The 65,588-nt window shown below is 49.4% G+C and overlaps 1 protein-coding gene across 4 annotated transcripts; it reads left to right on the top strand.

Moving 5' to 3' along the window:
* The first annotated feature begins 7,922 nt into the window (after positions 1–7,922).
* Positions 7,923–60,045, top strand: MAP2K3 (mitogen-activated protein kinase kinase 3). Of its 4 annotated transcripts, none has more exons than XM_054041439.1 (13): positions 7,923–8,091; positions 38,255–38,287; positions 39,177–39,246; positions 41,032–41,080; positions 47,713–47,826; positions 48,547–48,666; positions 49,252–49,368; positions 49,687–49,738; positions 50,814–50,941; positions 51,888–51,965; positions 55,460–55,599; positions 56,481–56,526; positions 56,996–60,045. In XM_054041439.1, the coding sequence occupies exons 1-13, from the start codon at positions 8,076–8,078 to the stop codon at positions 57,077–57,079; spliced, it is 1,047 nt and encodes a 348-aa protein (XP_053897414.1). In that variant the 5' UTR covers positions 7,923–8,075; the 3' UTR covers positions 57,080–60,045. The 4 variants fall into 4 exon arrangements, with proteins under 4 accessions (XP_053897414.1, XP_053897415.1, XP_053897417.1 ...); XM_054041440.1 differs by lacking the exon at positions 7,923–8,091 and adding an exon at positions 30,569–30,900; XM_054041442.1 differs by lacking the exon at positions 7,923–8,091 and adding an exon at positions 37,444–37,552.
* Positions 60,046–65,588: the final 5,543 nt, after the last annotated feature.

Raw genomic sequence — 65,588 nt, 5'->3', positions numbered from 1 at the left:
ACTTCAGGCTCGGTAGACCTGGGTTCAGTTACTTTCTCTGCCTCTGTCACCTTAGGTATGATACTTAGTCCCTGTGTATCTTGTCTCTCTCAGAGGCGTTGCAAGGATATATACAGTAAAGATTATGAGGCGTTCAGACACTAGTAATGGATGCTACACATGTACCTTAATAGAGGGAGCTAAGCTTAATAGTCCTGACTAGTAGCCCACTGCTATAACTAATAGACAATGCTGTCATCTGGGTAGCTCCAGATAGTCCTGGGAAAGATTTACCAAGAATCATGTGAATTAAATGAAAGGGAGAATTTGATTTAATGTGGACAAAAGCAAGTTCCACACACCTGGATTCTTTCAGCAGCCCCCTGAAAATATGTTGTACTATTAGATGCTATGGATTTATCTTCATGTTGCATGAGGATTATACCCTTGCTAGGACTTCAAAACAGGTACTCAAATGCCGAAGCAGCATCTCTCCCAGTTGAACTAAGGAGAATTCCCAAGTGCTTTTGGTAACTGACATTTCCATCAGATTTCTAGCCACTGAGAGGCAAGACTGTTGCATGTCATTGTCTGAGATCCTGGAGTGTTTAGCTGGATGATCCACCACCTACTCACACACTGATCTCTTCATTCCAGAGCCTACAAATCCACACACTGACCCTCAGCATGTAATAATACTTTAGAAATGTGTGGTGGCCTTTTAGGAATGTTAAAAATCCATCCCCATATGGAAAATTATAAGAACATTTGAGCTCTGTTGGGAATTTCATCTGTATCTCTGCCTGGTTGCCTCTGCCTCAGGCCAGCAATTAGAGCTACCTCTGACCTTTCAGATACACTTATTCTGCAAAGCAATAGCTGCAGCCTGGGACAATCAGCTCAGATGGACAGAAGGAGTCGCAGGCTGCAGAGAAGGTAAAGGTGCTCAGAATAGGACCTCATCCTGGGAAGACAATGGGAGTTCTGCCATTGACGTCAAAGATCACCAGCTTCAATCCCACAACTGCCTGTTATTCTGTGTCATCAGGATTCAGACCATGAAATTCCTGCTGGATATTTTTCTTTATTACACTCAAGGATGTTTTGTATATTCTTATACTCTACCTAGTAATGACGTCATGTTACCATATCGAATTTTGATGATAAAATATTGTAGCGATACTTCCGCAGCACCTTTCTCATCTGAGGATCTCAAAGCACTTTAGAAACATTAGTTTAACTAAGCTACACAGCAATGTGGGACTGAGATGAGAAATACGGAGGGATTGTTTCATTTAGCCCTTTCAGGGCAACCACCGCTGGTGCGGATACCAGCACCTGTTGAACAATGCAGAGTAATGCTGCACAGTGGTTTGGGAGAGGAAATGAAGAACAACACTTAATTTGATTTAAACTAAAAGGGAAATTCAGGGAGGCTACATATAATTACTGGTGATGGAATTTGCCAAGATATGAAGGTTAACACCTCTGCATTTGCAAAAAGTCCTAGAGGTTCCTGGAGACCACAAATGGTCAAGACCTCACAGAATTTACTTTTAACTGGAAAAGCAGCACCTGCAGTAGCAGAATTACTGGTTCAATATTGACGCAGAGGGAAAAGTGCCACCTACTATGTCACCAGCACCACTTCCTGCAGTGGTACCTAAGAGGGTTTTTTCCACTCAAATGCTGATCAAGCCCAGTCCTGTTCAGATCTGGGATCACAGGAGAAGGTGTGTGGCTGCCAGTCTAGAGTTCAGACTCTATTACTGATTCATAGACTCATATGTTTTAAAGCAGAAGGAATTATTAAGATTAGCTAGTTGATCTCTTGCATACACAGGCCAGAGAACTACATCTAGTAGTTTATGTGTTAAGCCTGACGACTTGTAGTTGAACAAGAGCAGCTATCTAGTCCTGATTTAAAGATTTTAAAGATGCAGAATCCACCATCTTCCTTGGGAAGTTGTTCCAAGGGTTAATCTCCCTCACTATTAATAATATGTGTCTTATTCCCAATCTGAATATTTTTAGCTTCAGCTTCCAACCACTGGATCTTGTTTTGTCTTCTCTGCTAGATTAAAGAGCCCTCTAGTACCAGATATTGTCTCCCTCTGTAGGTACTTGTAGACCACCATCAAATTGCCTTTTAACCTTCTTTTTGATAAGCTGAATAGATCCAGCTCCTTAAATGTCTCACTATACATCAAGTTTTCCAGTCCTTTCAACATGCTTGTCGTTGCACTCTGAACCATCTCCCATTTTTCAAAACCCTTTTACAAGTGTGGACACCAGAACTGGACATAGTATTCCAGAGATGATCTCTCTAATGCCAAATACAGAGGTCATATCATCTCCCTACTCCTACTCAGAGTGCCCCTGTTTATACGTCCAAAGATCGCATGGGCCCTTTTGGCCACAACATCATGTTGAGAACTCAGAAATTCGGTAACAGAGGGCTTTTCAATCTAGCAGACAAAGGTGTAACAAGATATAATGGCTGGAAGTTGAAGCTGGATAAATTCAGACTAGAAATAAGGTGCAATTTTTTAACAGTGAGAGTAATTCATCACTGGAACAAATTACCAAGGGCAGTGATGCATCCTCCATCACTGGAAATTTTAAAATCAAGATTGGATGTTTTCCTAAAAAATACGCTTTAGTTCAAACAGAAATTCAGGAAAAACCCATGACTTGTGTTACACAGGCAGGCAGACTAGATGTTTTCAATGGTCCCCCCGTCTTTATAATCTATTCATCTACGTTCAGATGGTTTCCAGCCTGCCTCCTTTTCCAGAGTCACTATTTTCCAGGATGCAGACCCCCATCCCGTAACTATGACCACGATTCTTTGTTCCAACAGTTAGGCCCCTGAATTTAGCTGTATTAAAACTGTACCATTATGAGCTGGGTGTAGGGTGACCACCCATGCCAAATTGGGCAGGACAGTCCCAAAATGCAGAGTTCAAGTCCCAGTCCTGGGCTGACTGACTCTGGGATAGCATTTGTCCTGAATTCCCTGCAGCACTGCTCTGCACCTGCCTGAGGTTCAGGGGTGGAGCCAGCTTCTTCCTGCTGGTGGTGGGGGGGAGGGGCTGAGGTGTGCCTTAGCCCCCCTCACCATGAGGCCCCACCCCCTGCTTCTCCTCTCCCCTGAGGCCCCACTCCCTGGCCAGGCCAGAACCAGAGCGGGGCAGTCGTAACAGCTGCCCTGTATGGTGCGTCTCGGGGGGTAGGCACACAGGCCTAGGGCTGCTCTTGGGCATCCCGGCCCCCTGTCCAGGGCAGGTGGAGGGTCTGAGGCTCCCCACAGTGGCCCGAGCTCCCTGGGTGGCTCTTACCATGGCCTGGCTATGGCTTCTGGCCTGGCTAGGGAGTGGGACCTTGAAGGGAAGAAGAGGAGCAGGGTGTGGGGCCTCAGGGGGAAGAGGCGGAGCAGGAGGCGGGGTCATGGAGGGGGTGTCCCTCCATGTGTCCCTCTTTTGCCTTTTGAAAAGGTGGTCACACTAGCTGGTGAAACCTCATTATGGGTTCCTCACTGAGACTGACTGAGAAGCTTGAATACACTCTTCTGTTAACATAATTGTAAGGACAAGCCCATCTAGGATAAAGGGAATATGTGACCACACCCAGGAATGTTCGTTGAGTATTGTTTTGTGTACAGCTCTGTGTGTGTGAAGATGGAATACAGTGGACCAGAAAGCAACACAGCCAGCCAGAAGGAGTAGCTGAAAATGCAGTGTCTCACCCTGAAAGAAACCTGGGGGGTGGTGGGATGGGGTGGGGGGGTGGAAGTTTCTGGCTCAAGGTGCAGGCTGAAAATAGTTTTCTTGCTGTTGTGAGCAAAATAATCTGATTTCTGCTATTTGCTTCCTTGTGTGTACATTCATTGTCAATTAACAAAACTGCATTAAAGAAATACCTGACTACCACAATTTCTGCTCCCAACTGGAACATCCCCAGGGGCCCAAACTAGCCACTCAGGCCAAAAAGGGACCACAGCATAAAAAGTAACTGATTTAATTTCAGACAGCAAATTACACTCCTACCTACTTTAGGCCAGCCCTGTGCTCCACTGGACTTACTTAGCTATTGTAAAAAGCATAGTGCATCCTGGGGTGTCAGAGCAGAGTGAGGGGACAGGGGATCAGGACGGGGTTGGCCCTAAAAACCAAACAGTCTATTTTAGAATGTCAGCTGACAACAGTAAGCTCATTGTAAATGTAAAGTGCTTGGTAAGTTGTTCCAATGGTTCATTACCCTCACTGTTAAAAAATGGTGCCTTATTTCTAGTCTGAACTTGGCTACCTTCAGTTTCCAGCCATTAGATCCCCTATAAGTGCTAAGCATTATGATGCTGATTATTAATGTGTTGAATACCCTTCTCATAAGCCTGGCTATTGAAGACATTCAGCACTATATGGCTGCCAATTCCAATTCGGATGCGGAAGTCTCCTCTGAACATAAGGTTTAGTGAAGCCATTGTGACACCCTAGACCTCTCTTCCCATTGGCTTTCCCTTGGTAGAGATGCAATCAGGAGGACTGTCCCCTCCCACCCTGTGTGCATTCTTCACAGAGACCGGGACAATAAAAGAATTTGTGGAATGAAGGTGGGTGGAGAATATAAAATCCTTATGTGGGTGATCTGTCTGTGCGTGTGTTATTCAGGCAGCTTACTCAGCTTGTCCTTTAAGGCAGAGTTTCCTTGCCTATGTTGCCATTAAAATATGTGGAGGGACGGTACAGTTGATTAAAGCTCAGGGCAGAGGAGAAGGTTGGTTGGCTGGTTGGCTAAATCACTAACTTTTCTCCACTGGATTTCTAATGAATTTGAATCCTCTGTGGGTCACATTAAAAATGTACTTGGTGGCTGAAGCCTACAGATCCCTTTTCAAAAGTGGCCACTAATCATGAGTACTTCCATTCTTGGGTGCCCTAAGTGAGGTACTTAGGGGCTGATTGCAAGAACTGCTGTGCATCCGAAACTCCCACCCTCTTGATTTGGAGCTATGGGTACTCAGCAGCTCTGAAAAGCAGACATGAGATGCCTTAAGTCGGGCTCCTTAAACATGAACGTTTTGACCTTAGCACTTGCTTGATGTTTGTCCATAACACAAAACCCAGCACACAGGGCTGAGCCAGGGAGCAAAGCATGGGAGAGATGGGACAGGAGAGGCACTCATTTAATGCTGCAGACCAGGACAGAGATAGGAAACAGCAGCATGCCAGAGGGTGATGGGAAAGCAGAGGAGCTCCTGAGGGTTTGTGTGAGCCCAGGACAATGGCAGGGATGATGAGGGAGCAAGAAGGAGCACCGGGAAGTGTCTGTTTTCCCTTGGAAGAAATGCTGGCACTCAGCTCCCTGTTGGAGCAGAGCTGCTGCAAGCCCTCCCTCACTATGGTCGATAAACCCTGGCTATTAAAATGCAAAGCCAACATTTGTGCTAAAGAAACCTGGAAGGGCCAGCTGTAGAGCTGAAAGAGAGGTTCTCCAGAGTGTCATTAGTTTCTGGCCTCTCTGCTGATGCCCACAACGGGGCCAACTGATGCAGTGATTTTTACCAGGTAGACACTTACCTACTGGCAACTGGCCAGAGGCCACCAGTCTGTTATCAGACAGTGACAATGCTTGGTTACTCTTATGCTGGATTTGAACCAGTGACCTAGAGGTGGGAGACGTAGTATTTCATTGTCAATCTCTGAGCCATTCAGAGACCCTTAAGATATGTCATTTAGCATGGGCTACCTATCAAATCAGATCCATTTCTTGGCCTAACAACTGTGATCGCCTTAATATTCCTCCCACTAGGTGGCACAATCAGCACAACTGAAATGTCAGTATTCCCGAAACAAGTCTTACAAACAGCCTTCCTATCAATTCGATTCTGCAGAGGTCCTAGGGGCAAACCAGGGGGTTCTTCCTGGTACCTGGGGTGACAGTGTGGTGAGGCAGAGGATGGGGCGTTATGGATGACCTGCTTCTCCTCTCAATGTGCATACCTTAAAACAGGGATGGGCAAACTTTTTGGCCCGAGGGCCACATCGGGGTTCCAAAACTGTATGGAGGGCTGGATAGGGAAGGCTGTGCCTCCCCAAACAGCCTAGCCCCCACCCTCTATCCGCCCCCTCCCACTTCCCATCCCCTGACTGCTCCCCTCAGAACCCCCGACCCCTCTAATCCCCCCTGCTCCTTGTCCCCTGACCGCCCCCTCCTGGGACCCCTGCCCCAACCGCCCCCCTGGGACCCCATCCCCTATCCAAACCCCCCTGCTCCCTGTCCTCTGACTGCCCCAACCCCTATCCACACCGCTGCCCCCTGACAGGCCCCCCGGGACTCCCATGCTGATCCAACTGCCCCCTGCTCCCTGTCCCCTGACTGCCCCCCAGGACCCCCTGCCCCTTATCCAACCCCCCCAGCTCCTCACCACTTTATTATGCCGCTCAGAGCACCAGGACTGGCAGCCGCGCCACCCGGCTGGAGCCAGCCACACCGCCACGCAGTCTAGAGCACCGGGGCAGGCTGGCGGTTCTCGCAGCCACGTTACCTGGTAGGAGCTTGCAGCCCCACCGCCCAGAGCACTGGCGGCACAGTGAGCTGAGGCTGCGGGGGAAGGGAGCTAGCCTCCCCAGCCAGGAGCTTAAGGACCAGGCAGGTTGGTCCCGCAGGCTGGATGTGGTCCACGGGCCGCAGTTTGCCCACCTCTGCCTTAAAATCATGGAGCGTAAACACGACATAGCTATGTATGGGGGACGATCATTGAATCCGTACATGATGCCAGAATCTTGAGAAGGAGACAGTAGGAGCAGGATGAGAGAAGGCAGCAGTGTGTGGAGGGACTACAAACCGTTAGGGAATTGCAGGCTCTGGAGAAGGGTGGCAGAGTCAAATACAAGAGGAAGGAGAGGCACATGATATCCTAGAGACTCTTTCAGGCTGGGGAAAGGAAGGAGATGGTGGGATTGACGGGGGAGGGAAGGCAGCAGCATAAGGAGTGATGGAGGGGCTTTAGAGCAGAGAGGGAGGCCGTGGGATTGGGATTCATCAGGGAGAGAAAGCAGCAACGGGAGTGAGAAAATACCAGACTTCCTGTGGCTGGTAACTTGTCTTCTTCCAGCAACACTCCTTGAGGTAAAAGTATCGGCCTGAAAGCCTAAACTGGCATCTGCCCTGAAATCTGGTGTCCTGCATATTTCAGAGGCGGTTTGTGGAGTGTCACTGTGTTGTGATGATTTGTGGTGTAGCAATGACAGTTCCATGGAATTTGATGACATCTCACTGCCACGTGATTCAGCTTGATGCAACGGAGCAACATTTGGAAAGCAATACGATGACACTCTGATGATGAAATGCAGGGATGCTTTGTTGCAATGTGATGTTTTGCTGCACGGTGTCTGCGTTTTCACAAGATTCAGCCATGTTTTGCCTCATCGCGGCTACGTTTTGATGCTCGGTGGCAGCGTTTTGCCAAGATGTCGCTGCGTTTGGGACGTGATGGGCCCAGCACTTTTTGAACCTGGTGCAGTCACATTTTGCTGCAACATGGCACCGTGTGTAATAATCGGACAGGCCGGCGATGTTTTGACTTGTCCTGGGCCACATTTTGAATGGAACGTGGCCACTCTTGCCACAGGGCGGCTATGGGTTAATGTGACGCGGCCACATTTTGTGGCCATCGCGGATTTCGCCCCAGCGGACCAGCCTCCCTAAGGGGAACGAGTGACTATCCTGGGTCAGGAAGTGGGTCATTGTCCGGGGGGAGGGGTGGAATTTCCCCCTCTCCCCCAAATCTCAGCATCTAGGCTGGAGGTCAGCGCCTTGTGGGACAGGAGGGCGTGGCTACTCTGGTATGGCCACGCCCCTTCCTCCGAGACCCAATGGCGATAGAGTTCCGGCGGTGGGGGCGTGGCTGGCTGCGCTCGGCCCAGCTGCGCGGCTCGCCAGCCCGGGGCTCAGTATCTCGCCTTACGCCAGCCGGGCTCGTGCCGCCCGGGGACATGCTCCGATCCCGCGCAGCGCCCCCGGCCTCCGCCAGCGCCTAGCTCCGCTCAGCCCAGCGCCCGGCCCGCGCCGCCGCCCCAGCGCCGAGACCAGCCATGTCCCTCCCAAGAGGTAGGAAAGATCGGGGGGTTTCACCCCAGCTGCAGCCTCCTCGCTGGGCTACGGGCTGGGGGGGGTCCCCCCTCCGGGCAACGGGGTCCCCCCCCTGCGCGGTGCTCCGCTTCTGGGCTACGGAGCGGGGGGTCCCCCCAATGCGCTCCCCGGGGACCCCGCCGCGCTGGGGGTGCCTCCTCCAAGTTACGGGGTCCCTTTGCCCTCCATGCGGGGTGCTCCCCCTTCGGGTTACGGGCTGGGGGTCCCCCTAGTGCGCCTGGAGGTGCCCCTGCCATGCTGGGTTACAGGCGGGGGTCCTCCTTGCTGGTTCTATAGCTCTAGCCAACATCCCGAGCTGGGTATATTCTGTCTCTCCCACTGCCCCATCTGCATCCACTGCAGAGTTGTCCTGCCAGCATGCTCTCTGGTTCTCCTCCTCGGTTACAGGGTGCGCCTGGTTCGCCTAAAATCTTCTGCCCACCTCCTCATTCTTCTCCCCTGTAACTACCTAGAGTTTAGATTGACTCTACTCCCGAGCTCCTTGACTGACTACAATTCTCCAGCCAGTGGGGCAGATTTTGCTGTGTGCTCTGTCAGCACGGTGGCTGGCCAGGCAACCACTTGCACCTGGTGGCAGGTGCATGTTTTGACGTTTCACCTCACTAGTTATTTTCCCCTCCCATCCTCCAGTATAGCTGGGGAAGAGTATCTGCTACCTACAGGTGGAATGCTGCTGCGGGAGACTCTCTATCCAGGGCTGAGATTGGCTGAGACTGGGAAGGGGCTGCCTGTCTGTTGCTGGGTATGTGAAGGATGGCATTAACGCAACAGGAGCAGCCACAAATCAAAGAAAGAGGGTGGGTGGGACAGGGTTGGTTCATGGACAAGATCAGATTTGCATGTGTCTTGATATTGCTAATCTGATTTACAGGAACCCACCGTAATAAGAGACCTTTAATGCAAGGTGGATTCACAGTAGTGTTGGTGTTGTTTGCTCATGGATGGGGATGCCACTTGGGGAAACATTTGTGGTATTAACAACCAGAGTTGTAGCCTGGTCACAGTGAGTGAAATCTCTGCAATTCCAGTTCTTCTTCTTCAACGCTTAGCCAGTCGGCCGTAGCGATCGTTCGCCATTTGGTCAGTTCCTGCGCCACTGCAAAGGCTTGACGGCCTGAGAGTCCAACATCGGAACAAACTCTACGAACCCATATAATTCCAGTTGGATCAGACTAAATGTTTCCCCACTACTATTCCAACTTGGACGCTGTTTGAAAGCCAGGGGTCTGGAAGTGGTGGTTGGAGAAGGAGCTATGGCATTACTGAAGCTCTGGGCTTCAAAAGTGTTGAATATGGTGTCAGAGCATTCAGATGGAGGGCTTTGCATTGGTCTCTTTCTGGGTGTAGCGAGAGAGACAAAAAACCTTTACAAGCATATTCCTCAGTCCTGACTCAAGCATTGAAATATGGACTGTATATTACTTGAGTAGAGTTACATAAACTGGGAAGATACCTGACTGTTGCCTAATCTTTCATGTGTAAATTACCTGTTATCTGCATACTTGCTCTACCGCCAGAAATTAATAGGTAGCAATAGTTGTGTCTCTTTTACTTTACCTCAGTTATGTAGACTAGAATCTTCTCCTGTATTCAAGTTGTTTGTAAAGAGCCTAGCAGGATTTTGGTTCTATATAAACAAATATGAAAGACTGGTTCCCTGTTCCAAGGAATTTACAATCTAAGGCCTTGATCTTGCTGTGAGGTACATAGATGCTTAACTTGAAGCAGGTGAGTAGTTCCATAGTAGTCAATGGGACTATGTGCACACACACAAGTGTTTGCAGGATTGTGGCCTAAGATGTTAGAAAGCTGCATATGATTAAAGTTGCTCATAGAGAGAAATACGCTGATTACAAGCCTCAGTGCTTTGGTTTTACTGCACTACGTTACTACTTTGGCTCAATTACTGCAGTAAGTTTGTGGCTGAATAAACAGACGAGTGATTTCCATAGGTGGATCAACGGGGCAGTGTACTGTGTGTGTCCTTTGTTGAGGTGTTGCGTTTGTTACAGTCTAAAACTGAGCAAGACTGACTGGCTTTCATTGGAAACGTTAGACTAAAATACAGTAACTAAACCTGCTGGTTAAACAGTCAGTCTGCTCAGCTGAATAAATGTCTCCTAGAGACAGTATGAGAAATAAAAACAACAAAATATTAGTTTTAAGTGCCCGCTGGTATGTCAAAAGTTAGGGTTTGTATTGCAGTGCACACACACCAGTTGTTATCACTTTCTTTCATTCTGATGTCAGTTTGTAGCCAAGCTGGGTCAGCATTTTCATCTGCAATCTGAGTAATGACCTGCGTCATTGTCATGATGCAAAATCATTATTTCTGTGTATTTTGTACTTTTTAGAAAAATAAAACGGGGGGTCAGGCCAGTTTACCATTCAATCCCAAAGATTTTAGTTGCAAATTCTGGAGGAAATGTCCACTCGAAGAACAGCATAGGCAAAAGTGCAATAAAATTGTGTTTCTTGGGACTTCATGACTGTATTACTTAAATAGAGCTATGGGAAAGATCAGGGGTCGGCAACGTTTGGCACGCGGCTCGCCAGGGTAAGCACCCTGGCGGGCCGGGCCGGTTTATTTACCTGCTGACATGGCAGGTTCGGCCAATCGCGGCCCCCACTGGCCGCAGTTTGCCATCCCGGGCCAATGGGGGCGGCGTGAAGTGGCGCGGGCGAGCCAGGGTGCTTACCCTGGCGAGCCGCGTGCCAAACGTTGCCGACCCCTGGGAAAGATGATAGCAACTGTTTTTTTTTTTTGTTTTTGTTTTTAAAAGAAAATCACTGTTGCAGCTTAGTAAACTTTGCAGTGTCCTGCGAATGTAAATTTCTGTGTCTGAGAGTGGTGCAGGTACAGAGCAGTAGCCTGTGATGTAACTTCAATAGTGTGAGATAAAATTCCTGTGTATTTCCTTTACATGCAACATCTGTCCCTCTAGTGCTCCTGGCTTTTGAGCAGAGCTGTGTTTGATCTTTCGCTGTATCTGACATTGATTCTGAGTTATGACACAGCCTGACTTGACGAGTGCATGTCTGTCAGGTCTTGCCAGATTTTCCCATGTGTCCTTGTTATGTGCAGCTAACAAACGTGAGCATGTGTCATGGACGTTATTATTTGTATAGGTCCAGTGGTATGCCTTGTGCCTTACCAATGAGTAAGAAGACAAGCTCTCTGCCCTGAGGTATTTACAATCCTAAACTAGGCAGCTGACATAAGAAGAAATTACATTGGGGTGGGTTGAGGAGGAAAGGAAAGGGGTGAGGTGGAGAGGAAAAATGATTCCTGATAATTCTGATTAAGAGGGGGCAGATCACTCCAGATCTGTGATTAGTGATGGCCAGCAGGATGAAGGCAGGAAAGGAATGCATGAGATTTAATTACTGCTTCTCGTTTGTCACTGGAATAAACTGGATTTAGATTTTTGGGGGACTTTTCTTGTCCCAGGATGATACACAGGAAACTTGAAATCAGGGCTCATGTGAGTGGATGAACAACACGTAAATATGACTTTGTTTGAAATGATTGTGTCTGAAACAGGGGGAATGTGAACTTGAGTTTCCTGTTTGCTGTGTAACTGTGGTATGAATCAGCAGCGATATAATGGTTCTGAATGGAGCTGCTGACTCATATGCAAGGGAACATATGCTAGAACTAGTTTCCTGGATGGAAGGAGGTCAGCTATGCTGCTTAAAGAGGCAATAGTGAGTGGGCCCGATGGAAAGGAGAGGTGAGCCTCTCTCTTTCCTTAGCAGCTTTTCTGTCTGACGATGGTGCTGAGAGTCGGTGCTCTGCTGAGAAGCTGGATGAGACCAGGGCATGAGCCCAATACAGGAGAAGGATTTGCAAGGAATCATGCACTTAGTTGCAAGGTTCTTTGCCTGTAGGCAGATAGTGAGTGCAGGGAATATGCTTCCTTCAGAACATGCCCATACTTGCTTGGGGGAAAACGGGTATTTTAAAATTATCTGCATTTCAAAGCTGCTGGCTGAACGGATTGACCTTTCTAGTCTTTTGAGAAGAGCTAGGGCCTGCCTGAAATACAACTGCTGCTAATGTCCTTCTGGGAGCCCTTCTGCGTCATCTAACACATGCATGACCTGTTGCTTTCTAGTGTGTATAGTTACATTTTTGAGTCCATTCAAGTATACTGATTACCTGGTTCTCATATTGGCCTGAGATTGATAACTCCATCTCTGTCCATATCATTTACCACCCTTTGTCTGACCTGAGCATTTTCCTGGTCTGCTTCCTTTGTCTCCTCTTATGCTGCGATCTATGTTCGGATCAGCCGCCCAGTTATTTGACCAAGCAACTGCTTCCTCTAGAAACCTCAACTCCTGGGGTTCTCAAACTTCATTGTACGGCGACCCCCTTCTGACAACAAAAATTACTACATGGCCCCAGGAGGGGGAATCAAAGCCTGAACCCCACTGCCCCGGATGGGGGGGGCAGACCCTCGGGCTTCAGCATCGGCCCTGGGCGATGGGGATCAGGCTTCAGCTTTGGCCCTGGGCCCCAGCAAGTTTTTAAGACAACCCTTCTGACCCCCATTAAAACAGGGTTGCGACCCACAGTTTGAGAACCACTGCTGTACTCCCATCCCATGAGTGATCAGCTACCGTGACTGCACACCACCATTCTGTTCTCCTCTGACTTGCTTTGTACCTTGGAAACATAAGCCCTTCAGGACAGGAACTTATTGGTGGGTGAGCACTGCTCGCCTGTTGTTTGCTCTGCAAGAAAGGCTTAGTTTGATTAGACTGCATAGACTGCCTTTCGTTGACCATCGCGGCATTAGATCACTGTGGCCGTCCTCTTGTGTAGGTTGAATTTCCAGCGTTCGCTTCTGTTTGGGGAAACTTGTTGCGTGGAGTCTGGCAGAGTCAGCTTCCTCTTATCTATTGCTTCTGTTTCTTGGTCTTAATCTGATCAGGATATGAAACAGGGACCGTTTCTCTGTAACTCTCAAATGGAAGAGCTACAAATATCCCATTGCAGCTTTCAAAATTAGACAGTCATTTCTGTTTACTCCTAGCATTGTCTTCGACCTCTGCAGTTTCTTTAGATGCTGTGTAATTTCGAACTGCTGCATGTAACACTTGTGAATGGAATGATGATGGGTGGGAGGCTCTGTCTGTCCAGCATAAACACCTTGCATGGACTATATATAAAGTGTAACTATGCCTTCAGCTTTGCAATTGTGTATAATTCACCCTTCCATAGATTTAAGTGGGATGCTGTCACAGATAAGAGACTCAGAATGTGGCTTGCTTTTTACTGTGCTTTGTTTTTGAAGTCCATGCTGTTCTTTGTTCTGAAAAACAGATGCTTTAATTAAAAGAATTAAGGGGACATTTGGGTTCTAAAACGGGGGGTGGGAGGGGGAGGCAGGTGGAGAGGGATGCAAAAAAGGTGTTTTTATGTGTCCTGAGAAACAAAGGTCCTGGTAGCTTTCCCCCAATAAGGTAGGTAGAAAGTTACAGCATTGAAATGAGGAGAAATGCAACTAGGACATCTGGAAGAGAATCCGTATGAGAACTGCGCTTGGGGGAGTTTCTGTAGCACCAGTAACAAGGTAGCAAAAGCACATTCTTCTCTTGTGGTCTGAGATTCTCCTCTGAGACAGGAAGGAATGAATGACTGAGAAATGTCAGATGTCATGCTTGAGAGCCTCTGCTTTTCAAACCCATCTGCTTTTACTTCCCTTTTCATGTACACTTATGTGAACTGCTGGATCTGTCTTTCCTGGAGCAATGGCCCTCTGTGTGGACTGCGGTTATTGTGGCTGCAAAATTAGATTTTTAAAAGAGAGGGTTAATAAAAAAAAAAAAGGTGTGTCAAATTTTTCTTTGCAGTGGGGCTTGAATTGAAACTAGACTTTTATTAAAGGGCAGCTGCATTTCAGGAGATACAGAAAAATCATCTGTGAATGAACTGCTGCTTTCCTGGCAATATGCTCTGCTCAGGTGTGGGTAACTAAATAGTGTGAATTAGCATTGACTAGTCCAGCCTGCGTTTTTAGGCACTGCACCCTTTGGGTGGATTATTCACTGTCTTCCATGTGGAATGCAGCTTGGTTAAATGGTTATGCAATTCAGTGGACTTAGATTCCTGAGCTGTCATGTGCAGTCCATACTGTTCCTACAGTTATTGCACCTGATAACACCCAGTTGCGTTCAAATAAAGGTCAGGCAAAAAATAAGGCATTCATATTGGAGGCTCGGTCCAGGTTTTGCAGTGGGTCGCCTTGTATATAGTGAATGCTTTAGTATGGAGGCACAACGGGGAATTTTAGTTCTGAACCTGCAAAAAGCAGGAGCATTCCCAATGTTCAGTGTGATTGTATTTTAATGTAGTGTATATGTTATTCATTTAACAATTCTAAGGCATAGAGAAGCTCTCTCTGCACTCCTCCTGAAGAAACTCTGTTGCTCTGTGTCAACTGCCATTTCACAGACAGGAAGAACTCCTTTGTAGCCAGTAAAATATTTTGCTTAGACATCCCTGTATTTCTAATCGCGTGTTGATGTTCTGTTTTGCTGGCTGGATTCTGCTTAATATTCCTAAGGGCCAAACGTAGCCCGGGATTTTGACTGTGATACAAGTGAAGGTAAGAAGACTGTCTTAAGCATCTGTTTGGCTCTGAATCCTTCCAGTGCCTTTAGACGTTGTTTAGGGCATGAACAGGGCTGTGCTGTCCCTGTCCATCATGCTGTTTACTGGAATGGCTGCCTTGTGTCTCTAGAGTGGAACCTTTTTTTTTTTTTTTTTTTAAGGAGGCCAGGTTGTTGGCCTGTCGTTCAACCCCACTCTGGAGGACCAGTGGCCTGCTTCTTGTCTGGCTTGGGTGGTCCTTCCAGGAGTTAAAAACTCCTGCCAGCAGAGCTCTCAGGGTGATTGGAATGCACGAGCCTTCCAATTGCATCAAGGTGCCATCCCTGGGGAAGGAATCTGTTATGCTGACCATTAGATACTCCTATTCTCTTCCCACCATGTCAGGTCAGAAAACAGCTCCCCTTCCTCCCCATCACTGTCTTCCTTTGCATCCGGAGCATGCTAGACATGAAGGCCTGGTCTTCACTGCTAAAAACGTATTTTTTACCTCAGAGTAACTAGCGTGCATGAGCAAAGACAGGAAAGACCAGGCATGTTACTTTTTCCTCAAGGTAAACTCACCCAGGTCAACCCCAGGCAGGGGTATAGTGCTGACCTTGTACTGTGTCTTCACTGTGGTTTTTTACCTCAGGATAGCACCCATGGTAAAAACCGCAGAAGTGAAGACGTGCCCTAAAACAGTGCAGTCATACTACATGTCAAAACACATCCCTTTGAAGCCCTTGAGAAAGGCAAACATTCAGTACAATCTCGCCGCTTTGCATGCGGCTGCCTTCACAACGCTTTCTAAATGAGAAATATGAAAACATTTTTGATTCATAGGTTTTAAGGCACAAGATCACCTGGTCTCCCCTCCTGCATTGCCCAGGCTGGAATTCCTGCATCAAGCCCAGTGGCTTGTGGTTGAACTAGGGCATATCACATAGACACCTGATCTTGATTTTAAAGATTCCAGGTAATAATAGCTAGGTCTCTCTTATATAGCACTTCATCAGTAGGTCTCAATATTTATCCTTACAACACCCCATGAGGTATGGAAGTGCTATTTTCCCTATTTTTACAGGTGGGAAACTGAGGCTAAGTGACTTGCCCAAGGTCACACAGGAAGTCTGTGGCGGAGCAGAAACATGAACCTGAGTCTCCCATGTCCTATGTTAGTGACCTAACCACTGGAACCGTCTTACCTGTCTAATAGAATTCAGTGATGGAGTTTAGACTCTTTTTGAAATTATCTTAATCCAAAACATTCCTTCCACCTCCAAAATTAAACACTGCAGACTCAAGGAGTTGTCTGGTTTGTGCTGTCTCTACTCTGGGGTATGGCAGCAGCAGACTGGGGAGAAAATGACACCACTTGTCCCGCTCTCCCTCCCACCCCCCCTTATGGGATGGCGTCATGGCTCCACCTCCAAGGAAATAAGGAGAAGAAAAACTGTCGATGATGTACAGCATAAAGATGATTGCCCAGTTGGTGCCTGCTCTGTAGAAACTTCCAGAGTGAAACAAGATGATGTGGGGTGCATAAAATAACTGAATTAATTAGACGCACTATAACCTCCCTCCTTCCCTCCAAGGGTTCATGTACACTAGGCCTTTTAATTAATCGTGTGCCTTGATAACACCTTTTGTAGAGGTTAGTGTGTAGACGCTCCCTAAATATTTGTTCCGGGCCACATATCTTAAAGCTTTAACAAGTTTGCCAGTTAATTGGATGTATTTTACAATCATGTTCACTCCAGATTTAAAAAAGTCTAGTGTAGACCAACGGAAGGCAGGATGGGGAGGAAACAAAACTTACCACAAAGCTACCTCATCCCCCCCAAAAAAATTCTAATGCTGGAAAGTAGTAAACCTCCACAGTGCACAATACAAGTAATTTCCCAGAAGAGGTGGCTAACCATAGGCTGTGGTTTGGCACCAGTCTCTGCCAGAACTGAGACCAGCTGCTGGTTCCAGGAGTGCGATGTCACAGTTGTATGTTTCCAGCAATGCCATGGCTCTCCTTGCCCAAGGAGCTGCCAGGAGTAGAGAGAGGTTAAGGCAACTGGTGATGCATGTCCTTTTTGTATACAAGGCTAATGTACTCTTGTTCGTCACGTTGACTTTGAGGTTTTTGGCACCTTCCAGGGATATAAAAACAGTAACGCAACTTTTGATTTTTCAGGAGCTCTTTTTGGTACCAGCAGATCATGAGGATGAATATCTGATCGGGGTGGGGGGACAGGTGGATATTGAGTCCAGGACACTAGATTTGGGTAAAGCATCAGGTAAACGCTACTGCTCCTTTATTTTTGGGGGAGGTGGACACTGCGTGAGTGGCAGGCAGGTGAAGGTCTCTTAAGACTGGGAATTGAGCTACAAATATTGTATTTCCCCATTGGGATCCAACAGCATCGTGGTATCTTAGTCTTGGGGTAGAGGAGTGAATTTGTAAGGTCAGGGCCTTGTGTGAATTTGTAAGATTTTGCCTATAGCTTCCTTTCCATGGGCGCTAAGATGGGAGCGGATAAAATGCTGTGTGTGATTATACTGAGCCCTGGTCTACACACTCTGTTCATACTGATTTGAACATATTTTGGGTAAGGAGGTGATCTTTTTTTTAATGGTGATAAAGCTAAGGCAGTTCAATCCCCTAGTGTGGGCATAGCTATCCCGAGGGAAAGGTGCTTGTAGTCCAGTCAATTCATGAATAAGCTATGCCAGTATAAGCACTTATTTACTGGTATAATTGCAATCCCCACTCATTGATTGTACTGCTTTAACTAGCTCTACTTCTGCACCAAAAAACCTGTGTAGACCAGCCCAGAGTAGCACATCTGGGGGCTCTTCTGGTCCAGATGGAAGTCTCTGAAGTTTATTATAAAGGTGGTCAGGGCCTTGTGTGATTAGTAAATATAATGCAGAATGGCAATTCAACGTACGAACCAAAGGCCGGGGAGCTGATGTGATAAGGGGGAAATGTTCTGCTGCAAGAGCTGGCAGGTGGTCGTAATACGTTTGACAAACCATAAATGTGCTGGGTCAGGTAATTGCGTGAGTCAGCTTGGGGTTGTCTGGGAAATATCTGCGGGTCTGGACTAGCTGGCCTGATAAATATCCCTTCCTGATGCATGTGTATAAACACAGTCTTCCTACGGACTTAATGGGGACGGCTGAAAAAGCAGTTTTCCTGCATGGGTCAAGAAAATGCATTTCGGCAGATTCTGCAACAGGTGCAACTGCCTGTCAGGGATGCGCTCTGGGCTCCCTTGCTGTGTCTGCTGATCGTAATTGTTCAAGAACAGAACACCCGTATGTCCCCTAAGCAGGCATTCGGCTGTCTGCATACCTTAGTGCAGTCAAGTAGGTATCTGCTCTTACCGTCCACATCTTGCCATGCAGGGTTTCTCTGCGGTCTTAAAGCTAGTGTGATTCTTCTGTCATTGAAGAGGAACTCTTCCCTTTGGTTAAGTGGCTCCTTTGTCTTTTGGAGCTAGGTTTCTTCCCTGCAGCCATAGTGGTTTTCCGATCTTGCGAGCGGAGCAGGCTCAGACTCGGGCAGTACTCGGATGGGAGACCTGCGGGGATCCAAGCAGGAGATGGTGTTGATCAAGGGCATTTCTTCTGAGCCGTTACGATACCACTGCCCTAGTATCCTGTGCTTCTGCAGGGAGCTGTGATGAAAGGCAACGAAAGTGTTTCTTACTACTTACTACTAAAGATGACGTGATTCTTTCCGCAAGAGACCAATATGCTAACCCCACAGTCTCTTGAAAAAGCACAGTCTGGCTAATTAAATTCCCCCTCCAGGCTGTGGTGGCGGTCAGTTCCTGTCCTGTAGTGCTGTTGCAAATTGCATTGCAGCAGTGGGTGAAGTGGTCATTATAAAATCCCTTGTCTACCTAGTGCTCAACTAATATTTGAAACCCTTTGAGATCCTTTGTAAGGTGTCCTAGAAATGCATAGCTGTGAGTGCTGCCTCCTCCACCCTGCCTCAGATGGCACAAATACAGCCGTTTGACTGCATCCAGAAAATCATTTCCAGTAGCAAAAGTTGCATCTTAATGACACTGTTTTTTAACATGTCCAAGTGTATTGGCTAGCATACTAGGTCTCCCTGGCCTTGCTAGAAGTAAAGTTGGCCCACCATTTCTACCCAGCATTGCCTGTTTAAATCAGACCCTGTCAGCAGGCTGTCCTTCCTGCACTTCCTGTTGACTCCCTTCCCTATTGGTTGACAAGCTCAGTGTTCACAGAAACCAAATAAAGCAACAGTATAAAAGAGGATGCAAGCTGTGGGGATGAGTTGTGTGTGTGGGTGGCGGTGCTGTGAATGGGATCTGTGCAGGCCTGACTGTAACAGCCTCTGTTGGAGTTTAGCTTGATCTCTCTGGCAGGGTTTGGATTTCTTAAAGCTTGGGGCCATGCTGCTATTCTGGTTGATGACCTCTCCCTGTGTTTTAATTACTTAGGTTTTAATTACTCGAGTATACTGTGCTCCATTAAGGGAGATTACCGGTCTCTGGCCTGCACGTTCCCTTCATTAACTCTTTATTACCTTTTCTCACTGGTTGATGGTCTCCAGCATTATTGAGGTGTAGAATGCTACAGCCGGCTTTGAGCAAGTTTGCCGCTTACCTCTCAACATGCTGCGTGGTGGAGAGGGGCAACTTGAGATCTGAGAGAACTGGAACTGCCAAGTCAATGCCTAGGGTGTTCCACTGAGGGCCAGGCATAGCACTGGTCTCTTTGCCCTCATGTTGCAGTAAAATCAGGCCCTTTCCCAATTGGTGCTTCTATCACATATTTAGGGCCCTACCAAATTCACGGCCATGAAAAATGCATCACGGAATGTGAAATCTGGTCTTTTGTATGCTTTTACCCAGTCCTATACAAATTTCACGGGCGAGACCAGCATTTCTGAAATTGGAGGGCCTAACCCAAAAGGAGGTTGCAGGGGGGTCACAAGGTTATTTTAGGGGGGTTACGGTATTGCCACCCTTACTTCTGTGCTGCATTCAGAGCTGGGTGGCTGGAGAGTGGTGGCTGTTAGCCGGGCACCCAGCTCTGAAGGCAGCGTCCTGCCAGCAGCAGCGTAGAAGTAAGGGTGGCAATCCCATACCATGCCACCTTTATTACTGTGCTGCGGCCTTCAGAGCTGGGCGGCCCCGGAGAGCAGTGGCTCCTGACTGAGGGCCCAGGTCTGCAGGCAGCAGTGCAGAAGTAAGGGTGGCAATACCATCCCACGCCATCCTTATTTCTGCGCTGCTGCTGGCGGTGGCTCTGCCTTCAGAGCTGGGCTCCCGGCCAGCAGCTGCCGCTCTCCAGCTGCCCAGCTCTGAAGGCAGCGCTGCTGCCGGTAGCAGCACAGAAGTAAGGGCAGCAATACCACAACCCCCCTTACAATAACCTTGTGACCGCCCCAAACTCCTTTTTGGGTCAGGACCCCTACAATCACAGCACCATGAAATGTCAGGTTTAAATCATGACACTTACAATTTTAAAAATCCTCTGACCGTGAATTTGGTAGGGCCCTACACATACTAAATAGATCTCAGCCACTGCCTTCTGTGAGCATCTGAAGTCTTGGGTCAGTAGTTGTAAACGTGGGCAGATGATTTGAGAATAAAGATGTTATGGCAGAAGGTATCTTAATATACGTACAGTAGAACCGCAGTGTTACGAACACCAGAATTACAAACTGACCAGTCAACCACACACCTCATTTGGAACGAGAAGTACACAATCAGGCAGCAGCAGAGATCAAAAAAAAGGCAAATCCAGTGCAGTACTGTTAAATGTAAACTACTGAAAAATAAAGGAAAAGCAGCATTCTTCTTCTGCATAGTAAAGTTTCAAAGTTGTATTGAGTCAATGTTCAGTTGTAAACTTTTGCAAGAACAACCATAACGTTTTGTTCAGAGTTAGGAACAATCTCCATTCCCGAGGGGTTCGTAACTGAGGTTCTACTGTAGGAGAAAGTTGTAAGTGAATTTTGTATGAATCCAAACTTTATTGGCCTCAACACATTCCTCATTTAGACACCCACCACATTCCTTCTCGCACTGGTTGTCCCACTGCAACCAGGCAGTTGTCATGTGCATCTGACTCCTTTTTTGTATATGGAGCCCAAGTCGCTAGGAAAGTTTGCACTTGAGTTTTGGCTTCACAAGGAGTTTCTTGTGCAGTAATTGCGGGTTTTCCCACTTGGGATTTTACACGTGGCTTCCCCTCAGTGAGCTCTGCCTGTAACAATTGCATGGAAGAAAGCCAACATGTTTTTCCCTTTTAATCTTTAAAACTTTGACTTCTGTACATTCCATTCTACTCCACTTTCACATTCCTCCCTGCAGAATGGCCCCCCGTGGCACTGCTAATTCTGGGCTTCCTTCATAAGGGAGGCTTTTTTAAAGAATGCCTCATGTAGGGACTGCCTAGGGCTTCCCAGTGGTTGTAGGCTGCAGCCGAGAAAGCTGTGTTGACTCACAGCCTGCTAGACCTTGACCCAGGATATGAGCTGACATGTTGGGACTAGTCTGTCTGCCTGGCAAAAGGTATTTCCACAGAGCAGAGTGATAGCTGTTTCGATGGGATTTTACACAAAAACACCTGCAAAGCTTATAGCTTATTTTCACTTCACTTTCTGGGAAACTCTCTGTGCAATTAAAATAAATTGATTTGAGAGACGGAAGCGATAGGTGCAGAAAATCATGACACTGACACAGTGAATTGCGTTGCTGTCTGTCCTCTTCCCCTATTTAGGATAACCTAGCGTGACCTGGCTCTGCAGCGCAGGCTGTGATGTTGGCATTTGGAAATGTGCTGTTTGAGGGCTGACGTATCTTTTCACTGACATGCACTTAGACCCTGATTCACCAAGGAACTGAAGCATGTGTCCACCTTCAAGCACGTGAGCAGCGCCATTGACTTTGATGAGACTACTGCTGTCCTTAAAGTCAAGCCCGTGTCTAAGTACCTTGCTGAATTGAGGACATGTCCGGGAAAATCGGGAGGCTCGGCCGGGGCCTCTTTGTCCGGGGCCGGGGGCATGGTGCCGGGCCGGGCTGGGCGCGGGGCTGGGGTCCGGGCCGGGAGCCGGGCCCGCGGGGCCGGGTCGGGGAGCCGGGCCGGGGTCGGGGGGTGCGCCGGGCCGGGAGCCCGGGTCGGGGAGCCGGGGAGCGCGCCGGGGTCGGGGAGCCGGAGCCGGGGAGCGCGCCGGGGTCGGGGAGCCGGAGCCGGGGAGCGCGTCGGGGAGCCGGGGAGTGAGCCGGGGGGTGCGCCGGGCCTGCGGGGCTGGGAACCGGGAGGTGGTCGGTCGGGGCCGGCACCCCAGGGCCCGAGCCGACCCAGGCTGGAGCCACGGGGGGACCAGCCTGGGCCGCGCCTCCTCCCCCCGCCCCCCTTACCTGCTTCAGGCTTCCCGCGAATTAAATGTTCGTGGGAAGCAGGGGAGGGGGCGGAGACTTTCGGAGGGGGCGGAGTTGGGGGCGGGGCTGGGGGGCGGGGCCCCGGGGAGTGTCCTCCATTTGGAGGCACAAAATATGGTAACCCTACGTAACCTGGCAGTTGTTGAATGCAGAGCTGTGCATGTGAGAATCAAGATGCCGATATCCTAAGGTGAAGGTCAGTGGCTGCTTATGGAGACCTGGACCAAAACAACAGATTATTTTGGTGCTGTTTCCAGGTCCCCAAAGCTTTTTTTTTTTCCTGCATCCCCACTATCTCCTCAATGATATGGGAATCCTCCAAACTCCGACTGCACCCAGCTGATAGGGGATAGAGAAATCCTTCTTGAAAGGTTTGTGGGGAACTTGGAGGCTAAGCAGGAATTAAAACTAACTCTTTTTTTCTCCATTATGCATAGAGCCAAATAGAGCTTAGTGTACGAGACTTGACAGAGCCTATTAAAGTATCTGTGCTTAAAGCTAATTGGAATATAATGGGGACAGGAAATTTAGTCACGGTTGGTTTGCTGTGGGAATGGAGGAGCTAGAACTACTAGTCTAAATGAGGAGGGAGTTATACAAGTTATTGTCCGTTATAAATTAAAGAGAAATGTAATGCTGCATTGGTCTGTCGTCTTCAGTGGACTGTCAGTTTAGCATCCCAGTTTGATTTCTTTTACTCTATAATATATAATCAAAGCCTCCCCCTGGACTGAAATGATGATGCAGCCAGGTGCAAATGAATATAGTTTCTCCTCTGAAGATGTACTTAACTTGGGGTTATGTCCAAATAAAAGTAGCAGCGATTCGTTTGGTAGATCGTCACTGGAAGCCGGAAAAAATCTCTGTACCACTGTTAACTAAAAGACTTTCACTTGTGGTGAGCTCTGTCCAGCTTGTGTTTCTTCTCAGCCTCTCCTGGTTGGAGAAAGTTGCCTTAGTGAGAACAGAATCAGACAACTGATCGTATAAGTGACACCTCCTTGAAGCTTTGGAGTTTCATGCACAAATATACTTGTTGCTTCTGACAAGCTTTCTTTTACTGCGGGACCCATATGCCTGTGAGAGTGAGCTGGACTCACGGATCCCAAGGGGCGTTTGCAAAGCCAGCGGTTAGATAAACAAACCAAGACGTGTAAACTGTATGTTTGAGCTGGAGTGCTGAGAAGCAATAACCACAGAGCCCAGTGACGCCACAGTTATGACCCCAGAGGGGGAAACTTCCCTCTAAATGCTCCACGCAGCTGCCTGCCTTATTCTTAGACTAGAAATTGCTTTTTCTGAAGAAGGGCCTGACTGTGGTCTCTGGGCCAGACAGAACACCTGTGTTTGTTTTCACGATGCCTCTGACCTGTGTTCAGGGAACACAGCTGCAGATGGGAAAAGTTTGCTTATTTTTCACCCAGCTCCATTTGCTACAGCAGGTGTCCAGTCAGCTTTAAACTTGCAGCAAAGATGAAAATCCCTCTCTGGAAGGATTCAAGATATAAATGAGCTAATGGCTTTTCGGGCTTTCCATGGCAAGCACCTCTGTGCTTATGTACTTTTCTGGTCTTGGAGCGAGGTGCGAGGCAGGGAGAGAGAGGATGCATAGAACTTGCTTTTCTCTTAGTCTCGCTTGCCTTCGCTTAACAATTAAGACGCATTTGGGCTGGGATTGCTTTCCAGATCTTTGTCTTGTGGCTGCATGCCAGCCCCCTTTCTGCCTCCCTCCCCCCCAAGTGTGCACGCAGCTGGGTCAGTGGAGCCTGTCTTTCGGTCCCAAGTCTCATAATTCTGAGAATCTTTTACTCTTTAGGGTTAGCTGTTTGGAGCAAGTGTGCAGACTAGAGGTTGCCTGAGGATAACGAGTCTACCAGCTGGGGCTCTGTATTGCCTGACTAGACCTTGCACTACGGCGCTGAGGGGTGGGTTCTGGAGTCAGCCGCTTCAGCAAGGGGGCACGCTTACCCATGGATGGGTCTGCATAGGAAGTTGCTTAACTAGGTCTATGTGCAAGCTTCAAGCAGGGAGACTGTGCCCCGCTGGATGGGGAGCCGTATGAATAGGAGAGGTAGGCAGGTGGTTTAGTGCTGTGTGCCGCTGTAGAGCGGTCACCGACGTCCGCTTGAGTCTGAGTCAGAGCACTTCTGTTTGTGGGAGGAAGCGTGGCCAACGCTGCTGCTCTGAGCAGGCTCTTTGGGAAAGGGATCTCCTGCGAGTGCCTTCCTCTCAAGGACAGAGAACTAACTTGAAAATCCGGCCACGGAAAAAGGGCGTTGATGGAAGGAGTCATCGAAAGAGCTGAGGATGCGGATGTGCGTGGCTGTCCTGTGTGTTGCGGGGCCGGTCGCGCCGCGAGCTGTGCTTGGCCCTCTGCCTTGAGCCTTGGTGCACCTGAGACATTATCTGGTCATCTTATTGAGCGTTCATCTGAGCCGTTGTTGCACATTCTTAGCACGTATATAGCAATGTTGCATATTTAAGGCATTGTACAAACACCAGCTAGCGGTTCCTCATTTCACCTCCTCCTAGAGGGGTGATCCGTCTTCATTATAAATGAGAAGCTTCCTCACCGCTCTGGAGGTCTGATCCTAGTGGTATGATCACAGCCATGTGTAGGCCGTAGCCCTGCAGCTGCAGAACCAGCCCTGTGCTTGAGAATCTCGTCTTGCATTTAAAAAACAAACAAAACCGCAACCTCTTTTTCCCAGCGCTTGTGGTTGTGCAGGTAACCTGAACACCGTGAGACTGTAGCCAGTGCAGTGGTGTCTACCTGGAAGTGCAGATGGACCAAACCAGTAGCTCAGACAGGTGTTATCTGCTCCATGAATCTTGATGGGGGGGATTAACTCTGAGACCTGAAGCGGGCAATTTAAATGTCAATATTGTGAACTACTTTGCTGCTGGTCACATTCAGCGGGAGCAGCAGCTGATGTGCTTCTCCCACAAATCCGGTGCTGCTTCCAGGTCCCCAAAGCTCCAGCTACATCTGCCAAAGTCCCCAGGTTTCCCCTGACTTCCAGCCCCTGCGTTGCAGTCAGGTATCGTCAGTACAGTGATCTGTTGTATTGAAAACCGGCAATGTGGGCACGGCATAGCATTGATTTTAATATCCAAATAACTAACCCAGAGGTGACTGTATTTTCATATTGGATTCATTTGAAAGCCTGCATATAAATAGAGCTGCTGCAGAACTTCTAGTCCGCCACACCAGCGTGCAGCCGAATCCATGGGCCTTGCGGTGGGATTGAGGTGCAGGTGCAGCTTGCCAGAGCACATGAGACTTCGACTGTGACACATGGATTGTTGGATGTCCTTTGCATAGGGCACGCTCAGACCCTAGGGGGCATCAGTGTTGCATATGTACAGAGGAAACGGTAGCTGCCTTCCAGTCTGTGCGCAAAGTGCATATTACTGTAGACTGGTAGAAGCCCAGCACAGTACAGCATCTTGTAACACTGGGGATTGTCTGTTGCTGGGAATAGACTGTTCTCTCTGGTTATTTGGCTGTAGGGAGGCACAGATATGTCTGCTAAGAGGAATGTTACTGCATCAAGCTATAACACTGCATTTTTATTGTAAGATAGAGAAACGTTAAGAGGTTCTATTAAAACCACACCCCTTTCCATAACTAGAGCAATTTTGGGGGGCTGGATTATGGTCCTTTCTATGAAACCTTTCTATGCAGTTATGAGTTCTTGAATGCAGCCACCTTGGTGTAGATATAGACATAGAAGCTGAATTTTCTGCTATGCAGTCTCTAAGTGACCATGACATTTCCCAAGTGGAACTTTCATAGTATTTTAATTGCAAGGTCTGTTTCCCCTCAAGAGTTTAAGGAGTCTGTATGGTGTTAGTTTCTTCTCTTGCTCAACTCCGCTTGGCTGTTTAACCCTTCCCCCGCCCTCCTATATAATCAATTCCTACTTCTATTGTGATAGCACCTAGCAGCTCCAGTCTTAGACTCCACTGTGCTAGCCCCTGGAGACACACAGAACAAAAACAGTGTCCCTGTCAGTTTAGTCTAAAAATTCCTGTGTTTGGAGATGGAACTGGATGAAATTTTTGGTTAAAAAAAAAAATGCAGATTTGGGTCGACCAAAAGATTTCATGAATCTCTCTGTCAAATTTGCCAAATTATTCCACTTGAAAACGGGACATTTTGACATAGTTTTGACATTTCTGAAACAAAGCTTTTTACTTTTTTAAATAAAACAATTAATATTCCAAACAAAAAGTTATTTAAAATAATAATAATAAAAAGACAAAACAGTCCCCCACCCCCACATTAGTTGGGGGGGGAGAATGTTTTGGGTTGAAATAAATGTTTAGTTCAACTCCAAGCTAATTATTTTTAACTTTTTGCTTAGTGAACTGAAATAATGGTTATTTGCACAGCTCCTGTTGGCAGATCTGTGTAGCATTGCCTTATGTTTCTTATTTTAAGGGACTCTTAATCCTTTTCCCTCCCAAACATTTAAGAGGTAGGAAAGGGACCGTTCTTACCCTGCTAAAGTTGTTGGTGTTAAGGGGCCAGCTATTACTAGTCTTTCTGATTTCTTTCAAAAGCCCCTGCATCTTCCATACATTTCTTCAGTTATCCTTGCTTAGGTATTAACCCTGACTCAGTATTTCCAAAAGCATATTTGTTTGCAACCGTTTAGAGGGGAAGGGTGGTGGAACAGGCCTTTGTTGGGAGGGCTCTGTTTTAGATCACTGCTGTGTTTAGGGTGTGCTCTTCCACTTACTGAGGATTGCCGATGTACAGGAGATAGCATGGACTCTGAAAGCTGAGAAGACTGCAGTGTTGCCTACTGGTTAGAGCAGATTGAGTCGGGACCCCTGCTTTGTATTCCCAGCTCTGCCATGGACGCAGTTGGGCAAGTCCTTTTAACCCACCCGTGCCACAGTTTACCCATCTGAGAAATGGCGAATAACTTACCCACTACATGGGGATGTCGTGTGGCTAAATTAATGTTAGTAAAACACTTACAATGCCTTTTGTTCAAGGGTCTAACTGCCCAGTACTAAATGTTGGATGATGCATGTCAAGTTACTTTGCATCCTTTGTGGTGCAGGAGTCTGTGGAACATTCAAACCTTTGGACTGGGAGTTTGTGTCAATAATATCAGTCTCACTAACTTAAACATTGACTGAGACTCTTCTCAAGTTCCTCACATCCACTAAGGTTGACATTTTCACAGCTTCGGGACTGAGACACGAGAAGGTAGATTTGGAGTTTGTTCATTGTCTCATAACACAAAATCAAGGGGACATTCAATGAAATTGAAAGTGTTAAATTCAAAACTGATGAAAGGAAACGCTTTTTCACGCCAAGTGTAAATAGACGGTGGAACTCCTTGCCACAGGAAGTTGTTGAGGCCAAGAATTTAATAAGATTAAAAGATGAATGGGATGTTTATATGTATAACAAGAACAGCCAGAGCTATAATAGTTATTGCTAAAAAATGGAGAAGGGATACTAAACCCCATGCTTCAGGGGCTTACGTCAATCTCCATGTTAAAGATCAGGATGAGACCAAGTATGAGCAGCAGATTATAAGAACATAACGACCGTACCGGGTCAGACCAAAGGTCCATCTAGCCCAGTATCCTGTCTACCGACAGTGGCCAATGTTAGGTGCCCCAGAGGGAGTGGACCTAAGAGGCAATGATCAAGTGATCTCTCTCCTGCCATCCATCTCCATCCTCTGACAAACAGAGGCTAGGGACACCATTCCTTACCCATCCTGGCTAATAGCCATTAATGGACTTAACCACCATGGATTTATCCAGTTCTGTCTTAAACGCTGTTATAGTCCTAGCCTTTACAACCTCCTCAGGTAAGGAGTTCCACAAGTTGACTGTGCGCTGTGTGAAGAAGAACTTCCTTTTATTTGTTTTAAACCTGCTGCCTATTAATTTCATTTGGTGACTCCTAGTTCTTGTATTATGGGAATAAGTAAATAACTTTTCCTTATCCACTTTCTCCACATCACTCATGATTTTATATACCTCTATCATATCCCCCCTTAGTCTCCTCTTTTCCAAGCTGAAGAGTCCTAGCCTCTTTAATCTCTCCTCATATGGGACCCGTTCCAAACCCTTAATCATTTTAGTTGTCCTTTTCTGAACCTTTTCTAGTGCCAGTATATCTTTTTTGAGATGAGGAGACCACATCTGTACACAGTATTCAAGATGTGGGCGTACCATTGATTTATATAAGGGCAATAAGATATTCTCAGTCTTATTCTCTATCCCCTTTTTAATGATTTCTAACATCCTGTTTGCTTTTTTGACCGCCTCTGCACACTGCGTGGACATCTTCAGAGAACTATCCACGATGACGCCAAGATTTTTTTCCTGACTTGTTGTAGCTAACATAGCCCCCATCATATTGTATGTATAGTTGGGGTTATTTTTTCCAATGTGCATTACTTTACATTTATTCACATTAAATTTCATTTGCCATTTTGTTGCCCAATCACTTAGTTTTATGAGATCTTTTTGAAGTTCGTTACAGTCTGCTTTGGTCTTAATTATCATGAGCAGTTTAGTATCATATTATCCCACATCTTCCTCTTGAATCATCCAGTGCTGAATGAGGTCAAAGATGAGACTGGATTAGATGGATCTCTGGTCTCATCCTGTTTGGCAGTTCCTGTTTTAAGAAACTTTGAAAATCTCAGCCGAATCTATAGCCTGGGGGTGTAAATGCCCCCCCCCCCCCCCCCAAGAAAACATCCTCGACTGTCCTTCTGGGCCATGTTATTAACACTACTTAAAATTAGAGCAGCCTTGTTAAGTATGTACAGTTATCTCCATCTCTGACCTTTCTTCCTTCCAGTGCACATGGTCCAGCCTGGCCTACACAATGAGCGAATATTTCATGAGTGAATCAGGCACGTGTTTCTATTATTAGTTTAAGGTAAAGAAGGAATTTGATGCAATATCTTTCCCAGGGTGACTCGTGATGGAAACAAATAAAAGCATGTGCCTATTAAAGCTTGAAGCTGAAGCGTAAGTACAAAGCTGGCTTTGGTTGGCCTGATTTGAGGGATGGGAGAGGATAAACATGCTTTGGACCCTATTTTTTTAACCTACACTTGTGCAAAAATATTGAGATTTCCCCTGCAGCCTGCAACTCTTTATTTACAAGTACGGACCATACAGTGATTTTTATTTCTGAGATGCCACCACGGCTGCTGTCCTGGAATGGCTGTCAGCCTGGTATTGTAATGGAACAATGTTTGCACTATTTGTTGTGGTAATAGTTGTCAGAAGCACAGCAATTGGATGTCACCTGCTCTATAAATAAATACAAGCATCTTTCTTCTCCTTGCACTCAGGGCACAGACACCCGGACCATAAGCCATGGTCTTGATCTTTGCTTTCTACTGCATGACTTGGTGCGCCTTCATCTTATTTGCTTTAAACAAGCCTTTTGTTTTTCCCCCCACCGCAGAGTTATTGTCATGGCAGTCAGTTGCAGTTCTTCCCTACAGCAGCTGGCACTTGCCTGCGCCAAGGAGCTTCTGTTGTATTGCTGACACAGGTTGCAATGTGGGCCGGACTGCAAGCTGTTATGCAAAGCTCCGATAGGTGAGGTGAATCACTAGGAGGGCAAGGCATTTTCCATGAACAGAAATTTCATAGTTGCACAACGGTGTGTATGTTAAAACACACAACCCTGCATGCTACATTTTTTTGGTTTAAAAACAAAACCCAAAAAAGTTTGATGCATTGTCAGGTTCTATTGCAGTAAGTCTTTAATTCAGTGAAGCCCCTTTAAGAAGACAGAAGTGGAGACATAAGCCAACACGCAGCTTTATGTTTATAAACCTTGTCCTTGGCTTGCATTTTCTTTCTTTCTTTTGATTAGGTCTCACTGTTTGCATCTTGCTTTATTGAGAGTGCAAGCTCACTGGGCTAGGGACCAGGCCTCCTTTCAAGTGAAGCACACACCCTTTCAGTAATGGGCCGTGCTGTGTGGTTTCGGAGCCCTGCAGCTTTGTGGAAAGCAGGATAGAATTCTAATCCTCTGTTTTCGCGTTGTGTCCCCTGGTTGTGCGCGGTGACATAAAAAACTAACAGGGAGACCTGGTATTAGTCTGTCTGCACAGCTGTCATGTTTAACTGTTTCATTATTGCCTTTGATCTAAAATTGTCTACACTTGGTTGGAAGGGGTGTGTCTGTAAAAGCTGCCTTTTTAAAACCCAGCTTGGGTTTAACCACCCACTTTGTCCAGAAATGTGCCCTGATGGGATGCATTTTAAAAACCCTGTACTTCAATGGCCTCCATCCTTGGCCCCGGTCCAGTTTCCTGTTTGACGTCATGTGCTCTTTCACGGCTGCCGCTTTTACAACTGTTGAGCTTTCAAAAGTGTAATCTGAGCTGAAACTGGCCAACTTCGGCAGCTGCCTGTGAAGGAACACTGCACTCTGCCATCTCTCTCTCTTTTCCTCTTTCCTCCAGCCCAGAAAACGTAGAATGATCTAATGGCTTCTAGCTTGTGCGCGGGGCCTGGAGGGGAGGAACGAGAGATCATCGGAAAGGGCTGTTGAGTACTTTGGACCATGCATGCTTTTTTAAAATAAGCGGTGCCATTTGCAGCAAGCTCTGTGCACTGGATCCTGCAGACATCGCCCCCTTCTTCACCCCCCCCGCCACTCCCCATCTGCTTCAAGGCGTGCCGTTTCTGTTCTTCATTTCTGGGAAACCATGGACAAGAAACAAGGTATATGTTGCAATTTCCAAAACACGTGGCGGGAAGATCTGAAGAGCCGTTGAGATGGTAAAAAAGGGCTGTGGAATTTTGTCAGTTCGTTCTGTGCGGTTTTGCTTTGTAACCTTGCTCGGAGGGGGTCTGTATTTGCGGCCAGTTAGCTATTTTTAAAGCTACTGGAAACGTGCAGGCGTTGGGTTGAAATGCCAGCTGTAGGTGTACAGGCCGGCATGAGTATGGAAAAATCTGCAGGGTTTGCAGCTAAACTTGTCTTTTTTTTTTTTTTTTTTTTAAGCATTTGCCACACACAACAGGCTGTTTGTTTGTTTTTGCACAAAAGTCCTGTTGCACTAGACTTGAGTGCCCAACAGGGAACCAGCTGCAGTTCAGAGCTGTGATTCAGCAGAGGTTAACAGGTGACTTTTTTGTTCGTCTGCAGGCAGCTCTGACTAGAAGGGGCTTTTTATGAACTGCTTTTTCCCTCCTCCCGGTTCACTTGTTGCGCTTTGTTTTCAACTTCTGCAAAAAGTCTACAGACGGCTTCTCCTAAAAAGTGCCCAGTGGGGTGACTGACTGCGCTTAGCATTCTCTCCTCTCCCCCCCCCCCCCGCTTTGATTGTTCTTTCCAGGCTGCAGAGTGGTGCAAATATTCCCATAGCTCTCTGCTGGGAGCCAGCTCCCCTCCTTGCTTCAGCTGGTGGTGCCCTTAGCAAAGGATATTGACACCTGCTCTGTTATCTTGCCCTGAAAGCTGACTGTTATCTGACTGTTCTTCTGTGGCTGGGGTATGAAACACGGGGTATCCCATCTAGCCGCCTCCTTCATTTGCGTTTCTTCATCCCCAAATCCGTGATCGGACTGTCCTGTCCAAGGGTGAACAGAACTTGTTGGATACAAAATCAAACCCTCTAGAGAGGTGTTGCTAACTTCCTTTTCCCCCACCCTCAAGCCAACAGTCTTGTTCTCGCCCCAGTTCCCTCTGTGTGGTAGATTCTGTAGCGCCGCTGTCTTTCCTCTGCACCGGGCCTTTCCTGGGGCTGGCACATGGGAGTAGATAGGCCATGAGGCAGCAGAGGTTGCATTTCAAAGGTCAGCTCAGTCAAATAGCTTTATTTACAGTTCTTAAGATTTGTCCTGCTAGTTTCCACCCACGTCAGCCAGTAGGGAGAAGTACCACACACACACACATACACAGAGGTGGAATTAAACAGCTCCAGGAAATGCAATTGGCTGTTTTTAACTTTATCAAGGTTGTGGCATGAGAAATTCATTCGGTGGCTTTCTCTTGAGGGAAATAGTTCCTCTCTCAGCATAAAGGACGCAGAGATGCGCCTGTGGTGGCATGCTGGGGACTGGAACCCTGCCTGCCAACTTTTCCCCTACGCTGGTGCAACCAATGGTGGCTCCACTCAGCAGTGTTCGAGGACTCGGTAGTCAGTGTGCCCATTCCTTGTCTACACTGACAATTTCCTCTGTTGGTAGCATCACATTAGGAGAGCTGCACCAGTGCAGAGAATACCTTGCTATTGTTCCCAGTGTAAATGTACCCTAAGGCAATTGAGTACTTGCTGTTGGACTGGGAATGGGTGACAGGGGATGGATCACTTGATGATTACCTGTTCTGTTCATTCCCTCTGGGACACCTGGCATTGGCCACTGTCGGAAGACAGGATACTGGGCTAGATGGACCTTTGTTGTGACCCAGTATGGCCGCGCTCATGTTCTCATGGACATGTGTTGTTTCTGTGGCTCTGAGGAGTTGACTGAGTTAGATGAAGTATCAGAGGGGTAGCCGTGTTAGTCTGGATCTATAAAAAGCGACAAAGAGTTCTGTGGCATCTTCTAGACTAACAGATGTATTGGAGCATAAGCTTTCGTGGGTGAATACCCACTTCGTCAGGTATTCACCCACGAAAGCTTATGCTCCAATACGTCTGTTAGTCTTTAAGGTGCCGCAGGACTCTTTGTTGCTTTTTGAGTTAGGTGAGGCTCACAAGCCTTTTGAGCTCTGCATCCCTGAAATCATGTCATTCCGATTACCATCTCTTTGCCTCATTTGAATTCTGACATGATCCTTGCAGCATACGTGCCTGACCCTTGGCTGGCGTAAATCGATGGAGCTATGCTGAAGACTGTGGGGCTACCCGGGTTTACACCAGCTGAGGATCTGCCCCCATATTTCTTAAGCTTCTCGTGTTAGAGGTCAATGCATTGGGGAGCTGGGATGAGTCCAGGGTTCACAGGCAGCAGGAAGCATTTGTTTCTATCGCTAGCGGAAACCTTGTTGGAATTCAAGTGTGTGGGAGAGATGGTAATCAAGATGACACATGTGGTTAAGAGCTCGTATGTAGCCACTTGCTGGGGCTGGAAATGGGTGCTTTACCAGGAGCTGGTCAGGATGGAAGGTCTTGAGTTGCAGGATTTTGTAATTCTCCTCCCACTCTCTTTAAAAAGTCCTCTTTCCCCCACCCCTTCCTTTGCTCTGAAATGGGGTGTCTGTCTGCTTGTCAGGAGGCAATCACAGTTCACCTCCCTACCTACCAGGAGCAGTGCTTGGCACTGACCTAGTCAATTCTTGTGCTTATGAAGAATGACACAGCTCTGCTGTGGCAAGTACCCCTGGGGTCACGAGAGCCTGCCTTAGTGGTAGAATTGGTCTGCGCTTGGAGATGTGCTGGCTGATCTTGGTGCAGTGTTGGGCTTATTAAGTATGCGTCTGCCTCTGGAGCAAGAGACTGCTGCCAGAGTACAGAGAGCCCTTTAGAGGATTACTGTTTTCCTCTTCCTGGGGAGAGCCCTAATGATCCAGCTAGAATGCAGAGATCAGCTGCAGGTCACCGGCTCCCACGCGAGCGGTGTGTGCGTTGTAGCAGCTGCGCACGTGGTCCTCAATGTGACACTGGGTGAGCGCTGAGGGTACTTTGGATCGATGTTAAAGGCACTGCCAGAGCAAGGGAGTTGGGTGCGGAGCCTGATAGTTTCTCCTCCGTGCCTTGGTTTAGTCATGGTTTATAGATCTGAGTCAGGAAGTGTCTTCAGGGTGTGCCTAGATGAGGGGGCGAGTCACACCGTTGTAGAGAGATTGAGCTGCAGCAGCTACCTTGGTAGCTTACTGGAGTAGGTCACTCCTGTGCAGGCCTCCTTTGACACGGAGGTAGCGCAGCTACTCTGCTGGGCTGCACCAGAGAGCTACGTTTGGGGGAAGGGGCGGGGGCATGTGTAAAAGAAACAACAAAGCCCCCACGTTCGCCAGCAGAGACAGGTCCTGTGCTTGTCTTCTAGCAGAGTGAGGGGCAAGGATGCTTCCATTTTCACCAGGAGCTCTGAAACCATTCCTGAGAGCTGCCTTTTCAGTCTATACCCCCGCCTCCCCGCCATGGACCATATAGCAGGGTGCATCAGTCTTCAGTGTGTTTTGTCCTTGCAAAACCACGGTGCTGTAATCTCTGCTTTACAGATGGGAAACTGAGGCACAGAGGATATGTCTGCACTGCAATTACACACCCGCATTGCCTGTGGCTCATGGAGCTGTTTAACTGAAGAATAGAGATTCTGTCTCGGGCTGCAGCCTGAACTCTGGGACCCTCCCACCTCGCAGAGTCCTAGAGCCCGGGCTCCAGCCTTGGCCCAAATCTCTACTCGGCAATTAAATAACCCCTTAGCCTGAGCCTCTTAGCCCAAGTCGGCTGGCACGGGCCAGCTGCGGGTGTCTGTCTGCCATGTAGACGTACCCAGGGAGACTAAGTGTCTTACCTAAGGTCACATGGGAAGGCGGTGGCAGAGCAGGGTATCTGTCTCAGGTCTGAGTCACAGGCGAACGCCCTAAGCTCTGCACCATCCTCCCTCTCTGCCATTGCAAGGGGACTGTTCTCTGCGGACATGCAATCTATTAAGTAACGTAGTGCAGAGATGTTTGACTTGGCCCCAGCTACCTCTGGACTGACCCTTCTGTTCAGGGCCAAGATGGGAGTCTACAGCGAGTCAGAACGGTACCTGGAGCCTGCCTAGGCACCGGCTGAATGCGTCACTTATCACGGTGCTGCAAGCCTCAATGAAGCCTGCAGCATAGAAGCGGCATTGTATATGCTGCTGGTAGTTACTATGGTAACTTCAGAGCAATAGTGGGTAAATGGGCAGCAGAAGGATTAAGCAAAATAGCTTCCTTTAAACCAGATCCTGCTCATTTCAGTTTCCAGCAGAGACAGAGGCTTTGTAACAGCCCCCTTCAGCTCTGGCTCCCAATGGAGGCCTTAAACCAGCCTCCCTTTCTGTGCCCACAAACGAGGACAGATGCAGTTTTATGGGCATAATGATTTGCAGGTGCACACAAAGGCATGTGGGCATCTCATTGGGAGGGGCATGCAGGCAGATGTTGACTCGTTCTCATTTGCAGGCACAAAAAAAGGGAAGCTGGTGTTTTATAAAGCCATGGGACTCGTGCTGGATACAAATGCCCCAGGACCCTCTTAGAATGACCCGTCCCCCACCCACAGAACCGCTTCTCTGAGTGGGTAGTTGGAGCTGGACCGTGTACACTGCATGGCCGGGTGGCAATTTGAGACCTGGAGCCTCACTCCATCTGAATTCGCCCTAAGAGGCTTGCACGGCCTTTATCAGTGCACCGGACTGGGTGAATGCACACAGCAGGAAGTGCGGGAGCAAAGGGCTCTACTTTTGGACAAGGTTACATCCCTTTGTTGGGGCTGGGGGGTTGGGCGGGAGGCAGAGTTCTCTTAAAAGGCCCTGACTGAGCAAAGCACTGAAATCCCTTCGTTTTGATGGAACTTAAGTATGTGCTTCTGGGTGGGATTTTCCAGACTTGTTGACGTTGGGCCCACTGAAAGGGAATTCGCCCCTGCAAGTGAATGGGACGTGTGCTCCCAAGTCACTTAAGCCCATTTGGAAAAATTCCACCCCAAGTGCTAAGTAGGGGGGGAGTCAAGCATGTGCTTAAAGTTAAGCACGTGCTAAAGAGTTTTGCTGATTCAGGGCCAAAATGAAGTGCAGGAGAAGTCAGTGAGTCTTGGTGCATGCTCTGTGCTGCTGCTGCAGGCGAATTGAGCAGAGCAGAGAGGTGATCTGAGCTGGCATCAGAGGGCTCTACTTTGTGGCTCTGAGGTGAGCTCTCGGCACCTGGAAACGCCTGGCTTCTGGGGGTGGGGAATTTCAGAGCTGGTGAATGGAGTTGTGCTTTGTTTCGTGTTTGCTCCTATGGTACTCAAGCAAGTATTCAGAGAAGTATCATCCGAGTGTAAATCTCCCAGGGTTATTTATAGCTTCCCTCACCCAGCTGGGCTCGGTGAGGAAAAACTGCAGCAGTGGGTTTCAGGTTTGCTAGCATGCAGCGTTGACAGCTCGTTAAACGGAAGGCAGACCCTCCAGCAGAGCTTGCTCCATTAGGAGCTGGCCACTTGCTATTGAGGCTAGTCAGAGAGCTTGCACCTCGGCCCCCCAAGAGTGTCGTTGGCTAAGGTGGCGGGGATTTCATTGTGACACAAGTTACCATCCTTTTCCTTATCTCAAGTGTTGCAACTGCACAGTGGGAATGAATATGGGAGCTGCCAGGCTGGTTTTGTTGGTGCATGATGGGGAAGGCGAGGCTAGTAAGAAGGGGCTACTGATCAAGCCCATCTCCCTCAATGGGATAGGACGGGAGTGCTGCTGGTGCAGTGTGCTTTGGTACTGGGCCTGGGGAGAGGGAAGGGGGTTGCCTTGCTCAGCAATGTCGCAGTTGGTCTAGGAGCAGAACTGACAGGCTCCGAGGAGGGTCTCCACCAGGTCTCTTCAGGGCTTGGACAGGGGTAGAGAACACCCCAGAGGGATTAACCTTTCCATTGCACGGGGTGGTACCAATGGTCATTAACCGAGCATGCCCTATGGGGCAACTCATGGTGTAGCTGCTGCCAGCGAATCTTCCTGGGGTGAACTTTGGCAGCCAGAGGCCAGGGCGTGGTCGGCCGTTGGGTGACCAAAGATGGATGGCTTGCCCAGTGCTCTAGCTCAGCGCTGTTGTGTACGTTGGCCAGATCGCAGGGATTGACTGCAACATAAGGAGGCTGCTGCTCCAGTGAACTCTGGAGCAGAGGAGATGAAAGGCAGTGGGTGGTGGAGGAAGGGCCTCTGATATCCAGTGGCTGCTCTGATCTGGTGGTCTGCATAACATTTCCCTCCTGGCATTTGTTCTGAGCCATCCTACAGCGTGGTATGAAAGCAGGTGGCATTATTAAGCTCTTTGACTGGGGTGCCAGAGGCTGGAATCCACACGGCCTCCTAGCAGAAACCTTCAGATCTGCGTTTTCCACCCTGCCCCCCTCCATGTCCTGAGCCATTAGCAAGGCTGCAGTTTGCGGGAGGAGGGGAAGATGAGAAGTGTATTTCAGGAGCTCTTATTGTCAGGGGCATCTGGTGACATGCACAGCAACAGTTTGTGTTGGGAACATTATGTACGGCTCGTCTGTCTGATCAGAACACAGAGGGCCGTGGCAATTGCTGCCTCTCTGGGTCGGTTGATGCTACTGCAGGAATTCTCCTCTCCTGTACGCACAGCAGCCTTGCTGCCAGTCAGCACTGATGTCCTGCTGTCTCCACTCTGAGATCTCTGCTCCCCCTCTGTTGTGTTCAGAGACTTGGACACACTTTGACTATGCCCCCGTGAGGCAGGTGGGTAGGTACCATTCCCACTTTGCAGGGAGGTTGTAACTTGCTTACGGGCATTTAGCTGCTAGTAGAACCGGGGAGTTCCTGCGATCAGGTCACTAGAACACCCCTCTCTTCAGATGTCTTCTAGGTCAATGCGCTAAAAGAGCTGCAATCTTTCTTTTGGTACTTTCACAAGGCTCAGGTAGGTTAGTGTCTGTAAACCGGGGTTTAAAACCTCTTAACAGCTGCCTACTAGCTCCTCCCGGATGAAATCAACGATATTCTTGTGCTGAGTGAAGCTTGTGGGATCTGGTGGCTTGGGCTTCTGTCATGTAACATTAATGGTGCGGCGACCTCATGTGGCCAAAAGATGTCCTATCAACCCAGCACAGTTAACGCATAAAATAAGAGGGGAGCTCGGCTTATTGAAGGTGCTCTTTTTGCAGAGTCTCCGCTGTAGGCTACAGCTTCCATGCCTAATGAATTCTGCCGAATTTGACAGAACACCTTAATTGCAGGATATCCTCTCCAATTCTGCTGCAGCTCCATTTTGTGAGCTTCTCCTACCTTTGTGGAAAATACAAACAGGGCCTCTTTCCTTTTCAGATGTGTGGTGAGTGCTGGAGTGAATTTTGTGTTACCCAGTAGCATGGAAGCTTGATTTGTACCACGCCTGGTCTTACTCCATTAAAACTGATCTAATCTTTTTTTTTTTTTTTTTTTTTAGATCCCAGAGGGTCTTTAGAGCCACCCAAACCAGGTAGGTGCCCAGCAAAATGATTTATTTAAGCTGATCTGCGTAATTAAAGGTGCATCAGAGATCGTAAGAGTGGTGTGATCGCACACAGCTTGGCCAAGGTGCTTTGCCAGGCCCCTTTTTGTTCTGCTGTCCTTGGACAATGGTGTTCTAGCCTGGGCTTCTGTGATGTGGACAAATGTCCATTAGTGGCTGTGACAAGACCCACAGCCTGTTTTCACTTGTGACTGTAAAATGTAAAGCCAATGGCTTGATCCTCCCCTGCCCTCTTATCACCTACAGCTGGTAGCACTACACCCACTTCCTACAGGTGTTGATGACAAGGTGCAAGGCAGAGGAGAATCAGGCCTCTGGTCTCCCCAGAAACGAAAGGCTGGTGCATCTGGTTCCTTACACCACTTGTCTGTTTTTAAAGCCCTTCGAAGCCCAGTTGTGCTGGAGTTGCCCTGTTCCTTAATGGGACAGTCATGAAGAGAGCATTCCCCGCCAACTTGCTCTTCAGTGTCTCTTGCTGGCTACGTTCTGCTGTGACATAGACTGTTCTCGAGAGGTAGGAGGAGGAAACCACCAAAGCAGTTGGAGAGAGGAGGAACAAAAGACTAGACTAAGGAGAAGCCCAAGGTAGATCGGTTTCCCTTACGGGCCGAACGATCTGGCACAGGGAGGTTAAGACTGGGCTCTGATATCTGGCTTCGAACCATTTCTGAACCCCTGAGTTACTTCCTGTTCTGCTTGGATCCAGCTATAATGGAAAGCAGCCAGCCATCCCCGGGGTTCAAGCGGCCGTAACTTTGCAATAGCCAGTCTATACTTGCAGGGTAGGAAGATGCTTTGGGGAGAGGGGAATTAGCAAACGTGTCTGGAGCTGTCAGGTGTCTTTTCTCTCTTTCAGTGAAAGGCAAGAAAAAACGGGATCTGAAAATAACATGTCCCCCCATCAAGCAACCTGTCGTGAACCCAACGTAAGTCGCTGCTGCTGAGTGCTGTCTTTCCATGCTCCTGCAAGTCTGCCTTGAGATTTCAGGCTAACGATTTAAAGATTTGCCAACGCGAGAGGAATATTCCATTTCAGTTTTAGAAATCCAGCTTTCTTTTAGTTCTGTTTTTTTGGTGTAAATTTAATTTTTAAACCGTTTTTCTCGGTATTGTGGTAGCGCCTAGATGCCCAGCTCGCAGTGGCCTTGATCAATCCACGCTGCAAGCCATTGATCTCTCTGACGTGCTGCAGTGTTGTGTGTGTTAGGATTAGAAGCGCCATGTGACCTGTGAGCTGGCTGCGGGTGTCAGAGCTGGGAACTGTTATTTAACAGGCCGCTGGAATCTTGCTGCATCGGTGTTAATTTCAGTCATTAACTCACTAATGCCTTGGTACAAGGAGGGCCCAGAATATCTTGTTTGTTTGTGTTGCCGCAATCCGGTGCCTGTGTGTGGTGCCCACTTGTATCTCAGCTCACTGGAATGTGTCTCTCTCCTGTTTACTGTGGAAGTCATTCCTTGTTGCACATAGGATGGAGAACCATTCGTAGCAGTGATCAGAGTTTGGCAGCATGCAGACAGGTACAAGGCCCTGCCCGCCCCTTTGTCCTGACCTGCAGCACCGCACCAGGTTTATTCCTAAACCGCTCCTAGCAGAGGCCACCAGTTGGCGAACCATCAAGCTCCTTCAGTTATGCTCCTCTCAACATTTGACTGCAAGTCTCCAAAGGGGAAAGCCTAACGTGTGAACGCACTGTTATCTACCTGTCCTTGTCCTCACTCCCAGAGGGCTCCTTGTAAAAGGGATGCTATCCAATAGCTTAGGCCCCAAACCTAGGTTTTTCTGAGCTTTACAAAGTGTAACAGAAATATTTCTGTGACCTTGGAGAGCAGTGCAGAGCTTTTGCTTTGGAATGAAACCATTCCCTGAAGGCAAACGTTGCAATGTTGTGCTAGCAGACGAGAATCCGGAGGCTAAACTTAACTAGCTGTTCTTATTCTCCAAGCTAAGGAGGAGTGGCAGCGAGGGAGGAAGTAATCATGCTTGAGCGATGGAAAATAAACCTAGATTTTAAAAATTATTTTAACAATAATTGAAGGTGGTAGATGCAGCACAGTGCCACTAAAATGTTAGGTCTACTTGTGACAGGTTTCAGAGGGGTAGCTGTGTTAGTCTGTATCAGCAAAAACAATGAGGAGTCCGTGTGGTACCTTAGAGACTAACACATTTATTTGGGCCTAAGCTTTCGTGGGCTAGAGCCCACTTCATGGGATGCATGAAGTGTCAGAGGTGAGTGAAACAGGCCCTTAAGTAAACAAAACGCCTCATCTAGGAAATAACTTCTGTCTTCTATAGCTGGGTTTTTCATGCTACTTGGCAGTTATGTTGTGATGACGGTGGATGTCATGATGTGACTGGCTGGGCTAGTCCACCATGAAATCACTGAATGTCATAAATCAGTATCTCTGGCTGATCTCCTGATGTGAGAGAATCTCCACTGGCCCATTGGTTGGATGTATTTGACTCCTTCGGGTTGACTATGGCCCGGACTCTGCAAACACTGGAGCATGTGCATCGCTTGAATCGTGCAAGTAGGCAGCGGAGGCTCCGTGCGTGAGGAAGGCTACATATGTACTCCAGTGCTGGCAGGATAGAGGCCTGTATTTGTAAATGGGACCCTAAGGACGGAGATGTGGGCAATGCAAGCGCTTCATGAGTTTGAGACCTGCAGTCGCTGATTTCCTTGCTAACTTCTCTTTTTTCCGTGCAGGCCCCCGAGGAACTTGGACTCCAGAACCTTCATTACGATTGGAGATAAAGTATGTTTCAATGGTTTTTTCCTTCTTCTGGTCCTTGCTCGTACCTCGCCACCCCCATAATTAAGCACGTGTGTCAGATCCGTCTGTCTGTCCCATCTCACCAATTGTCAAACCTCTACGAAAGCAGTCTTACATTTCAAAGAGCGTTGAGCTCAACCTGGTGGCAACGTGCATTCCTGCTGCCTCCCTTGGGGTTTCTACAATGGGTTGATATTTCAGTCTGCAAAACCTTCCCCATATTCAGTGATGAGTTTCTGCATCAGGGTCTAAAAGGTGAATGGCCAAATGGTAGAGCTGATGGAGGTAGGGTGGGGAATTGGGAATTAGCAGTTAATCGATTAAGGCCAGAAGGGACCATTCCAATCCTCCAGCCTGACCCCCTGCATGGCACAGGCCAGAGAACTCCACCCAAGTCATGGTAGGTGCCGGAGAGAGTGAGTAATAGGATGATGCGGCTCAGAGGCCTGCTGGAGTGAAGTCCTTGGCTCCCTGAGCGGGCCCTGCAGTACAGAAAGGAACAAGACCAGCAGTGATTCTAGCAGGAGGTGGTTAAGGGATCTGTGCACCAGGAGTGCAAAACCTGTGCTCTTCAGACACGTTGGTTGGAATCCAGACCGAGCTGACAAAACCCATTGTTCTTCAGAGGCAGATAGCATGCTGCATTCCTTGTGGGGCTCGTCAAGGTGGCACCTTTAAGAAGAGCGGCTCTCTTCTTCTGTGCATGGACATGAGGGGATCCCCTGGCCCCTTATTGTAAGAGACTGAGGCTTGCCCAAAATACCTCCCCCCATCTCACGGTCCTGTCCATCCACTGTCAGCCTAGTGACACCCTCTGCCTCAGAGGTGGGGGCCGTCACCTGGGCTGTGAAGCAAATAGGTCTCTGGCACCTTCTACGTCAGGGTCTCGAAATGCACCCTGTGCTGTAGGGCAGCATTGTCTCTGTTTTCTACATGGAGAAGCTGAGGGACAGAGAAGACGAGACTTGTTCAAGGTCACACAGAAAATCTGTGGCAGCACTGGGTCTTCTGAGCCCCAGTCTGTCTCCTTTAGGCCACCGGCCCAGCAATGCTCATGAGAATAGAACAGAGCTCTGCGGGTTCCCTGCTTCTGTCCCAGACGGCGGACAGCGAAATGAGCCATGCGGGTTTGAGGGACTTAATTTTCATGTCTTTTTTTTTTTTTTTTTAAATGGGCTATGGATAGCATTATGGGCTGGAGAAAGTTGCATGCTGGGAACTTGACCCTTAGCTTCCAGAGATCCCTGGGCGAGTCATGTCTATCACACAACACGTTGCAAAAATTTCCCAGAAGACATTGCGCTTTGTATTGATGCAAGCGGTGTACCAGCTGGGGTGGCTGAATGCCGACGTCACTTGCGTCGCCCAAAGTTTGTCGTGTAGGTCTGGCCTTCCTTGGTTAGATCACTTTGGGATCCTGCAGGATAGAGAGTCTTGTGGTGGGTGTGCAAAGCTATTGTGCTTCTGGAACAAATCCACGCGCTGCAGAGAACAGGCACAATCCCCCACGTGCAGGGCTGGGATTACAACCCTGATCTCTTGGCCCCTACACCAGGCATGGGCTGCTGCTTGAGCAAGCGGAAATCTCCCTCCCTTGGCAGTAGTAGCAGGGCCCTTATCCTCTCTCTGGCTACAGGGCAACGTGGCATGTCATGTGACTTCAATGCCTGCCTTATCACGGGGCCAATGAACTGCACCGAAGCCATGTGGGAGGGAATGAGCTTACCCAGGTGTGTGAAGCACTGTGCAGCTGAAGGGCAGAAGGTGACCTCGCCCAGAGGTGAAGGACCCTTCCTCCAGTGTGCAGAGCTGCAGTCAGTCAGAGTGAGCTCCATGCACTCTCACTAACGAAGCCCCGCTTGTGTTGCTAATTCCCAGGGCTGTTCATTGCAGGTCTCTAAAGAGAAGCCATGCCTGGGTCTTGGACAGTGCCAGAACCCTTCCGTGACTCCACACCTTTCCTCCCCTGTCTCCCTTGGATTTACCCTGCAATGCCTAGTGATCTAATGAAAAACACCAGCTGGAAATAGCTGTTGCCTCTGCTCGTTGGGTCTCTTGTTACGGGCCCTCCTGGGGCTGTGTCAGGCTGTTGGCAGTGGGGCTAAAAATAGTGCCTTAGAGGAGAACTATAACTAGCTGTTTACCTTCCATCCTGGGCAGGTGGCAAGTCAGATAAGATCGGGATCTCCAGCCCTCCGTGCAGGGGGAAGGGGAAGCCTGCGCTCATTCCCGCAAGATGGCCCAATTGCCTTTGTTTGAGTGGCCATTGAGTAATGTGCATATTAATAGTTTGGGGGGGAGAAAGAGATGCTTTGTAGCAGCCTGGCAATGCGGTGCTCTACGGGGGCTGGAGCTCAGGGAAAGGACTCTCTGCCTGCTGGTCCGTTTCCTTGCCCTGTGGCTCTCTAAGCAGTCCCAGTGCGGAGCTGCACGCTGCCTCCCTACCTTGAGGGATACTAGATGCCGCTGAGCGTGCAGCGTACGTGCCGCTTGTTTTAATTAAACAAGTGACAGAACTGGCTGGCCAGAAACGTCCCCTCCCTCTCCGGCAGGTGCATGCGGCCTCTTTCCCATCGGGCTGCTGTGCTGTGGTATGAGCGTCTCTACGGGCCCTTGACTTCCCCTTTGTGTGCCGGGGTCTTGCTCTGGCTCCCTGAGTCACAGGGACTTGTGTGCTGCCTGCACATCAGAGTGGAGCAGCATGGGGCAGGGAGACGGCCTGGGCAGAGAGGGAGCATTGAGGCACCTGCGATTGTGCCTTGAAACCCAGCCATAGTCCACTGTATCTTTGCAACCCATAAAAATGTGCACAGCGCAGATGCCCTCTTGGGAGCTGGGAGCCTGCTGCTGCACGCTTCGTCCGCTGCCATCGACGGGAGGCAGCCCCCTTGGGTAGTGATTTGCACGGGGTCTCCCAGTCAGCCTAACTCTGCTTGCTGACCTGCCCCCTGCCCTAGCCAGCTCCTTCCAGGATGTGCTGTATTGCAGGGGAAGCGGCTGGCGTCTTCCTGTGCTGGGCAGTGCATGCCTGACGGCTGAGCTCAGGCGTGGAACTCCCCTGCTTCCTGGACCATATGGGGGCCAGAGATATCTGGCGTTAGTGGACGGTGTTGAGAGTTAAAAGGCCACGTGTAGCAGAGTTCTCCCCTGACTGTTACACGGTCCGGTGGCTAATACAGAGAGGGATCTTTAGGGCACACAGCACTGTTCCCCCTCCATTCTGGGTGTAACCTGCAGGCGTTGTTTCTGGAGCAGTATCCTCTCTTGTGCAACAAATGTCTTACCTTACCCGCCCTTCCTCACAGCTTAGCTTTGACTCTTGTGTAAATAGTTGATTTCCTGAAGACCAAAGCAAAACCAGGGGCCATTCCAATCTTGCCTTGCAAAGGGAGGGCTGCAGCTGGCTGGGCGGAGTGCTCGCAGCTTCCTCGCACAATTCTCGGGGCGAGGAACGGATTGGTCTTTGTTGCGCTGAATGGATGTACGAATAAATCTTGGGGGAGTAGCCCATGATTACGTAGGGGGGAAAGATAATCTAGCAGATGGAGCTGTGGGTTGGGCTCAAGAGATGGGATCAGCATGGGCACATGCTCCCCGTGTGACCTTGGGCAAGTCACTTAATCTACCATGGGTCTCTCCATTCCCTGTCTGTTTAATGGGGCTTGCACATCCCTATCTCACAGAGCTGTCGCAAGGATAAAATCCATTCACGGTTGTCAGGTGCACAGATACCAGGGGACGATGGCCATATAATATCTAGATGGAAAGTAGGGAGAGCCCTGGAGTGGGTGAAGACGGCCCGCAGCCATGCAAGCATCCTACTTCACCATCTGTGTTCCCCTGTTTAAATTCTGCTTTGCCTTGTAGCAAGAGCTGTAATGTAACAAACTTGATGCAAAGAGCAAAGGGGGCGTCAGCCCTTTCTGCTCCTCACTATGTATAAAGATGGCTGGAAAGGGGCGTGTTAAAAAATCTCAACCCTTAGAAATATCAGGAACGTCAATTCTAGTCTTCATCTCTTCGAAGGAAGCACTGTTGAGTGACTCTCAGATGTGCGGGAAGCTATCCCAGCCCAGGATAGAAGGGATGAGTGGCGTTGACTCTAACTTTGTTGCATTTAACACCTAAAAGAAAAACAGTCTTAATTAAAATCCCTTCCTTGATTAACCAGCTTTCACTTCATTGGCATGAGGGACATTACAGGAATTGCTAGACTGGATCAGACCATCTGGTCCAGGAACTTGGATCCCACAATAACTAGTAGCCGTAGTTTCAGAGGAAGGTACAGGAGGCAGTGGTGGGATAACCTGCCCCCAGGGAAGTCTGTCCCTAATCCCAATTAGTTAGAGATTGGTTTATGCCCTGAAATCTGTTTTGGATCCTTCTAAACCTCATAGGGTTTTTTAATCCGTATTGTTATATCTGTGTACTCTTGTTATCCATCTCCAATCTTCTTTTGATTCCTGACAATCTTGCTAGTTCTCCAGCTGTTCAGTCTCTCCTAGGGTAGACAAGAGTGCAGTTTCCAAGGTATCAACAAGATGACTATTAATGTTTTTTTGGGGAGGTGAGGGAAGATTCACCTTTCAGGCCGTCCTTCCTAAGAAGTGTAAATAAGGCAGAAGTCTCTTTTTTTTCCCCCCAGTTCCAGTTGCCTTGAATATATGGGGTTATACACAGATGATAACGCATTGTTCCTTTAAAACAAGGGACTTCTGTATGTCTTAGGGCTGGAGAGTCAACATTTTCTCTCTCCCATCGGTTCACCCAACTAGAAAAGCTTGGATCCATGATCAGCACTGAATGACATTCCTTCCGTGTCCCTAGGTACTAGTCAGTTTAAAGTGGCAGAAAGAGGAAGATCTCTTGGATAGCTGCGATGCGCATGCCCATTGATAAGGTTCCCTAAAGGTCTATTGATTGAGCTTCTGTAGCAGCACATTTGCTGCCTGACTGGAGTCTGAAAAGTTTGCGAAGCAGAATGGAGCAGGGGATGGACAGGCGTATAGAGTTCCATAGTTCCCAGGATTGCTGGAGGTCACACTTGGGTCACAGCTGCACTCGAGGTTAACATAAGGCTTCCCCGTATTTCGTGTGGAATGCAAGATGGTACAGGGTAGAGCGGGCCCAGCATTCAGCTCAGGTTTGCTGCTTGTTTGCTGCTTATTCAGCCATTATAGAAATATCCTTGCACCAGTAATTCTGACACCAAGAAGTGTGTGTGGGTGTGTGTAATGGCAGTTTGCTGTGGGTTAAGGGATACAATACTGGGCTCTGACTGCCAAGTGTTTGTGGAGCACTGGGCTTCATACAGGTCCTGGGGAGGAAGGCAGCAAGGAATCTGCTTTCCCGTCTTAGCAGTTATCTCAGACATGGGGCTGGGAAAATATACAGTACCCAGGCTTCTGTAACAGCCAGCATATGACTTTGTTAGTCAGACACAGTATGTGTCTCCCTGTGTCAGGGCCGCTGCAGAGTTCATCTGAGGTGGGTTAGTGGCGCCAGTGTGTGTTTAATTGATTTCACATGCTTGAGCAAAGCCACTTAGTGAGACCCTGGTGTGGAAGCACTTGGTGGAGGTGCTCAGGCGGGGAAGGGGACGGTTCGCTGAGCCCGGCTCGCTGTCCTGTTTAAATCACTTCCCAAAGGCAGTAACCTAGCAGCGTGCGGTGCAGTTGCAGTCTTTAGAGCATATTGCCTAGCAAGTTATGTGCCGCTCTCCCAGCCACGTCTGCTTGCGATGGCAGCTGAGTCTCTCATGTTAATATTGTCACATTGCAGACACTGGTCCCTGTCTAGCGTGGAGTGCTGGCCCAGTCTGTGCTGGTAGGAAATGCTTTAGGTGAAGTGTGTCCCAGCCAGTGCAGGCAGAAGGCCACCACTTCGTTGATTGCAGCTAGCACCTAGTGTGACTATGGATTCATGCTGGGAGATTGTCAAACGTGGATACGTTTCAATGACTTTGGACGGAGCCAACTTCACAGGGGTCTGGTGGGAGCAGGCGCTCTGATGGCCTGAATTCAGACTTGAGTTCAGCCCACTGGATGCTGTTAGCCCTAAGCAGGTCTTCTCTTTGCATGATAGCATCTCCTGTCCAGTGGCAACGGGTACGGAACAGGTCTAAACTGGATGGTGCTGGGTTTCCAGCATGGTTGAGTATGTCCAATGGACGCTCCACAGTGTTTCTCCTCTTATTCGCTAGTCAAGTTGTGGTGGGACAAATGAAAAGTGGCCCTTGCCCTTGCAATGTGAAGTTGTTCGTCTGACCTGCTTACAGACACAGCGGTCAGTGGGGACGAAACCTGGGACCAAAATTTTAGGTCTATCACTTGAGCCAAAGAAGTAACTTCGCTAGCTGTGCGTATTCTGCAGGCTGCTATAGTCCTGTGGGCCACCTCTAGCAGGAGTCATGACTGAACTACACCAGTGTGTTACGGTCTCATCAAAGTGAATGTCTGGGGTGGACACTTCAGGTCAAGGCATGGTTCTGTGGTTGGTGTCCATTTTCGTGTGTGGCAGTCGGGGGAGGGATTGTAGCTCCTTCGCTCTTAGTCATGTTTCGTCCGTTTCCTGTCGGTGCTGTTGTAGACTGTAATGTGTCCTCTCTCCTACAGAACTTTGAAGTGGAGGCCGATGATTTGGTGACCATTTCGGAGCTGGGCCGTGGGGCCTATGGAGTGGTGGAGAAAGTACGGCATGCTCAGAGTGGCACCATCATGGCTGTCAAGGTGAGACCAGCTCACTGGGGTCTCCTGCAGCGGAGCGTGAGGATCTAGAGAGCAGGGAGCAGCTCCTCTAGAAACTCAGTCTAGCTCCTGTTGGAGCCGATGGAGAGAACCCGAGTGACTCCACTGGCTGTTGGATTGAGCCCCCATCTCCTTGGGTACCTGGATGTGAAGGAGACCCTGCCTAGCTCCGTGTGTGACTCCAGCATTCCATTGGTGGGGCTGGATTTGGGGAGGCACTTACTAGGCGAGTGGGAAAGCATGAGCAGAACCCACCTTCCTGCAGGGAATGGAGCGCTACTCCGGCAGGGCATGAAGCTTCGAAACATTTCAAAGCTCAGTGCATGACATCCCAGCCACTTTATTCGTGCCCTCGGTCACTTGGACCTGCTGTGTAGGCCACTTGGATGTCTAAGTGCCCGCTCAAGGGCTGGCATGCTTCAGTGCCTGCCACGGAGTCAACCAATGGTAGTGGAGACTCCTATCCCTCAGTGGTACCCACGTACATCACCTGGAAATCTGGGACCTACGCATCTAAATGATGTAAGGTGTGGGTGCAATTCTGTGCATCGTCAGCACTGCAGATGCAAGATGAGAGGCCTAGTGAAGGTTAGGTTAACAATGGGGCCCTTAGACCTCCTATTAAGTGCTTGGAACTTTAAGGTGTCACGTGTGGGCCCAAGAGCATAACCGTTGGCTAATGACTTTTTTTTTCTTTCTCAGAGAATCCGAGCGACCGTGAACACTCAGGAGCAGAAGAGGTTACTGATGGACTTGGACATCTCCATGAGGACAGTAGACTGCTTCTATACAGTCACCTTCTATGGAGCCCTCTTCCGAGAGGTAACAGGGCAGTATTGGGTCTGGCGCACCCTGGCAGCTCAGGTCTTAACCTGCTTATGGTATGGGGTGAAATGGTTTCTTGAAGAACCCCATATCCAGCCTCCCCTTGCCATTCTGCATGGGCTGTTTCCGTGGATGGTTGGACTCCAGCATGGCACAGATCCATCAATTCTCCAGAAGGAGTAGATCCTAGGCCACCATATTACAACCACAAAGTGCCAAGGAGACTGGGTGGAGGGGTAATCTCTCTCTCCTCCTCTGTCCCACCTCCATACTAAGGCTCTGATTCAAAGCCCATTGTATCCATGGGGATCTTTCCATCAACGTCGCTGTACTTTGGACCAGGCCCTAAAACAGTACTTGCAACGGTATCTAAGTGCAGCTTTGGCCCATGTGTCTTCATCCCGCCCACGCCCCAGGCAGACATGATGCTCTGATACAGAAGGAGCTGCTGCGGGCAAACCTGTAAGCTGTTGCTGTAAGCATCAAAAGGGCAGGGACTGGCACCTTCATTTGATCTCAGGATGATTCTGTGCAGGGAAATTCCTCCTCCTCTTCCTCATGAACTGCTTCTCTCCTCATTAGGGCGACGTGTGGATCTGCATGGAGCTGATGGACACGTCTCTGGATAAATTCTACAAGAAGGTGCTGGAGAAGAAGAAGACGATCCCTGAGGATATTCTCGGGAAGATCGCTGTGTCTGTGAGTGGCTGACTTTCTATCGGCGAATGCTGTGTGGTGTCCTTCAGTACCATCCCCCGGCCGACCCCACCTTTGACTCTGGAAGTTTGCACTGCCCCAGGGCTTGGCGCTGATGCATTCTGCACAGGTCCTAAGCATTGTGACGTTCATATGTACGCATGGAGACCACGCGTTGCCGGCGCAGTTGCCCTGAAGCTAACGGCACAAGCCACCTGTTCGAACACGTACTCGTTTAGAAGCTGGTGGCGGTTTTGCTGGGAAAGGCTGACGCTGTGAGGTTCAGTGTGTCTAACAAGCTCTTTCTCTTCTACTCTGTAGATTGTGCGAGCACTGGAGCATTTGCACAGTAAACTGTCAGTGATTCACAGAGGTAAGTGCTGGGTGACTAGAATGACATGCCGGCACGATTCTCTCGCCTTAGAATCCATCTTCAAAGGGCACAAATCCTGTAGATTGCTGGGTGTGTCTGGCTCCTGGATTCATTTGGCAGAATCTTGAGACAAGCTTCAAACCTAAGGGCCTGACCCTGAGGGATGTTTGGCACCTATGACTCATTGAAGTTGTTCCTTATAACTAAGGCTGTGTGTCTGTCACGGATTCTGTGACCTCTGTGACTTCTGCAACGGCTGGTGCTGACTCAGGGGCTGCTTGAGCCCCCAGCACCAGCAGGGGTCCTGGGCCATGTGCTGCCGCGTGCCCCCCCCAGACCACCCCCCGGCCCACATTTTCGTTAGGGGTATATAATAAAAGTCATGGACAGGTCACGGGCTGTGAATTTTTGTTTACTGTCCATGACTTTTACTCAAAATACCAATGACTAAAACGTAGCCTTCTTCTATCCCACCACATGATTCTGGGCCTTTTCTCCTTTCCAGCTTGAATGTGGAACAATTTCATTTCCACATACTTCCCACTCTCATAACCTCAGCTCCTGAAGAATGAGCATAAATTACAGACTGTTAGAAAAATCCCCTCAAATTCCTTGCAGCTGGCCAGGGGCTGAAGGATGAACTCGTGGCTAATACTCGGGACCTGGAAGTCAGGAGACTTAGGTCCTCTTCCTTGCTCTGCTATAGCAGAGGCATAACCTTGGGCAAGTCACTTAATCTGTGCTTCAGGTTCTGCATCAGAGGAGATCTGTCTGCTGCCTAAGGAGGTAGAGGCTTAGCTCATTGTCCTGGGATATAAGGTGCCGTAGAAGTGCAAAGCATTCTAAAAATAAGAGCATATAATATTAAAATCCAAGATCAGTGGGGCTTTTGACTTCTGGTCTTGTTTCCTTTGGCTTATCCTCTCTCCCTTGAGTCAGCCAGGATTCCCTGCAAAGTCTCTACCAGATAGGAACATTGACTTCCTGGTTTTAAGCCTCCTTAACTCTGTCGCTCACTTCTTTTGTGCTTTCTGAATTGAAGGCGTAATCCGCTCCCTCTCTGTAATCCTGTTAGATGTGAAGCCTTCCAACGTTCTCATTAACAAGGAGGGGCACGTGAAAATGTGCGACTTTGGAATCAGTGGCTACTTGGTGGACTCCGTTGCTAAGACCATGGACGCTGGCTGTAAACCCTACATGGCTGTAAGTGTGTGTGGATGCGTAATCTGGTCTGTCATCTTGAGCCTGCATTCTGCCTTGGATCAGCTGGGGGTGGGTCTGTCCCCTCCCGAGCTCCTAATTTTAAGTCTGAACAGAATGGGGTAGTTTGAAAACAAACCCCCGCCCACTCCCCTTGGCCTGCCCTGAAATGGAACTGCTCACAGAATGTTCTCTGGGGGCACCGATTCAGCAAAGCACTTGGTTTAATTTGAAGCATGTAATTGGCCCCGCTCAAGTCACTGCACATCTGTATAACTGAGTCAGCCGGGTTACTCGCGTCCTTAAGCATGGGCTTTGTTGGATTGGGCACCAAGCGTTGTCACTGTAACCCAGGCTGCTCCCCTGCCATCTTCTGTCCTCAAAATAGCACAGGGAATCGTCTTACCAGCCTGGCTGTTGGCAGAAGATGCCTGTTGGTGGGTTGGCTGCCTCCTCATTGGCTAGACACTTAGTGTGCTGACATTTCTACTTACTGAGCTAATCAGGATTGTTTCACTGCTTGCCTTGTCCTCCCAGCGCCCCGCCCAGCGTTATCCACCTGTTGCTGTCTTGTTATCTGTGCAGACTGCACATTGCTTGGGGCAGGACCTGTCCTTTTCTCCGATGGTTGCACAGTGCCTGGCACCAGGAGGGCCACCATAACTGATAATAGCAGCAATTGCAGTAGAAGCCATTTCTGGGAGTTGGAATGTGGGGAAAGAAGAACAGAATTAATGTGGATAAGGCTGATCAAGACATTGCTTTGATCAGTCATGTTTAGAGGTAACCTTGTCTCGGGGGGAGCCTATACGCTAACATCAGCCCATGGGGAGCCCACCCAGGCTGGGTTTCGTAGTCCAGGATATATGCTGGCAGGTGTCTGTCCATCTGTCTTCTACGTTGGGCAAATGAGACTGAGTTGAATGCATCTTCCATCTTGTCGTTACAGCCCGAGAGAATAAACCCGGAACTGAACCAGAAGGGCTACAATGTGAAGTCCGACGTGTGGAGTCTTGGAATCACAATGGTAATGGTGCTCGCGCTCTGTGGTCTGTGTGACCACGCTGGGGAGGGCCAGGTGGGCCTAACTCCGGCTTCTAGCTTGGTCATGCTTAAAGCGGTTTGGAAACTGCCACCCCAAGAGGATACATTCCAGCAGAGGCCAAATCCTAAGGCCAGTTCCTGTTCACGTCTATGGGAGCATGACTGGATGAAGACACTGTAAGGGTCTCTGAGTTTGGCCCTCAACAGACTGCCGTTCTCCTTGTGTTCCCCGGTACAGCTGTTTTGCTCCTCAGGCTGTGGTTTTTCACAAGTATATTGTGCAGTATCGGGTTAGCTCTGAGCCACTCCCCGCTCCAGAGGGGCTTAAATCCCTTGGCAGGCAAATGAAAATGTCAGGCTGGGCTGTGGGCTCCCAGGGGTGTTGGGTCCAGACTGATGAAGAGGGTGCTGGTGCTACTTGTGGGAAGCCAGGAGTCCAGGCTTTTAACACCGCATTTACGGCCCTGCCAACCCTCCAGCTTCCCTCTCGTGCCAGTCGGGGGCATGGTCTCCATAGCTGGTTACAAGGAACGTGGTTCAGTCTGTACCTAAGCAACAACCTTTCTGCCAGCGCAGCTGTTTGTACCATGTGCCTGACCTGTGTAGCAGTGCATTCTGGGAATATCTGGGCAAGTCATGCCATAGTGCCCGGAGAACATGCGCACAGAGCAGCAGGTGGGTCAATGCGATGTCGGATATTCCACTGCACAGAGAGCTGGGAGGAAGGAGGGCTAGCCAAACCAGTTACAGAAAGCACAGCTTTTGGGGTCTGGGTGCTGCAAGAAGTGAGTTGCACCAGTCTCAAGGCCTCTAGCTGGGGAGGGTGGGGAAGACATAGCTCTCGTGATGCGTGGACACAAGGAATGTTTCAAGCCAGCCACGCCGCTAACTGGTTATAAATCTGATTCATAGTAGTGGTGGCTTAGGGTAGCTTATCTACCAAGTGTAAGAAACTGCTGTTTCAGTGAGCCTCTTAAGCCTTCTGGCACCAATGGACGAAGGAAATCCCGGTTCTTGGCTCAAAGAAGTTAAAGCCTGGGAAATGTTTTTGCCTCTTCCAAGAGATAGAGAGGCTGAGTGGGTAGAATTTTTTTTAGGATTTCCCCTAAGCTTTTAACCGTGACATTCATGAAATTGGTTTGTGCATGCTGCAAAGAACTGCCTTCGCAAATGTGCTCTCCCCCAGCTGCCCCTCTCTCTCTCCGCCCGCCTCCCCCACCGGGCAAAAGCAACCTCCAACACTTGTGCGTTTTTTCTGTTTGAATTTGCATCCAGTCTGGAGGTGAGCTGACTGGACACCCGCGCAGCAGCCTGGAAATGTGATCATGTTTCAGTTTTCCTCCCAAAATGCAGGAAGCCGTGCAATGAGCGATTGTGTGAATGAGGAAATCTATCAGCTTATTTAAAAGCCAGAGGGAGGGCTCCGCTGAAATGCTGCCAGCAGGCAGCTGATTTTCGCCCCAACCTGTGTGACTCTTACTAATGTCTTCCTCTGGGGTGGCTTCCTGTTTTTGTAACCTAATGGGGCTTGATGACTTCAGACCAGCATGTTTTCGGGACAGTTGGCTAGTACCAAATAGGGTCTTTTCGTGGGCGGGTTGCACACAGTTTTCCGGCAGCTAGAATCCGAATCCAGGCTGGTCACCAAACATGAGATCAAAGCCTTTTGGGGCTGCTGCATTGTGGGCCCAGTGTCCCTGCGGGGTGTCAGAGAGCTCATTGAGGGCTCCTGCCTGCCCTTCCATCCTGGCATGTGCCAGGCAGGCAGTGACTCTTCCAGCAGGTAACAGTGCCTGTCTGAGGGCAGGCATGAATCCTCTGTAACGCGGTGCCCTACCCCGCTGTCCCTCGCAGCACTACGTAGAATTTTTACAGGGCAACTCTCATTGTAGTAGTTAAGGGCATAAACGGCAGAGGCTAAATTTAGCACAGCTTGCATTGGGCCCTGAAGCTGGCTAGACTCTGGCTTCTACGCGTTCCAAACCCTTCCAGAGCTTGCCGGGCCACTGGCCCGCAGCGTTCTCCTTTAGGAGCCAGCCGCACGAGCCCCCTCCCCGATCTTTGCTACCGAGACAGGGTGTGTGGCGATGTACCTTAAAGATACAGCTGCGGCCGTGGCTCCGGAGAAGGGGCAGCAAAGCTGTCTAGAGATGCGGGAGAACGTGCAGTCGAGGGGAGAGGAGGAAGGCTGAGTGTTTTAGCTCTGAAAGAACAGCTGGAGGGCAGTAAGCAAGTATGTGGGGAGTACTCGGAGCTGATCAATCCCTTCTGTTCCTATTGTCCCTCCTTTGCGCGAACTCCAAGTTACCATCAGACTTAAAAGAAAAGAAGCCTCTGGAATGTGCTCCCGCAGGAGGCTGGAGATTTTTGTTGGATTTGACGAGGCAGCCTGACTTTGACCAAGAACATTTGGAAATTATGCAGGCCAGGGTAGAGGTGGTCGAATCTCCTGATTCTGGGCATAAGCCGATCACCAAATAAACATCCTTTCTCTACGTGGCCAGCATGACATGATGCCTCTGGGTGCCTGGTAGGATTTTGCATGCCTCTGAAACATGCAGCAAAGGCTGCTGATAGAGTAAAGATAGGGGGTTTGGTGGATTCATGGTCCAAGCTGGCATAGCCAATTGCCTGCTAACTAATTCTCTTCCATTGGCTTTCCTATTCCATGGGCGTGTCTTTTTGTGTAGTAATATTCCCTGTAGGGGTTAGTGTTAACTCAGGAGGGTGTTAGGAATCTTAAAAGATGCCCAGATGCCACATGATGGACGTGTTGAAAACGGGCAGAGTAATACTGAAGGGACATTTAAAAAAAAAAAATAAAAAAAAATCCTGTTTTTCAAAATTTCCTAGGAGAATATATAATACACTTCTACTCCGATATAATGCTGTCCTCGGGAGCCAAAAAATCTTACCGCGTTATAGGTGAAACTGCGTTCTATCGAACTTGCTTTGATCCGCCGGAGTGCGCAGCCCCGCCCCCCCGGAGCACTGCTTTACCGCGTTATATCCGAATTCGTGTTCTATCGGGCCGTGTTATATCAGGGTAAAGGTGTATATGAGTGAGAAGCCAAAAACTGAGGGGGGGGGGGGAAGGAGGGGGGATTGGAGTTGTGGAAAAGCATTTTAGCTTCTGGTTTCATTTTTTTTTTTTTTTAATGAAAAACTGGAACCTTTTGGCAGGAAACTTTCACTTTGGTCAGAAAGTTCATTTAAAAGCGTCACCGTTTTTTCACTGAAACAGTATTACCTACTAGTGCCCAGTTGGGGGCTATCGGCCTAAAGCTGGTATTGCTGTTGTGTCTAGGAACCTGAGTCATGGCCCAGGACCCCTTGCGTTAGGTGCTGTACAAACACAAAGACAGTCCCTACCCCAGAGAACTATCTAAGTACTATGATGCTGCAGAGCAGTCTGAGGACGGACATGCAGTATAGCCAATTCCTCATGGCTGCCTTTTTCCTCCCTTCCCCCCCTAGATCGAGATGGCCATTCTCCGCTTCCCCTACGAGTCCTGGGGTACCCCCTTCCAGCAACTCAAGCAAGTAGTAGAGGAGCCTTCGCCCCAGCTCCCTGCGGATCGCTTCTCAAAGGAGTTTGTGGACTTCACAGCACAGTGGTGAGTGTCTGAACTGAACCCCATCAGTCTCCCATCTGAGCCTACGGAAGCTTCCCGATGCCAAGTGCTGGTCTCCTGTATCAAAGCACAAAACTTACCTTTACTCTGCCTCGGGACCCCCCTAAGTCTTCCCTGTCCCCTCGTCCCGAATCACCACTCTCCTGCAAGCTGTGCTGCAAACGCCCCACTGATCGGTTTGGTTTCCTGCCCTGAATCAGCTGGGTCGGCTGAAAAGAAACCGATTGCTCCGCCGCTTTGTACGGTTCACCCTGTTGGAATTTCGGTGATGACTGGTTCAGCTGCAGAAACTCAACCCAGAGCAGCCTGGTGCATCTGCTGCCCAACGCTGCCTTTGGCAGCCACTTAAAATTGGGTGAAGGTTGATTGGGATTTTCAGAGGATAAAGCACATCTCAGCTGGGCTGCACTTCGCGCACTATTTTAAGCGCAACTAGGATCTGCACCGTAGTAGCCTTCGGCTCTTAGCTGGGCCTATTATTCTGGACTAGGTATTGGCATGCGGTATCCGTCCTGTTGGGTGATACCAGACCCTCTCATCTTGGGCATAGCTTGCACGTGCTCTGGCTGTACAAGTTGAAGGGTGAGGTTTTCATGTGACTGATTACCAGGCCAGGAATAAGAACCAGGAGTATTTGTGGCACCTTAGAGACTAACAAATTTGTGTTTGCTTTCCGACACTGCTTTCCTATTTGCCTGCCTAATTGATTTGCTAGGCTCTTTGGTTCAAAGCCAATGCTTGTGTAACCAATGGGAGTTAAGAACTGGTAGTTGCCTAATAGAAAGAAGGGGATGGTGGCTAGCGGTCTCCCACTCCTGGGATGAAGTCACTGTATCATGGACATTTTTTTTTTTCTGTTCCAGCTTAAGGAAGAACCCTGCAGAACGAATGAACTATTTAGAACTTATGGTGAGCGTGGATTTTTATTCTTTGATCTCACAAAATCTTGGCCTGTAACTAAAGCTAAATGAATAGGGGCTGTAAGAACCCAGATAATCTGCTGACCGGCACAGAGGAGGAGCTGTAACACACGCCCATCGGCTGGTTACACTGGCTTCTGCTACCTGTGGCGCAGTGGGGTTGACTCCACCCCGGTGTCTGATTTTTGTCTTTGAATCTTGCATATACTTCGAAAGCAGAGGTCACAAAGTGTGAAATGAATCTGTTCAGCTCCGTGTCCTACTGAGATTCAGCCCAGGGCCTCAAACGTGCTGTCTAAAAGGATCAATGTACCAACCTTAGGCATTCTTGTTGTATTTGGTTGTGTGGGAAGAGAGCCACCACAATGTATTGCTGCCTTGGTGACTCCTGCCACAATTGTGTTCAGTGTTGTCCTTCCTCATGCCCAAGCTGACCCCATCCTGGTTCTCGTTGGCAGGAACATCCTTTCTTTACCTTGCACAACACCAAAGAGACTGACATGGTCTCCTTCGTGACAGAGATCCTCGGGGAAGACTCCTAACTCACCAGCCTCGCTGCCACGTACAGTCACTTCAAACCAACGTCCTGGCTTCCCTGCACAAGAGAGAATGAGGACTCATGTTCACGGTGGTTTGCACAAATTGCATCTCCCCTGCCTGTGTTCATCTCCAAGCCAGCTGAGCGCGGGGGCACTCTGGTTTTTATCACCTGTACGCTGAAAGTGACACAGGAAGGACCTTGGAAATTGACACACGTAGTGGTCACTGCCGTTACTGACTAACCCATGGGACCGAGTGGGTTCAGGAGATGACCTGCTGGGGCCAGACATTCCTCCTCAGTTGTGTCAGGGGAACCAGACTCCTGGTATCTGAGTTGAGGAATCTGCTATGCCCGAGGATGGGGCGGGGGGAGTATGAAAGTGCCCTCCCCCACTACCAGTCTGGTTTCGGCAGTGAAGGGTCCAGAGAATATTTGCACTTGCTCCCTCCATTGTGCAGCAGAGCCAAGAGACCCTTCTTGCACTCTCCAGTCTCCTGTCCCTGCCTCTCCGAGACCTGGAGAGGTGGGGAGGGGGGTCTCTTCCTGAGCCACTGGGGGCCAGAGGGCGCACGGGCTGCCTCCATCAGAGTTCAGTCTTGTTCCGCCCTCACCGCCCAGTACCCTGGCTGCGGGGATCCCACAGGGCTCTATTCAGAAAGGGGTCTGTGGAAATCTGTGCACAGCTGCAGTTTGCTGCTGCTTGTGGAAGAGGTGGCGGGGGGTGTCATGGCTCCAGGATCAGAAGTGCGTGGCTCTCAAAGGCCGAGGTGCCCCTCCCTTCCCAGAGCCCTCTTGAGGCAAACCCACAAACAGGTCAGGTCTCCCTAGACTGTTACAGTGACCCCCCCACACACACCCTCACTCAAAAGCCTGTTCAAACAGTCCCAGCTTGTTCTAAGCTCCTGCACCCACGCTCCCTGGGCGTCTGCGTTCCCGTCTCGGATCGGTGACCCGCTTCCCCACTCACACTGGCCAGTGCACCCCTGTCCAAATGGACACAGGCCCATAGTATTTGGGGAGAGGGTTCAACGGGCACCCCTCCCCCAATAAACCGGGCTGGGATTGGCTAGGCAGTTAGGCAGCCAGCTCCCATTGGCAGTCAGTGAGTTAGGTGCCAAAATCCCACCCTCAGCGGGGTTTCAGATGTTCATAGAGGCTATGACTTGTCCCCCTTCCCCTCTGCCCCCTGGGGCTGGGCCCTCCTACCCGGAGCTCAAGAACTGACCCAGCACTGTGACTCTTGTTGGTTTCTGAGGTTGCTTTAATACCTACTCAGTCCTGTGTTAACCAAAAAAAAAATCGATGTAAAGCCAATGATGTGTAGAGGTGGTGTCGGTAATTGTACATTTTGATGTGTATATACAATGGACTTTGTAACTCATTTCCTAGTTTTAATTGAACTAGCTATAAATTAAACCCTTTCCTTGTGGGAGGAAGGGGGCTTCCCCTTCCTTAACAAATCCACTGTGAAAACCGGATGATGGGTCCCCCCTCCCGCAGCCATAGAAGCCTTTAAATGGGCTGGGGAACGGAGGAATGATCTGATTTCTGCTGTGTGTGATCACAGAATGCACATGCCATATGTGGATGACGTTTTTAAAATGAATGAGTTTTCTGATTTTTTTTCCCCTTTCCAATACATATTTGTGTGTGTGCGTGTGTATATATATATATATGTATATTTTTAAATCCACTGATGAACATACAAATGTATATGTGGCTAGTGGGTTGGTGAATGCTAGCAACTTTCTGGTTACATTTGGGGTGGCCGGGATGGGTCATAACAAGGCCTAAGAATTGTGGGGTTATTTGGGTTTTGTTGGTAAAAATGCATCTTTTTAACCAAACCTCTTTAAAGATCCCTCTTGGAACTTTGTACGTGGGAGATCTGGCTTTCAGGGTGCAGCTCCATTGACTTGTGCTCTGCCCCTTTATAAATCAGGTGCCCTGAGTTCATGGCTCTTGTAGTTTTTCTGCAGAGTCCATCTAAGGGCTTCTCTACAAGGGGAAATTGACGGGAATAGCTCCCCTTGTGGAGACTATGCTGGAATGAGCCACTTTTATTTTATAATAATTAGTGCACTTCCAGAGCAGAGCAGTTATTCCAGGGTAAGTTGACTGTACTGGAATAGTGTCCACAGTGGTCATTTTACTGCAGAACAGCTTATTCTGCAGTAGCTGTTCTGGTTAATGTCCCATTTTAGACCATCCCTTCCACAACCAGCGCCGTTTATTGACTGGAGATGGATAAGCCCTACTCTGGTCTATGGTTCAAATAAGAAAGTGATTGAACGCTTTCAGCTGCTCCTTCCTCTCGCCCACGCTGCAAACCACCTGGAACTCTCATGAGACTTGTGGTAGATGCAACTCTACAGGCTTGGGACGGCACCTTTTGCTGCTGTGCTGTACGATTGTATTTTTCCTTGTTGGTTAGTTGGGATTGTTTTATTTTGACTTTGAGCTCTTTTCCCTCCTTTATTTCCCCCCGGGTGTTTTGGGGATTGGCTATCGTTTATTGCGTGGGTTTTGGATGCCTTTCACCTTGCCCGAAAGAGCCCTGGCTCTGGTTGGATTCCAACTCTCCTCCTGATGGCATGGGAAGGACTTTCCTTCTGCCTTTGTATGGGGGAATCCCATCGGGGGAGCAAATCTCGCACCCTGTGACTGACATAATGCCTAGGTATTGTTGTGACTGCCTGCACCGGGAGTAAATCTCGCTCTGGGGTATTTCAGCTTTACCGTTCCGTTTTCTTCCGCTCCAAGGCCTTTATTCTTCTGGCTCTGTTGCTTTCCCTCGGAGGATTGGTGGAAGAACTCCAAGTAACTGCTTGGAACCCAGCTGAGCTTGGAGGGAGAGAGAGAGAGAATTGTTGCCGTGGGAGAAGGCCCTCTCACCTTGTGCTTACGAGAATGGTCTGTAACCATTAACTTGGTCATTGTTTTCAATAAAATAAGCCCCCAAACCGACTTCTCGAGCTTTTCTTGGAACATCAACACTTGCTCATTCCAGCTGCCCCTAACAGTTGTCCATTTTCACTGTTGGAATTGGTATTGAAACAAATGAAGTGTATTACAGTAATGTCCCCTCCTGTTGGAGCTGAGCCCTGTGGTGCTAGGTGCTGTACAGACATATGCCAAAAGACAGCTCCTGCCCCAGAGATTGCAGTCTTAGTTTAACACACGACAACATAGCCAGGCAACAAACGGGGAAGGTCAGGGCAACCACAGTGTACACCATGTGTAGAGGTACTGGTATAAGCAGTGTTCCCTAGTGGATAGAACACTAAAGTGGGATTCAGGAGACCTCTGTTCTGTTCCTGGCCTGCTGAGGGACTATGGGCAAATCACTTTGCCCTTCCATGCCTCAGTTTCCCCACCTGTGCAGTGGGGATAGTGACACTGACCTGCAGAAAGCGCTCTGAGAACTATGGCTAACAAGCTATTGTTAGTCTTGCTCAGTAACCAGAGTCCTAACCCCGCCCCGGCCTGGCAGAATGGAATTTTAAGCCGCTTGGAGTAGGTCCGAGGTTAACTCGGAAGACTGGCTCGAGCGATTGTTTTGAGCAGAGTGCGGCCCTACACCAGCTAACGGGGAGTCTCATGGCTTTTGATTGGTATTGTGGTCTTGCCTGGGGCCCTGCTGTACCAGTCTAAATTCTGTCCTCCATAGCGAGGGTGTCTGTGTGTTTCAGTTCTGTAGCTATCCCAACACCTGTTCATTCCTGCACGGAAGAGCAGGGAGGTATAATGATGGGGCTTTAATACTTTGCATCCCCCAAACGCTCTGTCTCAGACACCTTCTGCCGACACCCATCCATGCACTTAGTCGCTCTGATCAGAAATTGGGATCGGCTTGAGGCTGGTGTAGTATCCCATCAGCTGTCAAGCAGGCGTCATTCCATTCCCTAGCACTGCAGACGCTGTGTGGAAACCGCGCTGGAGCGTGTTTATTTTTAACCCCGTGAGCCAGCATCGCTATGAATAAAAAAAAAAAAAATCAGTAGTGGATGGAGCCTAATGCGCTGAATCTTCTGAAAAGTACCCTTGGGGTGAGGTCAAGTTCACAAAGAAGACGGACAAAGTAGGCTTTGGAGGAAGCTAAGAGCAAACGCTGTCCTTAACTCTTAGGCAGTGGTGGTGGATTCACCCCCTTCCAATCCCTGAGCTGTTCCAAGGCATGGATGGTTCATTAGGACACAGATCTAAGAGGCTAGTTTTTTTTAATAGGCTGAGAATAGGACACCTGCCTGATCCCCTTGCTGCCCTTGAATAACTGTATAGCAACTCTGGGACTAATCACTCACTTTCTAACTTGCCCTTCTCCAGTGGGAATGTTGCTGGAATTTCCCGTTGCCTGGTGGGATGAGTGTTCAGCTGATGTTGACTTAAATTTGGGGTTTGTTTCATGGGCAGCAGGTGCACCCCCTGTTCGAGGAGGTTAGTCCCCTGCCCGAGGCCCTGCCCCTCAGCCCACTGGAGCCAGAATAGCCCCAAGCCCTCCACCGCGGCACAAGCTTCTCCTGGGTGCTAGCCACCCCGAGCTCTGGGCTGCCGGCCCGAGCGGCTTTGGGGGAGAGGTGGAGCGAGGGTGGGGCCTCAAGGCAGAGTCACGGCCTGGGTTTGGGGAGGCTTAGCCTCCCCTGGCCTATTATACTCTCCACCCAGGGTTTGTTTTTGTGGCTTCTCACATGTGAAGTGTAGACAGGGCCTCCCTCCCATCCCCAGCCAATCTCCTTCCCTGGTCCTCTAGCACTGATCTTCTCCTGCTTTCATCAAACCTTCCCTTGCCTGTGAGGAAGGATGGGCTTCAGTTTAAAGCTGGCTGAAGGAAGGAGGACAGGGTTCTCCTCCTAGCTCTGGGAGCCCTTTGTGCCTGTTTACCCATCTGTGAAATAGGGCCAGTTTATGGAACGGATCCCTGACCTGACGACTTCTCATAAGATGTGGGTGTGCTGGAGGTTATTAAAAGGAGCAGCCACATGGCTTAGTTCACACTCTAGCACTAATAAGAGCTCTATCAAGATGTCCTGTTGGAACATTCACTGCTGTGCAGTGTTTTTTTTTTTTTTTTTTTTTTTTTTTAAATCTAAGGCAGCTGGTTCCTTATTTGTATGACAATAGCATGGAGAGGGCCTAGACAAGACCAGGACATTATTGTGCTAGGCACAGATGCCTACTAACAGCTTGCAAGCTCTTTAGAGCAGGGGCTAACTGGTCAGGACAGAGAGGTGAAGTGACTTGCCAAAGGTGACACAGCCCAAGAGTGGCAGAGTGGGGCATAGTCTGGTCTCTTGCCTCCCACTCCACTGCCCTGTCTGCTACCCGACTCTGCCTTTCATGCCCCACAAAGCCAAGTTATGATTTTTGTTGCAAAATCCCCAGAGATTCTTCATCCCATGCCATGCTACCCTCATTTCAGAGGGAGACGTGGCAGCCCAGGCAAGCATCACTGAAATTCTAATGTAAGGGGTGAGAGGCACAATCTATAAACGGTTGGGGGAACCCTAACCTGATCTTTTTGGGAAGAGCTGGGGTGTGGGAGGAGCTCACAGCTGACCCTTGCCCATATGCTGGGCTCCTAGCAATGGTTTTAGATCTGACCCTGCCCAGCTCCCGAGGGATGAGCCTGTCCTCCCAACCAGCCACTAGATGGAGGTAGTGGCTAGTGTTTGCTGGGCTGGCTCTCAATAGTCCTGTGCGTTTCCATTGCTTTCCCCTGCAGCAATGCCTCCTTCATCTCCTGTGGGGCCGGGCTTTGTGCTATTACAAGGCAGGGGGCTTGGGCCCCAATATTCTGCCTGGAGCAAGAACTCAGCGAGCTGCCCCTTGCAGCAGCATTGAATCCACGTCCAGCTGTTTGAAATCTCCATCAGGTGTGATCTTTACCAGGGACGGGGCAGGGACCTGCACCGTGCCCGGTATGGCCTGGCCCTCCTGCTCTTTTGGTGGGAAGAGACTCTGGCTGCCTGCGTTTAATGAGCACACCTAGGGCAGCAGAGGGAAGAACCGATGGCAAGGCGGCCCCATCGCAGGGCAGAATCGGTCACTCCTTTGCCACCTGCTGCCTGTATTTGTATCTGATCCCCACACACACACACCCTTCTTGGCTGTTGGTGCTGCAGGACAGTCAGTCTGGGTAGGGCTCCCCCATACTGCCTTGCTGTTGTGCCCCTAAGGGGGGAGAAGTACAGAGGCAGCCCCAAGAAACGGGTGACTGATGTACCCATAGAAACTGGGTCAGAGGAGGCCAAGACAATGCAAGGAGCCCTCCCGTCCCAAGCAGCAGCCCCTATAGCGAGTGTTCCTGCCAGCAGAGAGGGAAAGGAGGCAAGGTGGGTAGATCCCCTGACTCAGTGTGAAGGTGCAGGCCAGCCTTCAGCGGCAGCATCCCTCTCTTCCCCGAGCAATGGGCCACCCGGCAGGAGCTGCTCATCGGGGACTGGGCTGACTTCTCGTGGCCCCCAAAGGAGCTGGCAAGAGCCGTGATTGGGCTATTTTGCAGCCCCGCTCCTGTCTGTCTTCCTAACCAGGAGCTCGCTGTATTTTACAAACATGTGCAGCCTCCCGCCCTGGGACCCCAGTGGTCCTGGCCCCACAAGGCCAATGGCACAAAAGGCCCAAAGCTGCTACTCAGTTTGAGGCCCCAGTCAAGAGATGCTGAGCAGCCACCCTGCCCGCAGGTCCTTGGGACCTCTGCAGGATCAGGCCCGTTGTGTCTCTGGCTGGGTACCCACGGCAGTGGCTGCTTTTGAGAAGCTGGCAGAGATCTTGCAGGGGGTCAGCAGAGCAGAGCCAACAACAGAACCCAGCAGTCCTGACTCCCAGGGCCGGGCGTTAGCTGCTTTACCACTCTCTCGCCTTTAAAATCAGGCATCTGTCTGAAACATACCAGCCCTCCTACGTTCTCGTGCCCTGGAGCACCCAGTACCCCCAGCCTGTCCCTCCCCACCTGGCTCTGGGCCCAGTACCTCTGGCAGCAGCAGGAAAGGCCTGGTCCATCTCTCGGGGATGGAGCAGAGAGCAGCACGGGGCAATGTCAAAGGAGCGGCCCCAGCTGCGCTTTGGGCATAGGGGAGTTTGCTTTCATTCAAGTCATGTCAGGGCCGTGGGTGTGGGTGTGTTGTGGGGGGGTCCAGTCCGCCATTGTGTTTCCTAGCTGGAAGGATTGTCATTCGCAGATCTAGGAGAGGGGCTGCCGTGCAGCCACCAGACCGTGTAATTAGAGCGAGACTTTCTCATTGTCTAGGTGATTGAAGTTGCCGTGAGAGGAGGGCAAATAACCCCCAGGGGACAGCCAGCTGGGAGCAGGGGCTGGGGTCAGCTCTGCCTGCCCTGCTCCCTTTATCTGAGATTAAAGGCGAAGGAGCTTTGGGGTTAGGGCAAAGGCTGAGTTTGGGGGAGACAATTTCCCCTGTCCAGTCTCCTGCCTGCATTTTGGGGGGGAAGGGGAGAAGAGTGTCTCCCCCACTATCTGGTTCACTTCCTGCCTCCACCCCCTGCAGAGCACCTGAAGTTCTGCTGCCTTCAGCGCTCCCATCCCCTAATCTGCTTGCTCAGGGACAGGTGGGCCCCACACGTGAGGCCTTATCTGCTTCCCATCAGTGAATGGCCGGTGCTACCGGATCACCCCTCTTACAAGGATGGGGGTGACTGAGTACTAGCTTGGACTGGCATGGCAGCTGCTCCTACATCTGCACGGGCAGTCTAGCATTGGGAGGTGGGAGCTCTGCTAAACTCCAGCAGGAACGGCCCAGGTCATAGAGGTGTGGATAGCTCAGCCCCCCTAGCCCCGCCTGCTAGCTCGGCCCTAGAATTTTTTCAGTGGGAAGTCAAGCTGGAAAGGACCTCATGGCTCCTGGAGCCTATCTAGGATTGGTGCCTACAAGGGGCTTCCTAACAGCCTGCAGCTGTGCCACAGTGGGCCTGGTCAGTGCTTGGCTGGGAGGTAGAGGGCAGTGGAAACAAAATCAAGTCCTGCAGGAAGGAGTATTGGGGAGTCAGGTGGTGCAGCTCATCTCCCTGTGCCAGTATAGAACTGGGGTTAGGGTGAGCTGTGCTGCTGGAGGAACAGGTCATGACCGCAGGTGGGCATTGAAAGGTCCCATTGTAGACTAGCATCTAGCTCCTTCTCAGCAGTAGATCACAAGACACTTCACACAGGAGGTCACTATCATTCCCCCCATTTTACAGATGGGCAAACTGAGGGGCAGTGACTCACCCAAGGTCACTCAGCAGGCCACTGGCAGAGGCAGGAATAGAACCCAGTTCTAGTGCAGTGCCCTGTCCAGTAGGCCATGCACCCAAGAGAAGGGTGCTACCCCCAGCATCCTGACCAAAATACACTCTGCCTAGTACCTTAGGACCTTCCCCCACAGCATCATCTGGACACAGCGTTCTTCACTTCCTGCCCTCAACTGCCGTGTCGCATGGCTGTGTGCTGTTAGAGAGCTGCAGGGCTGCACCCCAGAGGCAGCTGCATTTCAGCTGTAGACTTGATTCCTGTTTCACCA

This window comes from Malaclemys terrapin, chromosome 10 (assembly GCF_027887155.1).
Source record: "Malaclemys terrapin pileata isolate rMalTer1 chromosome 10, rMalTer1.hap1, whole genome shotgun sequence".
Lineage (NCBI taxonomy): Eukaryota > Metazoa > Chordata > Testudines > Emydidae > Malaclemys > Malaclemys terrapin.
Note: the sequence above shows the minus strand (reverse complement) of the source record. Positions and strands in the feature narration are given on the sequence as shown.

Excerpts from the sequence above, each read along its gene's own strand:
- MAP2K3 (XM_054041442.1), top strand. The coding sequence starts at position 37,459 with ATGTCCTGCTGTCTCCACTCTGAGATCTCTGCTCCCCCTCTGTTGTGT. Across the intron at positions 41,081-47,712 it reads TCATTACGATTGGAGATAAA|AACTTTGAAGTGGAGGCCGA; the intron begins GTATGTTTCAAT and ends TCTCTCCTACAG. Across the intron at positions 49,739-50,813 it reads ACTGTCAGTGATTCACAGAG|ATGTGAAGCCTTCCAACGTT; the intron begins GTAAGTGCTGGG and ends TAATCCTGTTAG.